We start from the raw sequence: 60,948 nt of genomic DNA on the forward strand, positions 1-60,948 counted from the left end.
TCTCCAATGATATGGCCAGATGTGTATGGCAACCATGTCAGAAGTGTAGATTTGCAAATCTCTTTTTTTAACGCCCCCCCCCCCAGTTTTTATATTATTTCCATACACTACAAACATTTTTTCATATAAACAGTACAGTGATACCTCGGGTTAAGTACTTAATTCGTTCCGGAGGTCCGTTCTTAACCTGAAACTGTTCTTAACCTGAAGCACCACTTTAGCTAATGGGGCCTCCTGCTGCCACCGCACCGCCGGAGCATGATTTCTGTTCTCATCCTGAAGCAAAGTTCTTAACCCGAGGTAATATTTCTGGGTTAGTGGAGTCTGTAACCTGAAGCGTATTTAACCTGAAGCGTCTGTAACCTGAGGTACCACTGTACTGGGACTATACAAACCCCTCGGACTTCCCCCCGTTCCCCCTGGTTTCCATATTTTATCCTCTTTTCTTGCATATAATTATATTTCTCCATCTATTTCATATCCTTATTTACTACTTTAGTTCATTTTACTTCATAAATGTTATATCAGTCCTGCTAATGTTTCTAAGTAACTACAGTGGTTTTTAAGGTATTCTACAATTTTTTGGCATTCTCAATTAATTTTTTTGGTCATCTTGGTGTCCGATCTTCACGGTCATCTTTGCCATTTCGGCAAAGTCCATCACTTTGGTAATCCACTTTTCTTTTGTTGGGAGCTTCTCTTCCCTCCACATCTGGCCTAAAAAGATCTTGCAAATCTCAACAATTTTTGCCCATAAAAAATGCTGAACAACTTTTGTTTTTCACTTTTTGAAATATACTAGGCAACTCTAGTATAAACCTCATCCTTCTAAGGGCGGGAATGATTTAAAGGTCTTAGCTAGACTTGCAACTTGTGCCACCCAGTTGACCACTAACCATGAATGACAGCCCACCAAGGCCTTCATGACTCTACCTCTGCCCCATCTTTGCTGCATGCTTGGGCCATAATATAGAGTTGTGAGTCGAGGACCCCGCCACCCGCTTACTGATAAATAAGACACAAGGACACATGTATTTTAGGTTAATGGGCTAAATAGGGCCACAACTTTATTGGTTATAGCATGTGAGTGGTATTGGTATTGGCTTAGGCATTGGGTCAAACGATCTCTATATGACCCGACCCCGCTCTGCAGGGGTCATTAGTGGGTTAACAACCAGTGGGAGGAGCTTGTTGATGCAAATACAACTGGAAGCTTCCCCTGATGTCACCGGGGGTCGTGCCATGGCCCTAGCCACCAGCAGGGCATCGGACAGGGTCCACAACCGCCGGATCCCTTTAACGGAATACCCAACAAGGGGAGGAGTAAGTGATGGCCACAACCTGCCCTCAAACATGATATACATATATTCCAATATTCTCTTCAAAATCCAGGGGGCAGCACTGCCGCAGCCGCTAGAGTGCGGCTAAACCCTGCCCCCAAGCCAGTCCGATTGGCTGGCTGCAGGGGTGCGGTGCGGCAGCCAGGTAACTGAAGCAGGGGGCAGGAACGCCCCCTTGCAAGCGCGGGAACAGGCTCCTGCTCACAACCCCTCCCCTCAGGAAGGAGGAAAGGTCCTAGTGGACTGCATTTGGCTTCATGGCTCACAAGGAATGCAGGCCTGCTCTAATTCTAGAAATTGCTAAGGACTCCCAAAAAAGAGCTAAAGAAGAAGCAGCTCTGCGGACATGCCTGAACTTGAATCGAGCCTCCTGAGAAAGAAAAGCTTGAGAAATACCTGAGCCTTGTCCAGCAGCAGCTTCTATTAGCTTCAGTAGACATTTTGATCCAGCAGAAGGCTCTCCTCCTCCTGCCTGCGTCTTACTCCATTCATCTGATGATCTTGAGGTTTATAAGAGATTCTCAATGCAGGTCTGGGCTGCTGAGCAATTGTGCCAAGAACACCATTGGCTCCTTGTGTTTTGCAATTGGTAGGTTGAGAGCATTAGAAAGTTCCCTGCATTTTGGGATGATAAATATCTTCCCCCAACCTGATTGATATATATGTTTTCAACAATAACAACTCAACAGTGCTATTTTTCTAGAAAAAGAGGTGTAAGAACTCATCATGAACACCTCCCTCATTCTTTTAGAATGGCAACGGCGCCCACCTGAGAGGTGCTGGAAGTGAGTTCAAGTCCGTTCCAGCAGAAAAAAAGCCCTGCAAATAAACAATATACAAAACAAGCATATATGTACATTTCTGAATTTATCTTAATGTGCTCATATTGATATTTTGTTTCATGCTGCAGCTGGTTGAGAGTTCAGCTGTGTTGTGACTCTATGGGCCAAAGACTTTAGCCAAATATTTTCTTGGCCTACTGAGTTGGCAGAGCAATGGCATTGCCCCTTTTGTTACTGAGTTGTGCCAGAATGCCACAAACTTCTCTGGTTTGCTTTGCCCTTGTGCCAGATGCCGTTTGTGTTAACATCTCCACAAGGGCCAAATTTTGCCAAGCCAGTAATCCACAGAAAACGCCTTTAAGGTCCCACCAAAACCAGGCTGCTGTAAGACGGACTGCTCTATTCAGCCAACAAAGCATTAGATTTAGCTCTCAGGATTCCAATAGGATGTGAGTGAGGAAAATAATCGCCAAACTCTTTTCCCCAAGGGAGCACTGCCTAGAAGGACCATTTTTTTAAGCGAGTCATGAAACTGGCTGTGTTTTACTTGCTGTTCTCAGGGCCAAGGGCTGAGGGAGAGACCTGCATGTGAGATCTACACTTTTTAACTACCTAAATAGTACATGAGTCATACATTTGGCGTCCAAAATGGCTGTTCATTTTGTGGTCAGTGTGAAACCTAACTGCTCATTCCGCTTCTGAGAAATTTGTGTTGTGGGAATTTCAATGAAGTCCCAGTTTTGCTTGGAAATACAAACAATAAGCGAGTCACATAATTTTCAATGTGTGGGAAAGTGACAGCTTAGCATGTCAGAGATGATGTTAGCAGTAGCATTCCCTGGTTTGTATTCTGGATGATTCTGATATTGCGAGAGATATTACTTCAATGACCTAACTCTAGTTGCAAAGGTCAATGATTGTGCCACAGTTGTGGATGGGGATGCACGTTTCAAAACGTACAACTAATTGAAAATAATGCAGTGCAGACAATGGATGTCCATATTTGTATGTGCATTGAATCTATGGTTCCTGTTCTAGAAGCAGAAACTTCTTTTTGCATGCAGATCATCCCTATGGGGATTGCGGCAAGTGGATATAAACAGATGCAGGGAAAATAACATTTTATGAGTTAGTTGCTTGCAGCAGAACATGGCATTCTACCTCCTGGCATATAGAGTTGCATCTAGCTAACTACTTCTCAGAGTAGACTCACTGAAAACAATGGGGTTAAGTTAGTCTATTGATTTTTGGTGGGTCTACTCTGTGTAGGACTTAGTCAGCTACAACCAACAGCTTGTCTGCTAGCAGCATAGATGCCCAAATTCGAGAGTCACTGCAAGTTAGGGTAGTTGGCTCAAGCCTGTTTCGTTGCAGAAAAATCCATCATTGTGAATTCCCACAACTTCTGAGAGTATTGATATACTTTTGGATGCATTCAGTTTCTACTGGCTCTTTGCTGTTCTCAACAGGCACAAGAGCAATTCCCTAATAAATGTTCCCATGCCTTTTCAAGCCAAAATGTAGTTTCCTTTTCACTTGAAACCCACTTACATTCATTCCAGTTTTTTTTAAGTTCTTCAGAATTGCAAGACAACATTTCCACTCCCTGTGCTGTTTTCAAGCCTTTAACATTTTGTTCCCCCACCCTTTTGCATCTCCCAAAGGCAGCTTACAATGCAAGATTAAAAACATACAACATACAAAACATGCTTCTTCTTTTTTAAAAAAACAAAAGATTGTAACAGGGAAAATAAAGCTGTACTGCCAATTAAAAATAAGATCCAGACAACATTGTGAAAAGCCTGGGAGAATATAAAGGTATAGCCATAGGTATATCAGTGTATTCAAATCTGAATTGTAAAATTGTGTTGTTATTATGGTTTTTGTTGTATGTGTCTTTTGCGGTTGTTGTTTGTATCGAAAAAAATGACTAAATAAATAAAAATAATAAAAATAAAGGTGTATGAATGAATGTTTTTGAGATTTCATCGCTTAGGTTTGCTGCCCATCACCACCCCAAAGTTTTTCTTTTGCTGCACTTCACAAAAACTTGGGGTTCCACAAAGGCTGGTCATAACCAGCTCCCTGTGAATGAATGTGCCATTTTGGCAACATAAGGATCAATACTATATATTATTTTATATAGCATCATAGAAACTTAGAGCTGGAAGGGACCCTAGGGTCATCTAGTCCAACCCGCTGCAATTCAGGAATCTCAGCTATAGCAGCCAGGACAGATGTCCATCCAACCTCTTCTTAAAAGGAAGGAGAGTCCACCACCTCTCTTGGGAGTCTGCTTGCCTGCCAAACAGCTCTTACTGTCAGAAAGCTCTTCCCAATGTTTAGTTGGAATCTCCTTTCTTGTAACTTGAAGCCATTGATTTGAGTCCTACCCTCCAGAGCAGGAGAAAACAAGCTTGCTTTGTCTTCCATGTGACAGCCCTTGAGCTATTTGAAGATGGCTATCGTATCGCCTCTCAGTCTCCTCTTTTCCAAGCTCAACATACCCAGCTCCTTCAACCGTTCCTCATAAGGCTTGGTTTCCAGACCCTCGATCATCTTGGTTGCCCTCCTCTGCACATCTTCCAGCTTGTCAACATCCTTCTTAAATTGTGGTACCCAGAACTGAACACAGTATTCCAAGTGCGGTCTGACCAAGGCAGAATAGAGTGGCACTATTACTTCTCTTGATCTGGACACTCGACTTCTGTTGATGCAGCCTAGAATAGCATTAGCTTTTTTTTTGCTGCTGCATCACACTGTTGATTCATGTTAAGCTTGTGAACCACTAAGACCCCATAGATCCTTTTCACATGTACTGTTAGTAAACCAGGTGTCCCCCATCTTATATTTGTGCACCCGGGCCTTCCTGTTTAAGTGCAGTACCTCATATTTGTCCGTCCTGAAATTCAGATACTGCTGTGATCATAGCTCCTGTCTCTCCACATATTCAAGCCAGTTTGCATATGTCATGTTCACATCCATGTGGTGAAATGCAGTCATGTGAACTGAACCTAAGTCTTGGGCTGGCTCCACAAATCCCATTGCAGTCATTGGTCCAGTGAATTCTACCTGCCAGGATCCACGGGGCAGCAAACCCAGAGACTTATAATCTACAGGAGCCCTTTGCTAGCCCAAAGGACAGGCAGTTCTTTGATCCTTTTTGTTTACTTTCAGCTGGATTGTGCAATTCAAACCAAGATACGGTCAGCTGCATGTTTATACTCTAGTTTCTGCGTCGGTGCCTTGGATTCGCCTTCTGGGTCACATCCCAGCTAGGGAGACGGATGTCGAGGAGCCTGGCACATTGAGCCAAACGTTTTTGACTAACGTAACTTCTGACACTGATCCTGCTGTGCAGAAATTGCATGTTGATCTGAAGCAAAGGAAGGAATACATACTGTACAGTACAGGCTGAAATTCACGAGGGAGCCTGATAAGTAATGGAGCTGTCGACAGCTTGTTCTCCCAAGGCAGGGAAGGCAAATCACTGCTCAGCGACTATATGTTGCAATGCTTTCTGTGCACTTAGAATGTGGGTGAATGCTGGTGACACAGCCACTGTCCTCTTTCAAGGGGGAAAAAATGCATCTTTGGTAGGCTTGCCATAACTCTGGAATTTCCCAGACATATCCGGAATACTGCAATCGAAAGCAGTGTCCGAGCGGAACTCGGCTAAATCCAGATGTTTGGCAACCGATGTCATTTTTGCCGATCCCCCCCCCAAATAGCTCAAAAATGTCCATTTTCTTTGCATTTTTACAAAAAAAACCTTAATAACTTTGGGTAAAAGTAAATAAAGCTCAACAACGTTGCCCCCCTCCCAAAGAGACTTGAGGTGAATGTTCGTTTTTCTTAGAGAGAAAATTTCCAGGCAACCACTTTGACGGTTTTAGGCATCAGATGGACATTTAGTATCCCATTTGTTAAGTACTGTTGCAGGGAGTGGAGCAATTTTTAATTATCCACTTCGAACTGTTCCAAGAACCTGTTCCAAGAACAGCTGTTCAACTGGCAGGCAGGTGTCCTCCGGTGACTTCACCTGTGGCATATTTTTCCTTGAAACACGGCTAATCTAAAGCTTGCTTGCTTTGTGAACAATGCAAGGAATTTTAGTGGAGATCGTTCTTCTCAAAACCTGCTGTTCTAGCTGGAATGATATAGTACATTTCTGCTTGTTTTTTTTTTAACACATACACACACACACACACACACACACACAATGCCTGCAAAAAAAAAGGGGAACCACACTATTTTACCAATTTAATAACTACAGTGGTAGCTCGGGTTAAGTACTTAATTAGTTCCAGAGGTCCGTTCTTAACCTGAAACTGTTCTTAACCTGAAGCACCACTTTACCTAATAGGGCCTCCTGCTGCTGCTGCACCGCCGGAGCACAATTTCTGTTCTCATCCTGAATCAAAGTTCTTAACTTGAAGCACTATTTATGGGTTAGCGGAGTCTGTAACCTGAAGCGTATGTAACCTGAGGTACCACTGTACAAAGGAAAGGGACACGGGTGGCGCTGTGGTCTAAACCACAGAGTCTAGGGCTTGCTGATCAGAAGGTTGGTGGTTCGAATCCCCGTGACAGGGTGAGCTCCCGTTGCTCGGTCCCTGCTCCTGCCAACCTAGCAGTTCGAAAGCACGTTAAAGTGCAAGTAGATAAATAGGTACCGCTCCAGCGGGAAGGTAAATGGCATTTCTGCGTGCTGCTCTGGTTCGCCAGAAGCGGCTTAGTCATGCTGGCCACATGACCCGGAAGCTGTACGCCGGCTCCCTCAGCCAATAAAGCGAGATGAGCGCCGCAACCCCAGAGTCGTTTGCGACTGGACTTAACGGTCAGGGATCCCTTTACCTTTTTAACTACAAAGGAAACATTTGGAACTGAATATTGACGGAAATGATGCATCATGCTAATCTTTCCCGATTGGTCAGAAATAAATGTTGCATAGCAAACTCACATACTGAACCAAATGAGAGTTATAATTTCCTAGAGGAATGCTTGCCTTTGGAGAACGCTAAATACTGCCATGGATGAAACGTTGTTTTGACTGAGTGTAAGACTATCCTTTGAGTCTTCAGCACCTTCATTACAGGCCTAATGCCAGTGAGTGTATGAGATTAGATAACACGTCATTGAAAATATAGGTCACAAATGGATGCAATTAGCAGGGATAAAATTCAGACATGTGAAAAGTCATCAGCTACACAAAATTAAAGAGCAAAATCATGCCATCCCCCTTAAAGAGCAACAGAGTCAGGCTGCCTATCCATATATGATACCAGTGTGCATTTCTGCATCTGTTGAGATTTTTATGTAAGGACTCTCTGCAAATCTTTTCTCTGCATACATAAGAGATGTTGTTATTAAATTGCACGGGCTGTTCCAGAGATGTGGTGTGGTGTGCAGTGCAGGGAATGCGTAATCTTTACTACGTCGTTTCAAAGGATCCTCAAGCCGTTCTTGGAAACTGATGTGCTAACAGTGAGAAACTGCTGGGAATTGTATCAACTGACATTCCTGCTGCTAGGAAGAAATGGTTTCTTATATGCAACCGCTGCGGCCAGAATGATTATTGCTAAAAATTGGAAGCGAGAAAAAACTCCCTCAATAAGAGAATGGCAAATAAGATTTTGTGAATATATAGAATCAGCAAGTCTTACAGCAGTGGTAAGAGGCCACTCAGACCAAAAAGTGATAGAGGAGTGGACATGCGTGAAGGAATATATCAAAAAACATTGTTCTGGAATTAATATATCAATATGCAATGAATGAAAGTTATAAAGTAAAAAATTAAGAAGAAATGGGTATAAGAAGAGATAGTCAAAAATAATATTGATAACACAGCGAAAACAAGAAAAGAAGCAAAGGAAGCCACATATAGGTGAAGTCAAAATTTATGTCTGTATGTTTAGTTTGTATGTTTGTTTTCTTTTTTGTAATCTAAGTTGAGAGGTGTATGTATCTATGTATAATAAGTTTGTTTAGTGTTCTGGTTTGTGTTTGTAAGTATTGCATTTATCAATAAAAGGTGTTTCTTTTTTAAAAAAAGAGAAACTGCTTTCCCCCAATTTTTAACCACGTTGCGTTGCTTTCCATTGCTGTTTTGTATTTTTGTGTCTATTTCAATATGTTGCGGAAGAGACCCCTTGTATAATGGAGGATGGGGAGCGTTTTTATGTTATTGCATATTGTTATAGATTTAAGGGCAGTAATTCAGTTTGGTATCATTTTGCGACACAGTAATTCAGATTTAGGGACGCGGGTGGCGCTGTGGGCTAAAGCCTCAACGCCTAGGGCTTGCCGATCGAAAGGTCGGCGGTTCGAATCCCCACGGCGGGGTGCGCTCCCGCTGCTCGGTCCCAGCGCCTGCCCACCTAGCAGTTCGAAAGCATCCCCGGGGGCAAGTAGATAAATAGGTACCGCTTACCAGCGGGAAGGTAAACGGCGTTCCGTGTGCGGCTCTGGCTCGCCAGAGCAGCGTTGTCACGCTGGCCACGTGACCTGGAAGTGTCCCCGGACAGCGCTGGCCCCCGGCCAATAGATGAGAGATGGGCGCACAAACCCCAGAGTCTGTCAAGACTGGCCCGCTCGGGCAGGGGTACCTTTACCTTTACCTTTAATTCAGATTTACTAGCAGACTGGAGGTTAAACTAACCCCTTTCCAGCCTGGAAGCAGCACGGGGAGCATTCGCGCAACACACCTACACACTGCGGCCAACACATTAACATGTCGCGACACACAGTTTGGAAACCTCTGCCGCTAGATCTGGACCCTCTCCACGCAGACTGAAGGTTTTAATAGGTGAATAAGCCATATTTCTTAAAGCCACAACAGTCTCAGTTGTGTCTTCCATTCTCCAAAGGGGCACATATCCTGCGGGGGCGCCTTGGACCCCATGGGCCATCGGTAGGCAAACTAAGGCCCGGGGGCCGGATCCGGCCCAATTGCCTTCTAAATCTGGCTCACGGACGGTCTGGGAATTGGCGTGTTTTTATATAAGTAGAATGTGTCCTTTTATTTAAAATGCATCTCTGGATTATTTGTGGGGCACAGGAATTTGTTCATCCCCCCACCAAAAAAAATATAATACGGCCCCCCACAAGGTCTGAGGGACAGTGGACCGGCCCCCTGCTGAAAAAGTTTGCTGACCCCTGCCATGGGCTCTTGCCACCGCTCGGCAGAGAAAGGGGCAGGCACCCGACTTTTGTAACAATATGAACTTCAGGGTCTGTTGGTACCACTTTATCACGCCAATAAAACTAGCTATGCAGTGTACAACCTCTGGCAAAGATGGGGTATATATGTATCTTGTTTTCTTTTTGTGTGTTGCAAGCCTGCCAAGATCACTTTAAGTGAACAAAAACATGTTTATTTGCCTGCATGCTGAAAGAGAGAGAGAGAGAGAGAGAGAGAGAGAGAGAGAGAAAGAAATACTCTTCTATATTTATGAACAAGAAAATATTTGTCACTTCTTTCTTCTTAACAGTGCACAAAGGAGAAAAACAGCCTCCCAAAATAACTCTGTCATAGGGTACAATAATAAGGCCTTAAGTCTTTGATTAAAACTCGGCTGGTTTACAAAGTAAGCAGCTAGCAGTGACTGTGATTCAGCTGAGTCATGCAGTAAAATCATGACTCTGCAGATCTGCGGGGCAATTCCCCCTCTGCTACCATTCTTCTGGCTGTTTAATGCTGCTGCTAGTGTAGCTGATAAGTACCTCCACTCTCATATCATGGACCTTTGTGCATTGGGTCAAATATTTGACTTCTCCCAGATTCAGCAGTTGTGCCAGGGCACAGTTCTAAAGCTTTCCTCTGGCCTCTCTACTTGCCTTTCATTCGTGCCGTACATCCAAGTAACATCAAACAAAGATTCTCGAATGGTGCTGCAAGACTCCCCAGCACATGGCAGGCTATCTGAATCTCCAAAAGTGAAAAAAGTAAGACTGTGCTGATTCTTGTCCACGGTCCGTCTGCAAGACGATCAAAGGACGGGGCTGCATAAAAAAGTGACGATTCAATTCTATACATGTCTACTCAGAAGTCAGCACCATTGAGATCAATAGTATATGCTGCCAGGTAAGAGAGTTCAGGACTGCAGCCTGAACCACATACAGTGGTACCTTGGGTTACATACGCTTCAGGTTACATACGCTTCAGGTTACAGACTCCGCTAAGCCAGAAATAGTGCTTCAGGTTAAGAACTTTGCTTCAGGATGAGAACAGAAATCGCGCGGCGGCGGCAGCAGGAGGCCCCATTAGCTAAAGTGGTGCTTCAGGTTAAGAACAGTTTCAGGTTAAGTACGGACCTCTGGAACGAATTAAGTACTTAACCCGAGGTACCACTGTACAACTCAAACACCAATCGGCCGTCATCAAAATGGAAAACCAGTTTCAGTCAACGGATTCCAAAATTTTCAAGATGTGTTTTAGAAATGTCCTTCACTTCTGCAGCAACTTCTCTCCCCCTGCATCCTAAGAATTTATGAACAAATTCTATAAACTATGAGTATGATTTAGTTGGCTGTCATCCATGATCTCCTCTCCCCCTTTTGATCCTTTCATACGTCAGGAAAATTCCTAATGCGTCCTGGTTTTCGGGTGTAAAAATGACCTCGGGGAATTTTGACGAATTGGCAAAATGTTAGGGAAAACCTAGATGTATGGCAACATGATGGAAAAAGCTCCAAAAGCTTAAAACCAGTATTTTGGGAGGAGGTTTTGTTCCTCCGCAAAAGCTCAGTTTTGGTGGTTTCCTAAAAAGAAGCTCAGCAGTTTTGGAGTCTTCCTAAAAAAAAGGTTAACAACTTTGCAGGTGTCAGGAATTCTACTTTTTGAAATATGGCAACCCTAACCTTTATGGCCAGATTGCTGCTTTTACGTCCTTTGCTATGAGCTTTCTCCTCTGTCTTGAGTGCACACAAACTGCACTTGCTGCCGCCTCTTGGCAGAACATCCTGTTATGACACCAGATCAAATGCAAACCTTTTGACACCGTCACCAGAGTTATTCAATCGCATTACCTTCGCTGTTTGTTATCCCGGGAAGGGCCTTGGAAATCATACTTGCCCTTATTAAAGGTCTCCACTAATATGGAGGGGGAAAAGAAAAGATTGCCGAGCAGAAAAGATCTGTTTGCATTTAAACAAGTAATGCCAGTCGGCTTGGCTCGTGTGCAAGATCTTAAATAGGTCCCGTTCCTTCGCCCTTTCCGTGCCCCCCTGCTGTTGCATGCCACTGCAAAAGAAGCTCTCAGCAAAAGTTTGCAAGCTATGGTGGCAGGGTGGGGGAATCTAAGTTAGGAAAGTCCCTTGTGAACTGCATGACACCAAAGCTTAGTCCAGCTGCTTCTTCCCCAGTCCAAAGTGAGAGTAAACAAGAAAATTATTTCTGCAGAGAGAGGAAAAAACAGTTCCCTACTCTTGACTCCCACCCTCTCTGTTAAACGAGAATGACAATTAGTGGTGACATTTATCCCTAAATCTGCTCATCTTGAGCTATGCAGGACTATCGACATAATATTAATATGTGTTTGTGTGTGCAGATATCACGTGTGCCTCATATTTGTGAGTTACAGCAGGACAGATGGAAGGGATACTTTGCAAATGACACAATCTTTGTCCTTGCAGTTGGAATTCCTGGGAAAACAGCGTCTGCTGACCGTCACAAGAGAGGCTGAAAAATAAGTGTAGGTTTGTTGTATCTCCACGGGCGGCTGCTGTTGAAACCAGGGCTTGTTTTGTAACTACCTGGCTTCAAAACAGCCCTCTGTAATTACTAACAGGACTGGACTCGGCCAGCGCTCAGCTCTCATAACTTGGCTCCAGCGTCAACTGTTATCGTGCGAGGCTCTCCGCAATCACATGCACAAATAATGCCTTGCAAGATCCGAGCAAGACACAGGATCAAATAAATGCACCCTTGTTTTTCCTCGAGTTGCCATTTGCTGGCCGGCGACCCAATGTTGTTTACCTGCTGTGGACTCTTATTAAGTAAGGGGGGGGGGCATGATTGCCTCGTGCCTGGGAGTTATTTGTAAAGGGGAACTTTGCGGCTAATCCCCCCAAGGCTCACTGCAACTTTCTGCTCGATAAGAATTATGGGAGAGATTAGCAGGAGTTTTGCCACTGGGTCAAGTGCAGAAACCCTCCTGGAGCCCAATAGCTCTCCTTTCTTCTACAGAAGTCCACAGCACCTGGCGGTACAGGCACATCACAGCCCCCCTCTGCAGGAGAAAGTCATTCCAGGCACCAGAAAACAGCCTTTCCAGAAGTATCACCTGGCAAACTGTATAAAGCCAACATCCTTGAGCACACTAGGTTTGGTGGGGCTTATTTCCTAATAGGTGTTTATAGAATTGCAGGCTTGGTGGCTTCTGTTAAGTGAGGGGGGGAAGTGCCCTAATGTTTCACATGCTAATCTCCCCTGTGGATGCCTAAGTAAGTAGGCATGGCTCCTTGATGTTAATTTATTTGCTGCACCCTCCAGTGTCCATCTGCCACGAAGCATGTTCTTCAAGCTATGCATGCAAATCTGCACAGGTGCAATGAGTAAGGAGTGCAAGGATTTACATTTCTGAGGTTTGGCAAAAGCTGCAACAGGGACCGAAAATCTTCTCCTATATCGTCGCTCTAACTGCACGGCAGGCCAACGCTCTGCTGTCAATGAGTTAAGCTGGTGTAAATTCAGCATCTATCCTTGGCAAGAATGGATTCCTTTTCAACAACAGAGATATCCTGGCCAGGGATAGCGACTGTACATATTGTGTGTATTCCCCAGCATACCAGCCTCATATTGCATATATCATACAAAGCTTTTCCATACTAATATATGTGTGTGTGTGTGTGCATATTTAAAATAGTGCACATGTGATTCTGCTGCCTATAAATCTACTAGGTATATTCCTGAAACTGTGTCAGATTCATATAACCTTCCTGGCTACACATGATATTTCTCTCTAGGAAACTGGCTGTTGACTTCTAGGAAAATGAGTTGAGTGTTTATGACCTTTCAAATACTAATCTCCCTCCAGCTTGCCTAAATACAAAATAGGTAAGCACGGCTGTTAACATCCATTTATTTATAATATCCACCAATGGGCACCTGCTTATTGCTTTTCTCTTCCAGTCTTGATTAAATAAGCCATATTCTTCTCTTTCTCCTTTCAAAATTGGTAGCTTTTTGCCAAGTGTCTTATGGGCAAACCTAGAATTGCTTGTGTGTGTGTGTGTGTGTGTGTGTGTGTAAATACTGTATATAAATTTGTTTTATTTGCTTTAAAAGCAGGTATAGGAATGGGCAGAAATAGTCAGATCTGCACTATACCAATTTAAACCGGGAAACCGCCGAGTTTAAACTCCCCCTGCCCCTGTGGTCTGTATCCAAATTGGGCCCAGCCCACAGCTGCTTTAAAATGTAAAAAGTGGTACATGACAGATCTTATCCATGGATCTCCCAGTCGCATCTAGTTTGGCCTGTAGGTCTGAACTACATGTAAAACAGAAGATCTGTGATCAGTTCTCCTGACTTCAACTTAAAAACAGCTTTCCTGTCATGCTTTGGGATAGGGGAAAGGAAGAATGTATTATTTCACGTACCATCAAATGGTAGCAAGCTGAATGTAGCCCCTCAAAGTTCTGTAATAGTCACATTTTGCATTTTATTCATATAACACTTCTACACCAAAAAGACCCCCCAATAGCATCTACAACAACGAAACATCAATGAAATAATTGCAAAGAACAATTCAAACCATGATAAAACAGATTAACACAACTGTTGCTAGATGCACATTAAAAATCTGAACTAGCTGCATATTCCAGGGTCCCTTCAAAATCTACAGTTCTGTGATTCTAATTCGCAGTAAACCCACCCAAATTACAACAGAGAATGGGCAAGTCTAACCTCCCATTAGAGATAATTCGCTGGCCGAAGTTGTCTTAGTGACAGAACATGATTTCCAAAGATGACCATAGTTGACAGGTGAGTTCATGAAGAGGTCTTTCAGATATCCTGGGCCACAGCCACTGGGGTTTCACAACTAGCAACTAGCACCTTGACTTGAGCCCAGAAATGAATAGGATGCTATTACAGTTTAAACAAGACCAGTATAATATGGGCAAAAGAGCATATACCAGATATTATTATGGCCGCAGTATTTTCTACCATCTGTTGTTTCCAAATCCCTTTTAACAGCAGTCCCATGAAGTGTGTATTGCAGTTATCTAATCTGGATGCAATCGAGGCATGGGTAACTGTGTCAAAATTTGCTTTGTCCAGAAAGGGGTGCAACTGGCAACATCAATCCAAGGTGGGCCACATCAGTCACCTTACCACCCTGAAAAAAGCACTAGGTCCAGAAGTGTCCCCAAAACTATGAACCACATCCTTCAGAGGAACTGCAGTCCTGTTCTCCACAGGTTGTACTTTCAATTCCAGGTCAGAAAGTCAACAAATGGATTGGCTCAGTGAGTCAACAGACACAGGATTTACCTCAAATTGTTTCTGTCCCGGATTTGAAATGGTTGTTATATACGTATGAAATCCTTTTATGTATGCTTTTACCGCTGATGGTTTCTATTGTTAAATCACTTTGACATACTTCCTATGAAGCAATTCATACAAAGAATGTAACAAATAAGTAGGATTTTGTTGCCAGTCCACATCCCCTGGCTCTTCAGGTGCAATTGTGGTCTGTCAAGCAGTTCTTGTGTAAGGTTACTACTATAGGGTGCCTGGGAGAGAGTAGAGAAATTCCTTGTTTTATTAGAAACTGTGTTGATGGAGGCAGGAATAGGGGCAGGGGTGGGTGGTGTCTCAGTCAACACCATGCCAGAGAACTGTTTCACTGAATTCTGTTGCTCCACTGACCAAAGCTCTGAGACACGTGAACCTTGGAAACTGAGTGAGGACAGGCAGTTCCCAACAAGATGTCCTAAACAAATACCAGAAATGATCACCCAACCTGTCACACTTTAACTTAGGACTACCTTACGTTCCACCTCTCCCTCCTGCAATCGATAAAGCCACCTGATTGAAGAGTGTCAGGAAGGCATCCACTCGCGTGCTTCAACTTTGTTCCCTTCGCCCTCTGTGTTTCTTGGCATATTTAGCAAATTCACACTGGTGGGTCAGAGAGCAACGCTTCCATGTCCCTGATGCACGAACTGGACCGGCAGGAATTTTCCAAGAGCCCAACTCTGAGAATACAAATGCACCACCGTTAGATAGTTTGTCGGGATGATCCAAGTTCAGTAGCAAGCAAAGTCTTTCCAGGAAATCTGTGCTTATGAGCTGTGTGTGTGTGTGTGTCCGTGGAGGGGGAGGGAATGGAAGTTTTGCCAGGTGGTCTGTTTGTTTTTTTGTTTGTTTTTTAAAAAAACTCTCTTGCTTAGCATAGCTTGAATCTGGAGATTATCACAAATGGGAGGAAACTTGCTGGATTCTCTAAACAGTCTCTGTCATGAATGGGACTGGAAACCAGCCAGTTGGCTGGCTGTTGCTAAGATGATGCCAAGAAAGAGTGTGGAAAGGGTGCCATTTTTTTAAAAAAAGTTAATAGCCCAAAGTTATCCCAGCAGGTTTCTTCTTCATTAAGCAAACTGCAAGTACCGTAGGGTGTCCGTTCATCCTGATAGGGATTGTTGTTCTCCAGATGAACATATTAAAAGAACAACAAGCCTTAGGATAGTGCAAGTGCCCCCCTCAGAGGATCTTGGTGATCGAGGGAGAAGGTAAGGAATTAGATGTAATTTGTAATTTATTATTTGTACCCCATCCATCTGGCTGGGCTTCCCCAGCCACTCTGGGCGGCTTCCAACAAAGATTAAAAATACATTAAAATGTCACACATTAAAAACTTCAGATGTCTTCAAAATGTCAGGTAGTTGTTTATTTCCTTGACATCTGATGGGAGGGCGTTCCACAGGGTGGGCGCCACTACCGAGAAGGCTCTCTGCCTGGTTCCCTGTAGCTTTGCTTCTCGCAGTGAGGGAACCTCCAGAAGGCCCTCGGCGCTGGACCTCAGTGGTCAGCTGAACAATGGGGGTGGAAATGCTCCTTCAGGTATACTGGGCCGAGCCCATTTAGGGCTTTAAAGGTCAACACCAACACTTTGAATTGTGGGAAACATACTGGGAGCCAATATAGGTCTTTCAGGACTGGTGTTATGTGGTCTCAGCGGACGCCCCCAGTCACCAGTCTAGCTGGTTCTCTTAAGATGCTGGGCTGAGTGCTAAGGAGGTGACCCAGTCACTGTGAGTTCATTATCACTCTCTGTGTAGACGGCATGTGGTCATCATTACAGGAACTGTTTTGGGGCATCAATGGCGTTTCCAGGGATGCCATGACCACACCTGCTCTTTTTGGGATTTTGGTTTGGGGTTTTCTGGTTGCGTGCTTCCCCTTGCCCTGAGAATCCGAGTATACAAGGGGCCGGGCACCAAAGTGTAGCGACCATTTTGCTGGGGAAGCAGTGGATTATCTCTCCTACTGGCTTTTCATTTTGAGCATAAGCTTGTTTTGTCATAGGACGAATCATCGGCAGAGGCGAGAGTCGGGCATTAATGCAATGCATCAACCATATGGGGCACAGAGCAGGTCTGCACCAGGTTTTCCTGCCTCTGACGTTGCACGTTCTACCTCTGACATCCGCACACTGAGTGTGCACATCTGTAGGGATGTAACAGGCGTCTCCAGGCTCTGGAGCCCCAATCATTCAGGGTTACAGATCTGGGGGTGAATGCCTCCCTCCCTGATGTATGTGTAGACGTCAGAGATGCATACATATAAAAACATAATAAAACATGGAACATTAAAAAGCATCTCTGTACCGAGTTGCCTTCAGATGTCTTCTAAAGGTTGTCTAGTTACTTATTTCCTTGGCTCCGGGGTTGCTCCACACCCTCCAACATTTCTCCACTGAAAATAGGGACATCCTACGCTGTGGTGTAAACCACTGAGTCGCGGGCTTGCTGATCAGAAGGTTGGCGGTTCGAATCCCTGTGATGGGGTGAGCTCCCGGTGCTCGGTCCCTGCTCCTTCCAACCTAACAGTTCGAAAGCACATCAAAGTGCAAGCAGATAAATAGGTACCACCCTGGCGGGAAGGCAAACAGTGTTTCCGTGCGCTGCTCTGGTTTCGCCAGAAGCGGCTTAGTCATGCTGGCCACATGACCCAGAAAAACTGTCTGTGGACAAACACCGGCTCCCTTGGCCAGTAAAGCGAGATGAGCACCGCAACCCCGGGGACCTAACAGTCAGGGGTCCTTTACCTTTTTTTTTTTTTAAAGGAAAAGCAGGACATTCCAGGATTAAATAGCTCAGTTGGTTAGAGTGTGGTGCTGATAATGCCATGGTTGCAGGTTTGATTCCCGTATGGGAAAACTGCATATCCCTGCATTGCAGGGGGTTAGACTAGATGATTTCCAGGGTCCCCTCCAACTCTACAATTCTATGAAATTTGAAACTTGGAGGGCTCCTGTAAATCTGGGACCATTCTTGGAAAACAGGAACCCTTGGAGGGTCTGCGCCTGTGTCATTCAACATGGAAACTCTTAATTCCCCAACAGAACAAAATCCAGTTCGCAATGACAGGGATATACCATGCCATATTAGAAGCAAAAAAACTTGTTTTGATGAATTGGAAGAGCCGCAAAAAGATCCCATTGAGCACATGGATTGACAATATGGACAGACTAGTTACATATGAACGAATTGCATATTGACGCAAATTAAGAATGGATAAATATGAAGAAATCTGGAAGGAATACTTAAGCGATAAGGTGGACAGTGGGGGGAAGTAGGGGGAGGAGAGGTGGGGAAATATTGTTTAAAAGGTGTAGTATAGGTATATCAGTACTCAAATCTGAATTGTTAAATTGTGTTATTAATGTTTTGTGGTTTTTGTTGTATGTGTTTTTTGTGGTTGCTGTTTGTATTGAAAAAATGATTAAATTTTATTTTTTATTTTTAAAATGACAGGGTCTTGGAACTCAATTTGTTTCACCTGTACTTTCACTCTCCTTTCTTTCTCCTGAATTTTTCAGTTCAGCTTGATTTTGTATGTGTGTGCCTGTGCAACATGGTATATGCGTTCAGGAAATTTGGAGGGTGGGGGCAGCTATTGATATATAACCTAACAGAGTAATAAAACAAATTGCAATGTCTTTGGCAAAGTGTGAATGGATAAAACTGGGGGGGGGGACCCCACAAAACAATCCATTGGATGATGATGGTGATGATGATGATGATTTGCAAGTAATGGGAATCGTATCAATTAAATTGGCAATTTTCATTGCTGTCCTTGCTGAGCTAAAAGCATTTGAAAGCGCTCCGAAACAAAATGCCAGGTCATTTTACTACCAGAGTTTTTTCAGGAACACAATGCCCCCCTCCCTGCCCCAGTCTTGCTCCAGGACTCCAGAAATCTGCCCAGTAACCAAGCCACACTCCATCTGCTGCCTCCCATAATGAGCTAAGCCAGGATCTCTGGCACAAGCCAACTTTCATTCTTCTATTCACTTGGATTTACCCTTTCAGCTTCCCATTGTTCTTTGCTAATGGCCTCACAATGGCCCTCCCTGTTGCCTTTGCAAGGCAGAGCCCCGGCTAAATTGAGGGTGGGGTGGGGGGGAGAGCAGAAGAGGCATAATCTCGGCTTCAAAATTTAAAGGGATTGCTCTGAATGAATAATGCAAAGGGAGCGGCTGCCAGGAATGTGTATAATAGGGCTGCCTGCAAGCAGAGGATGTATAGCACTTTTCAGCCATCAGCTGCTGTGATGTGTTGGGCCTCCGAGTGTCATGTCCCAATATTTCATTCCAAGCCTCCTCCTCCTTCTCTTCCCCCCCTTCATCCCTTGCAAGGCCACATGGCCTGCCTTGCGTCATCTTTTCAAGCTAGGGTCAATCATGCGGCAAAGATGCCCCAGATAGTATGACAGATGGGGCTACCTTAGTTTAAGACTAGATGGAGGCCTGAGGGCATGCCTTGATAGCTCAATTCCATGCTGGGGAGCAAGAGAAAGAGGGAGGGAGGGAGGGAGGCAAAGCTGCTCTAGGAGGTATCATTTCAACCTGGCTACTTGTACAGCAGAGGAGAAGAACCCACCTGTATCTGTTTCTTTGTTTGCTTTCCAGGCGCACTTGAAATGTACCAAAGCAGAGTGTTGTTGCAGCTTCATAATGCAGTGGAGGAGAACACACACACACACACACACACACCAACAGTGGCGTAGCGTGGGTTGTCAGCACCCGGGGCAAGGCAAGTAATTTGCGCCCCCTAACCCGTGGATTTGTGCCCCCTAACCCTAACCCCCAGATGTTGCGCACGGTGCGGCCGGCCCCCCCCTGCACCCCCCACGCTACGCCACTGCACACCAATCAATCTATCATAGAATCATAGAGTTCGAAGGTACCATGTGGGTCTAGTGCATGGGTAGCATAGCTGTCCGTCTTCCCCCCCTTTTTTTGTAGGAAATCCCCTTATTCCAGCGCTGTTTCCCGCTGCTTCCCCTGCTATCCCAGATTGTTAGATATCCCATAGACTGTCCCCGGGACAGGTGAGGCTGCTGATCCCTTATTTTTGAGGCTGCTGATCCCTTATTTTCAAATCTGAAAATTGACAGCTATGATGAGTAGACAAACTAAGGCCCGGGGGCCAGATCCGGCCCAATCGCCTTCTAAATCTGGCCTGCAGACGGTCCAGGAATCAGTGTGTTTTTACATGAGTAGAATGTGTGCTTTTATTTAAAATGCATCTCTGGGTTATGTGTGGGGCATAGGAATTCGTTCACCCCCCCCCAATATATTCCTCCCCCCCCCAAGGTCTGAGGGACAGTGGAGTGGCCCCCTGCTAAAAAAGTTTGCTGACCCCTGTATAGTGCAACCCCCTGCAATACAGCAATCTTTTGCCCAATGTGGGGCTTGAATCCATGACTCTGGCCCATCAACTGAGATCTCACAATGTCTCTCATACCTATTGCACCACACACGTATTGCTTGTGGAAAGGAGGAAAGAAAGTCGAGAGAAAACATGCTTTGAAAGAGCAATCCGATGTGCCTCAGACTAGAGCATCAGACTAGTACTGGAGAGAGCCAGGATCAAATCCCTACTCAGACACTGAAGATTTTTGTGTGATCTTGGGCCAGTTACTATCTCATGTCATGTGGTTGTTGTGAACATAAAAATGAGGAGGGGTATAAATAATACATTATTATTATTATTATTCTCACAATGCCTTGAACTCCTAGGAGAAAAGACAGAATATAAATGTAATAAAATAAAGGAAGCATTTATTATTATTATTATTATTATTATTATTATTATTATTATTATTATTATTTGGGTCACTTGTACATGCCAGTGGCTATGTGCCTTTGCATGAAGGAGTCGTACACTGACAACATTGCCATAAAGGCTTATTGAACAATAAATAGTAAACTGTGTGTTAACCTGTTGCATCAGATCATTTTGCAACATCACATTCCCGCACTGCTTTCCTTGTGCAACCCAGACCTGAATCCTGCAAACACACCCTGCAAATCTATCAACATGAGATCTCCTCTGGGCAGTTTTGTCACATGGATTTGCAAAAAATAATAATAAAGCACACAATAATTTCTCTTGATTCCTGGTGAAATATTGACATTTGGGCAAAAATCCTATCTACAGTTTAACAAAATGTAAAACATCTAGACCCTGACACACTGGTACAAATCTTCAATGTATGTAAAAGAATAGCCAGAGTACGCAGGAGCCTGAGACTTTCTGTATCCTGTTACGCTTGTTCAAACCCATTAGCTTCCAAAGGGCAAAGCTTGCCTCTATGCAAATGTGACCAAGAATCAGCACACATTCATAGCAACTGGTTTGCAGAAACTATCTGCAGTTAGGATGCTTAGTTTGAACCGAGCAAAGAAACGGTTCCTGTTCCAAAATTCTGCCCAGCAGGCAGAGGCTGCAGGAGCTCACTGGGAGATAAAGGGTTATGACCACAAAGTCAAGTAGAGGTGTAGAGTTCATCTTGGCCAGTCTCCTACCTGGGCTGTTGGCTGTTGTAAACAAAATCGGTCCTTTTTCCCTTATGGGGTATCCAAGAGCCAGTATAGAGTCCTTATGTGGGTTCCCTATTGGTAGGAGAAAATAACAGAGGCCAACTAGAGAATATTGAGAAGCAAAGCAGCTAGTAAGCCTGATCTTTATTAAAGCTGTTGCAACGGGGTGCTCCCCGCACACTCAGGAAAGGAGGAGGACCCAGAACCCAGGTGTGCCTGCCCTTATATAGACATTTCCCTGCCCTGGAGACAATTCCCTGCCCTGGAGCTCAAGACCACCCCTCCATACATCATACATACATCACAGAAGGGGTGTAACCCAAGACCACCCCCCACAAACATCATACCTGCATCACAGAAAAGGTGGTCTACAACAGAAATTTGAATGTTGTTGTTTTTCCTGCTTGCCAGGTTATCTGATAATGCCTTATCTGATTGCCTTTCCTGGTAGTCTGTCACCCTTTGAAATCATGATTACTAAATTCCTGTAACAATGGGAAGGCTCCCAATGCTCAGTCCCTGCTCTTGCCAACCTAGCAGTTCGAAAGCATGTCAAAGTGCAAGTAGAGAAATAGGTTAAACGGTGTTTCCGTGCGCTGCTCTGGTTCGCCAGAAGCAGCTGAGTCATGCTGGCCACATGACCTGGAAGCTGTCTGCGGACAAACGCTGGCTCCCTCGGCCAATAAAGTGAAATGAGCGCCGCAACCCCAGAGTCGGCCATGACTGGACCTAATGGTCTGGGGTCCCTTTACCTTTACCTTTATTATATATATAAGACCTTAAATTTTATTATTACATGGTCCTCCTGAAAGAGTTAACAGCACACCCCCTGCCCCACATTTTGGAAAAGCAAATCGGGGCACCCCACCCACAGGAAAGCGAATAACTCAGAGAATCCAACACATCAAGTTCGACAAAACCTTAGGGCCATTCCAGGTGTGTATTTTGACACAGTTAGGGAAATCAGCAAAATGTCCAGGTTTTTGAAACAAATTTCCTTAAAGAAGCTCAACAACAACTCCCCCCTCCAAGAGCTCAACAACTTACTTTGAGCGATTTTCCAAAAAAATTGTGTCCAGGTTTTTACTCCTTGAAATATGGCAACCCTAGACACAGTAATCATGTGCCAGTTGGTGGATTTATTCTGCTTCAGTTTGTTCTGCGATGCTTCCTCAAGGCTACTGCGTGATCACTGTCTGGAGGGGCTATAGCATAACAAAAGCAGGACAAAAATAAATCGGGACATTAAAAAGGGATGGGATTTCCGCAGGAAGTTGTGGGGTATGTGCTGATGGCAAATAAAGCAGTGTGACCACCCAAAAACTTTTGCAGGCGCAAGCGGAATTGAAAGGGGGGTTGTGTACAACTGTCCCGATAGCATCGTGAACACAGATCATTATGAATGCACCCAAAAAAGATATATGGGTAGGTGTGGGGCTTAATGGAATAAGCTAAAGCGATTCAGTTAGGTAAAGGAAATGAAGGTGCTTAAATCACTTTGCAACCTGGAAGTGCTAGAAATTTGCATCACTATGGAGAATGGTGATTCCCATGCGAACAAATTCCACCAAAATGAGCGAGATTAAGGCTGCAATTTTATTTGGGAGGAATCCCCCTTGAGGTCAATGATGCTCACTTTTGAGTGGACTTGTATGGAACCGCCTTTTCCTATCGATAGCCTGGTTTAAATCCTGTTCTGATTTTTGCAATGAGAAACCTCCCCGCATAGCCTCTTTTCCTTCACCACCTGCACCACTGATATTCGGAGCCTCCTGAGCTATTAACCCTAATATTCCATGCCCAAAGCAAACTTATTATTTGTGGGCATCTTGGCTTGCAAATGCTGGTTTAATATAAGAGCTGCTTTCTCTGTACGTGTGCATGCAGACGTGTGCCCTATCTGCGCATTTGTCTATGTGATGGATGGCCTCTCCCCGGTCAGCTTGGGCTCTCTCTCTCTCTCTCTCTCTCCCCAGACCTGCTCTTCCTGGACGTCTGTGTTGGAGCTGTTCACAGTCCAGGCGCATGGTTGCGGTCCAGCATGCAAATGAGCTGAAATGCTTTTGCCCTCTGGCCCTTGGAGCTGCTGGCTCCCGCAGAGCCATTCAGCAGGTGCTAAGCAGAGGGCAGGTGTACTGTTCACCATATGTTGCACTCGGGAGACAATTTCCTTCAAGTTCTTGAAATTACAAGCCAGGTGAAGAGGAAGCAAGTAAAAACATGTGCGCTTTGCAGAGCAGGGCAAGCCACCTGCTATATACAGACTGGCAAGGTTTGCTTGTTACAAGTCCTGCTTAATATTGCTCCATACTGAAATGATTTCCTAAAGGGAACAGCTGTGGAAAGGAATCCTTTTTTTCATTTGCTCCCTTACCTGGTGTATGCATAAGCTACAGAGTTGTCGTGCACACTTATCTTGGGCCTGTGCCTCTTCCCAAGCACTGAAACATCCCAAACAGTAGCATGCAGTGGAATACCATGGCCCCATAACACTTTCCACAGAGGCACTTAAATGGTGTGCGGGGTTTGAAGAGAGCCACACTTACGCTATGTCTTAGAAGCTGAAAAAGGATTGCTTGCATCCAAGCGTTTTGCCTGTGGAGTTTGTCAAACAGCCATGCTCAAAGTCCCAAAAGAAGACTGGTTGCTGAATGGCGTGCTTACGAGCTTTTCTGAACAGAACAAAACCGAGCCACCGAGGCAAATGTGTCGGGTTTTGCGTACTTTCCACACCCTGCAAGCTGAACTGTCCCGAAGGCTCAGGGGAGTCTCCTTTGATCTTTGCGCAGCTGCTCTCAGAGGCTGCCAACCCAGAGCTTGACAGAGACAGATTGCAGAAAAGCCACATAGAGCTCTCTCGCGCTCTCTCTCGCGCTCTCTCTCTCTCTCTCTCTCTCTCTGACACACACACACATGGGGAAAAAATGCATATTAAGGCTGAAATCCTGTATCTACTTACTTGGGAGTAAACCCTATTGAACTAAGTGGGATTACTTCTGCACTGCCAAAAGCTTCCTTTGACTAATTAGCCTTTGCTTTCTTGCTTACTGCAGCTTTCAATAGATGAGGTTCCAGCCCTATACAAACTTTTACCAGGGAGTAAGTCCCACTGAACTTAGTGGCACTTGTTTCTGAATAGACATGGCTATTCTTTCTGGTATCGAAATAAATAAAATAAAATAAAATAAAAAAATTTGTCCAGTAGCACCTTGGAGACCAACTAAGTTTGTTCTGGGTATAAGCTTTCGTGTGCATGCACCCTTCTTCAGATACCTGCTATCATTACTGTTGCATACCCTCCAACATTTCTCTGATGACAATAGGGAAGTCCAATATAAAATAACAACAACAATTTTATTATTTATACCGTGTTTATCTAACTGGGTTGCCCCAGCCACTCTGGGTAGCTTCCAACATATATAAAAACATAATCAAACATGAAACATTTAAAAAAATCCCCATGCAGGGCTGACTTTAGATGTCTTCTAAAAGTTGTCTAGTTACTTATCTCCTTGGCTTGGGGGTTGCATGACTCCATACCCTCAAACATTTTCCTGATGAAAATAGGGACTTCCTAAGGAAAGGCAGGACATCCTAAGATCAAATCAGAAACTGGGTTGGCTTCTGTAAATCTGGGACTGTCCCTGGAACATAAGGACACTTGGAGGGGCTGTTGCTGCATATGGAGCAATTTGCAAAGGTGCGTGCGCATGTGTGCATGGGACTATTTATGCAATGGCAAATCTATAGATGGTATGGTGCTTTATAAATTACACTCCTAGCACATACAGTGGTACCTCGGGTTGCATATGCTTCATGTTACATATGCTTCAGGTTACAGATTCCGCTAACCCAGAAATAGTACCTCGGGTTAAGAACTTTGCTTCAGGATGAGAACAGAAATCGTGCTCCGGCGGCGCAGCAGCAGCAGGAGGCCCCATTAGGTAAAGTGGTGCTTCAGGTTAAGAACAGTTTTAGGTTAAGAACGGACCTCTGGAAAGAATTAAGTACTTAACCCGAGGTACCACTGTACTTGTTTAGTTATATTTCACATTTTTTGTATGACGGATGTCCAGAAGAGTTGGATTTGGGGACATTCCCACCACATGTGGAGGTATGTGCCTGTGGAGGTGCATCCTCTCCAGCTTTTTGGTGAGGCCCCTGGGCATATCAGCACTAGTTTCCATGGGTGAGACTTAGTTCTTGAGTAAAAATGCTTAGGATTGCGTGCAAGGCTGCACAGTCTATCCTGGGAGTAAGCTCTATTGAAGATAGTGGGACTTCTCAGTAGACAGTGTAAGGCTCCATTTACAATAAAGGAATAAACACCCCACCACATTTCCTTATAAAAGGGCTGTCTGCTGAAGAATTGCAAGCGGATTGGGGACATTTTCCTTCAAAATTTAGGAAGGGCTTCATATGCCAGATTCACTATTCCCTTCATTTGTCGCAGGAATTTTATTTTCAGTATAAACAGGACTCCGTTTTTGCAGCCACACCCACCCACCACTTTTAATTGTTCTCTGAGACATGGAGGGGAGGAAAAAGGAAAACTGGGGCATTCTGGGATCAAATCAAAGTCTGTAATTTCGGGACTTTCTCTGGAAAATAGGGACACTGGAAGGGCATGAGGGAGCAAATAGTGTTTGAAATGGCCCCGACTCTGCAGAATTACAAATATAAATGACGTTATTTCAAACACTGGGACTTTTTTGTTGTCCTGGGCTGGATCTAGACATGTCAAAGAAGCAATTCAGTTAAACACGTTGTAAACACATACAGGGAAATCCGGTAGGGAAAGACGGGACTCCACAGCGCCATCTGGTGTCACAGTGTTATATTGCATATACAGCGCATATAAAACGCCTTTTCTTTTCCAACCTAGCTGAGTCCCCAGGAGCCTCACCACCCAGACAAGGAGAAAGTGCGAACCTTGAGATGATATTTATGCCCAGCCTCTCTCACTGCGCCTAATTTTGCCACTTGTAACTGAAGAGTGTGATCGGAGGCACAGGCGAAAGGCAGAAGTAAGCACACCCCTCAATCTACTGGCTGCTTGTCTTCATCCTACCCTGTAATCTTCGCAGTTGATCATTTCGGTGGCAAAGGGATAACAGAGCCAAGCCAAGGCGCCCTGCCCTTTGAAGCCCCAAGTGTTATTCCTCCTGCTTCTCTTTCAGGGAAAGTTGAAGCGAACATGCCTGTGTGTGGCAAGGGGTGCAGGGAAACCGAGTGCCGTGGGGGTCAGATTGCTGGACAATGAGGCGTTGCAGAGCACGTGCTGCCAACTGTTGAAAATATACATAGATGTATATATTACGTCTCCTCCGCTTTGCTCCTTCCTTCCTTCCCCATTGTGCAGCCTGAGTAGGCAGCAGGCCCCAGCTGACAGCTGTGCCCTGTGCGGTTCACGAACAGCTGCTTTTTCCTGGGGTGAAATTAAAAGATTAGGGGGATGTGGGCACGTGCTGGCTTCTGGAGCCCTAGACAATGCTTGATTTAGGGTGGAACTTGTCTGCAGCGGCTGACAAAAGGGGTAGGTTTGCGCTAGCCGAGGGGTCAAAGGGGGAGCACGCTTTGACAGAGACAAAAGGCGAGGAGGGAGAGGGGGAGAGAGAAAGAAAGAGAGGGAGAGAGGGGGGGAGAGAGAAGGGGGGGCCCTTCAGTGAGCCTCTGAAAAGGCCGCTTTAGCTCCAGCAACAGCTGCTACTGCACAAGAAATCTGAGACACTCCTTTCACAAAACACAAGAGGCTGGAGAAAAGAAGCGGAGGCCGCACTTTGCTCGAATGCAATTGTCTGGAGTTGAAAAGGAGGGAGTCGAGAGCTTCTAGCAGTATGAAAAGTTTTGCACCTTAGAGGGCTAAGAGGAGATCAGCAAATATAAGCCACACAACAGTGCGAAAGTGTGCCACAGACTACATGGGGGTGAGGGGGGGGGAAGTGATCCCCTTTCCTGCAGTGAAATGTGTTCACAGCAATGATTGTTCATTACCATAAATGTCTAACTATCTAATTTCATTTTGCCTGTGTTTATTGATGATGCAGGGCTTGTAAGCTTGAAAACTGGTACCAGCATGCTAGGAGAAGCTGGCCTGAGGAAATGTGCTTTCTTAGTTATCCTGCTTATATTTCCTTATGGCAAAATAAATGTTTCAGGTTTGCAATTGGAGAGGTCCCTTATTTGTCATGAACACATCTAACCGTTATTTAAGCAGAGTGTTTAAGGGTCACTTCTGATATTCCTTTGTATAGTTTACTTGGAATAATAAGAATGGAATTGCCCAAAAAAAATGTTAGATCATTTTTGTATGCCACTACAGTAGCAAGACTGCTATTAGCTAAAAATTGGAAATATCAAGAAATACCAACAGTAGAAGATTGGCAGATGAAGGTGTTGGAGTTTTTGGAGCTGGCTGACCTGACTGGAAGAATCCGCAATCAGAAAGAGGAATACCAAGAAGATTGGAAGAAATTTAAAGATTATCTAGCTAAATATTGTAATATAAGATAATTAGAAGATACTTGAAAGTATCTGATAGGCCTAGGACTGGAATAAGAATGTTGTATAGTAATATGGATTTAAGTCAAAAAAGAAAAGAGATGAAGATAGTTGAAGGAGTTAATTGTATTAGAAAGAGGATTTTGGAGAACTGTTACAAAGGAGATACAATGAAATTCAGTTAGGGGGGAATCGAGGAAGTCAGACTACAATGAAAATTAACTTGGATTTTGGAAGTAATGACTGTTTATACACTTTTTTCTTTTTCTTTCTTTCTCTTAGTACTGTTAGATTTTTGTTTTATGTTTTTTATATGTTATATTTGGTATAAATGTGGAAAATCAACAATTTTTTTTGATTAAAAAAAAAAGTTAGCCGTTGGTAAATGGGTTTGGTGTTTTGTTTCATTTTCCCATCCATTGGGGGCTTTATATTGCCCATAGCAGTGCTTATCTGATAAAGAGCTAGCAGAGGGGTGTCATTAGGCAACACACAGAATGATCGTCACCACGAAAATGTTGATAGTCATACAACCGGTCAATTTTACTCAATTTTGCCAAGCGGTTTTTTTTTATAAAAAAAACAACAACATAGCTTGCCCTAAGAGTGCCCCAGCCCTGCTCTGGCTTAGACAAAACAATGTTAAAAGTATGATATGGGGAATGGGAACAAATAAGGAGAATGCAGCTGAAAGACTTTACAATCTACATACGTTGTGCTTTTCATAAGGTGCTGCTCAGTTATCATAGCTGCTGAGTAAAGCTGAAATGCCGCGGCAAAAGAAAGACAGATGGGCATTGTATGGGAATTCTAGTTGCTGTACAATACACGAAATGGCAAAGAAATTAATCAGAACTGCACTGGAAACAGACCCTGAATTTTGACTGATTTCAAGTTCTTGGCACTGCAAATGTGATTTTATAAACTTGCAAAACACATTGCATATAATGTGTATTTTTGAAGTTCTTTAACCTTGGCATGCATTCTACCTGTCATCAGAGTCATTCAAGCAGTGGAGAAAAGGCAGGTGGAAAAGGTATATTGTTTAGATAATGCACATAGCACTCTGTGTACGGTGTTCAAGCACAAAATTTTATAGTGGGCAATTGATGGGGTGTACCCTAGAAGTGATGAATGGTGTTTGTGAATAATTCTTGAGTAGTATTTTGTTCTCCAGCTACAGAAAACTCACCTTGTTCAAAGGAACAGAACTGTAGCTGCAAACCTCAAATCATTTCTTTTGTGTATTTCCATGGCATTTAGTGAGATCACGAATGGAATCAAGGACAGCAGCCAGATATGAGAAATTTTATGAGGGCAGCTCAAAGGATGGCAACCATTAGGAATGTTTACAAGCTCCCAATAGACACAAATAGGATTCCTAAATGTGGATAAGCAAGGAGAAGATTAGTTAATAAAGCAACTTCCTTTCCTTTTGCATGAATTTTACGACTCAAGCTGTTCCACCATTAAAACTGTTCCTGGCACCAACCGCCATCTTGTTTATTTTCTAAAAGCCCAACCAAAACCAGACGTGTATATTAAATTTAGAGTACCCTATGCCATTTTTATTATCCTATATTTGTCACTGAAAGTACTGGAGGAGTCAAGAATTTCACTTTAGTAGAGGTGGATTAAAGCAGAACTTTCTGATGGCATGCCCTACATTTGATCTGAGATTTGCAGAAGACCCAGTGATGATATTTTCCTGCAAGCCAGAGCTAAGCAAGGTGAACAGAACCGTGCATTTATGTGCCCCTTTCCTTTTTCACTCCTACCACCCTTGTATTATTCCCCCTGATACAGTGGCTTTGCCCCAATGCTGGGAGACCAAGCCTACCTAAACAACCCTTTGCATGTCAACAGACTGTTGGTGGTCCTGCCTTCCTCTTTACACCCCCTCCCACTCTCCTTTCTCCTTTCCTACCCCAAGGCTTGCGCAACAGAAGTGAGCCAAGCCTGGAGGAAGCACAATAGCACCAGCTGCTGCTGTGTCTGCAAATAACAGTGTGTGACCCCCACTCTGCAGAAGTTGCTCAGTGCCTTCGTATGAGGCTGGTAAGGTTGGCTTGCTAGCTTGATTACCCACAGCCATTTGCTCTACATCAACCTTTCTGCAGTCAGTGCAAGGCATAGTATCAGGGCCGGATTTAGGTTTGACGAGGCCCTAAACTACTGAAGGTAATGGGGCCCTTTATATGTCCAGCTGTCCTTTGTCAACAGCAAATTGTCGCCTTTTTTGTGTTGAATACAGTGGTATACCTCAGGTTACATACACTTCAGGTTACAGACACTTCAGGTTACAGACTCCGCTAACCCAGAAATAGTACCTCGGGTTAAGAACTTTGCTTCAGGATGAGAACAGAAATCACACGGCAGTGGCACAGCGGCAGCGGGAGGCCCCATTAGCTAAAGTGTTAAGAACAGTTTCAGGTTAAGAACAGTTTCAGGTTAAGAATGGACCTCCAGAACAAATTAAGTTCTTAACCCGAGGTACCACTGCATATGCTATATGGTAATTTATGGACCTAATAGGTATCTAAAGCCATTTGCACATAACAAAATATGTATTTTATCAAAGTAATTGTTGAACTGAAATATAATTAAGAAGAAGTATATTAACAGTGAAGTACAATTAAGAAGAAGTTTTGGAACACTTTGGTTTTGGAACAGACTTCCGGAACAGATTAAGTTTGAGAACCAAGCTACCACTGAACATAGAACTGAGCAAACCAGTGATATTTTAGGAAGCAGGCTAGCAGGCCATTACTTGCATCGTAGGAGCCTGCACAACACAAAACACTGTTGCTGTATGTAGGTTTTATTTTTATGTCTTATATTTTGGAAATGTACATCCAGTTTTTTCCCTTTTTTGGGGACCCCAAGAGAGTGGGGCCCTAAGCTATAGCTTGTTTAGCTTATACGTAAATCCGGCACTGAATAGAATGAATTGTTTGTGCAGGACTGATCTTTTCATCCTAAACACAGCTGTCAACTTACAGATTTGAAAATAAGGGACCAGCAGCCTTGAAAATAAGGGACCAGCAGCTAAAATAAGGGACCTGCAGCCTCACCTGTTCCAGGCACTCCAGTCTTCCTGTCCTCCTGCAGTCTGGTCAAACTCCTGCTGGAAGCTTTGAGAACATTGTCCCACCAACTTTGTAACCAGAGGTTCAACTGAATAGAATCTGAATCACATGCACCACAAGGCCTATGCAGCCTCAACTTAAGATGGCTCCCCGGCCTGGCTTTGCACTGCAAAGTTTGCAGCAGCACGTGCAACAAAATGGTGTCCAGCATTCAAAAAACCCCTCAGGTTGCATTAACTAGCCACACACAAGGCATGCAAGCTCCACCCCCCAGTCGTTCTTAGACTTCTTATTGGGTGAGCAACACAGCCAAGCAACACAGTTGGAGCCTCCCTCCTCCCTGGCCGGCAGGGAGGGAGGGAGAGGAGCTGCTTCCTTTGAAATTTAAGGGACATCATTTAAGGGACATCCCTCAATAAGGGACAGCAGCGGGACATGGCGCTGGAATAAGGGACTGTCCCTTCAAATAAGGGACACTTGACAGCTATGATCCTAAAGCAGAGGTTTTCAACCTTTCTGAGTCCATGGCTCCCTTGACCAACTGCATTCTTTCCGCGGCACCCCTGTGGGGCTCAGGAGCCCATTTATGTCACCCCTTGCCTGCAGAGCTGGCAGCCTCTAACCCTTTTTTGAACACCCTCCCTTGTGGAGTGTTCCCTCAGCTTCCTCTCCTCTCACCTCTCCTTGGTAGTTCTCCAGGCAGCTGCTGCTGCCACCCCTGGTCTCTGAGCAAACCAATCCCTGCCCCAAAGAGAGGTGCCTCCTCACACTGTCCATTCCCAACAGCAAGGGCTGGCTGGCTGGGCTCCCTCGCCTGCTTGCTTGCTTACGCCGAGGCCGCCTCAGCTCCTGGCAACCAGCCAGTCAGCCCCAGAGGCACCATTCGCCTGGGGAACTTGTAGCCAGGGCGGCTGCAACAAACAGCTGCACAAGCCTTTGGGAGGCAGAGACACAAGAGGGCATCAGAGGAGGGAGGGAATGACAGAGGCCAATGTTGCCTGTGGCACCCCTGACCATCATTCAAGGCACCCCAGGGTCCCATAGTGCACTGGATGAAAACCACTGTCCCAAAGGATTCTTGTGTTTCCCTCTCCTCTGATTTGTTGATGCAGCAGTTAATCAGCAGAAGCTCATCTGTAGCACAGGACAACCCTCGAACAGTAGGATTAGAGATTTAGGTCTGTGGCTGAATCAGAACTGGCATTTGCCTTTTACACTGCAATTAACTGGAGGGCTAGGATGTGGGTGTTAAGCAGTAACATCACTTGCTGTAGGAGCTGAACTGGCTGTTCCACCATTGTCAGTAATAATAGATGAGAAGCTGCACCCGCGAGCAAGCAGGCTGACGCTATGTACAAGCACCCTTTTATTGTTTCGTTACCCCAGTGCACAGGCTTTGGGCAATTGCTGGTACTTTGGCATCACTGCTTCAAGAAGCCGAATCCATGCTGGTAATTAAGAACGGGGAGTTCTTTGCCATGCGGTAGGAGGATGCAAGGAATCCTCCGCCGACAGTTGCAAATTGTGGCTTTCTCCCTTTCCAGCACAAAAGGCAGCTGCCTACATCAGTTCATCCATGTGGGAATCCCATTTGTTTCTGCCTGCCTCCTGCGTGTCTCACTGTGGAGCAGGTGACTACCAGCTGGCTAGAGCTGCTTGACCTTCATGGCTTGCCCCAAAGGGGTCTCTGTTGCCAAACGACGCTCGCTCCTCTTTTGCAATCAGGTGTGGCTGAATGAAATCTGGAAGGACTCCCATCTCCTCCTGCATAGGGACCAGGCTATGCTCTTAAACATCTGGAGAGATAAAATGATTATTGCTCTGGCCATCACAAGCTCACTAGCGCAATAAAGTACCCAATGCAGTTCAGCTTGAATGGTGGCTGGGATTCCCATTTCTCTCCATTTGGTTTCAGAAAGAAAGTTGCTGATCTAGTTCTGCGAAGCCTCCCACAGTACCACACTGAGCTCTCCAAATTCCCCATAAACAGGCATCATTATTTTCCAGAGTAGCCCTCGTGGGGACGTGTCTCAAAGGCAGTTTATTATGGCTTCCAGTCTCCAACAGCTACTCATAAATAATATTTGGGAAGCTTTTGACAGACAGCTTGCCTCGAGGCAAAGGAAGACAGTGCCTAATTATAAAATGGAGGGCAAACTTTGCATCTTTAGTAAAGTACTGGCTTCCTGGACAAGAAAAAATTAAAGCAGAGCCCCGATCAGAACCATCTTCTGGGGTGGGGAACTCAACCAACTGTCTCTGATGTTGACATAACTTGAATTTGGATTAACACTTCCAGTGTTAATTGCACACAAATCCCAGGCCAGGTTAACTTGTTATGTCATCCGTATTTTCTCTTTAGCGGTCGCTATCTTTTTCTATATCAGCCTAAACCAAAGGAGGAAAGTACGTCACTTGTTTTTTTATATCTATCCCTTTTGTTTTCCTTTCATTGCTTTTGTCTCCACCTGCCAAAATATTCTGTTACCAAATAAGGCTCACAAACTATCTGATCCGAGAAAGAGAGCCCTAAATCACCAAAATATTCCAGATGGAAGGCATGCCACAAAATCTGCCGAGGCAAGGCTGAGCCTCATTGATTCCTTCACCCTCTCGTCTCTTCCCCTGTTTAGATTGGTGGCATTCTGTGGTTTGACTGCCTGTTTTGTTTCCCACTGGTTGCAATGATCTGCAAGTGTCCTAACCCTTAATAACTTTTCCCTTTCACTTCTTGCAAAGCCATAATCTCTGCAAGCGGACCAGGGGGGAAAAGAAAAGCCCAAAGGCTGCTTTGGAGAAGGATACAGACCCTGTTGTAGTAACTTGTGAGTTACTGCATGAAAACCCGTCAGTAATGCCTAAACTGTTCTATCAAGTGACTAAGCAGCCTTGACAGCAGCGAAGTGAAGGGGGGGGGGGGGAGGGAAGAGAGAGAGCCATAATTCATCAGCAGTCCTTTAGAGCTGTGATGTTATCTCCTTCTCCCTGCACAAAAGCCACAGCTGTCCGGTGATAACATCAGAGAAAGAGGAGAGTCCCATCTGTTTCCACCTTCCTTGCTCAGGGAGCAGGTGACTGCCAGCTGACAGAATCGGCTTGACCCTCTGTGGCTAGCCCCTGGAGAGGCACAACTCACAGAATGAAACAATGCATTGCTTGCCACCCAAATATGTCTGAATGGCCAGACAAACCCTAAATGCGGAGAGTGCAAACATGAACAGGGATTGTCAGGTTCTATTCAGCACAGCGCCCCTGTGAGTTCCCTTCCCCATACACACCCACTATGTGCCGGGTGACAGGCAAAAGCTCATCTGGTGATTTCTCTCAAAAGTGCAGCAGTGATCACAAAAGCAAGACCCAACCAACATCCCCTGGAAGGCATCCTCCGAGGAATTAGTATCCCTACAGGACTCTGAACGAGACTGTAATTGCATTTGCTTCTCTATAATCATAGGCCGCATTCCCATGGGCCATACATTTAAAGCACTATGATGCCACTTCGAACAGTCATGGCTTCCCTCAAGGAATTCTGGGAGCTTGGAAGGAAGGATTAAAATTTACTGCATGCAATGCTTTGAAAGAAAATGTGATGAAAATGATGTATAGGTGGTATATTACCCCTGTTAAATTAGCTAAAATGTATAAAATAAGTAACAAATGTTGGAAATGTAAAAACAAGGAAAGAACTTTTTATCACTTGTGGTGGGAATGTAAAAAAGTGAAAGGCTTCTGGGAAATGATACATAATAAGATGAAAAAAGATGTTGAAATATACATTTATTAAGAAACCAGAAGCATTTTTACTTGGCATTGTAGGAGATGAAATTAATAGACAGGATTGTAAGTTGTTCTTATATGCAACAACAGCAGCAAGAATATTACTGGCACAAAACTGGAAGCAAGAAGAACTACCGACAAAAGAAGAATGGAGGATGAAGTTGATGGACTATGCAGAATTAGATAAATTAACAGGAAGGATTCGAAACCTGCAGGATCAGAGATTCTTAGAGGACTGGAGTAAATATATGAACTATTTGAAAAGTAATTGTGATGAACAGATTATGTTAGTAGGTTTGCAAGAAGTTTTGTAAGGTGGATTATTTGAAATATTACAAGAAAGACTATGAAAAGAATTATTAGTTAAGGACAATTAAATGCAATATAGAAATTTAAAAAGGCAGAATAAGTGATAAAGAACGGAACATCATCAGAGGTGCTGACAGAAGTCTAATATATTGTATAAGATGAGAAGGTATGTTGCATGACTGTTGGAATGGATATGTTTAAAAATCAATAAAAATGTGTCTATATAAAAAAAGAAATTCTGGGAGCTGTAGTTTGTTAAGGTTGCTGAGAGTTCCCAGGATTCCCCTAGTCCCCTTCCAGAGCTTCAGTTGGTTTAGCTTGTTTGCAATGCAAAGTATTCTATGAAAGATGAAGCAATAATGGCAGAAATGCTTGAGCCTTGCAAAACCACTGGCATTTTTTTTTTTTGAGCATTCGGTCATCAAGTCCATCTCATGTACAGCAGGCTCTAGACACACTGTTTTCTGTCTGTGACAGGAGGCAGAATGACCTTATTTAGGGGCAAATCATCAGGTGTGAGTCTGGAATACTAAAGTACCCTGGAGATAACTATGGGTAAATTGCTTCAATCAGCCTTGCCCTGATTGAGCAAAAAAATATTTTCCAGTTGCGTTTTTAGTTGGAATTTTGTTCTTCTCGGCATGCTGATGGAGTGGAGTATAAATCTGGATTTTAAACCCAGTCAACCTGTTACATAAGGCATAGACGGAGACCTTGAGGAAACAACATTTGCTCTGAAGCTTATTTATAGCCAGGGTAAAATTTAATATGACTACAAGGAGAACAATTCTGAGGCAGGGCTTGAAAGCAGGGAGATGGAGTAAGGATGAAGATGGATGTTTTTTAGCATGGCGGAAGTGACACACGCACACTTTAAACCCTTTCAGACATTTGAGAGATGTCCTGTCTTAGTGGAATAGAATCCACAGGCAAGTTGAGAGGGTACAAATTGAGCAAGAAGTCTGGAGGCGAGATGAGGCAGGAAAGAAGCAGGGAAGGATCTTTCAGAACCTCAGAAAGAGCTCAGGGAGCAACTTGTTCGGAGCTGAGCCTTTTTATGATCTCTGGGGCTACCTAGACTTCTCTGGCTCCACCCCATGGCTGGTGAGTAGGGAGCCTTGAAGGGGCAGCTGTTTGCCTCGAGCAGGCATAGGAAACTCTGGCCCTCCAGATGTTTTGGGACTACAATTCCCATCATCCCTAGCTAACAGGACCAGTGGTCAGGGATGATGGGAATTGTAGTCCTAAACATCTGGAGGGCCGGAGATTGCCTATGCCTGGCCTGGAGCCTATTCCTATGCTTCGCTAACCTGCCTAACAATGGGACTTAATATTCTGTACCAGTCCGTCCCCCCACTTTGTTTATTAACCTACACATATGAGTCTGTAGAGGATTAAATATAATTAATATATCCTCTTACCAATTCCCTCAGTGTCTACCTGCTGAATAAATGCCCAATAGAGGCAGTGTTGTTCACCACCCAGGGAGATACAATTTGTCACAGCGATAGACACGTAGTGAAAAATGCTTCAGTCGTCAAACGTGGACCAGGGGTTCTCCATACTGACTCTGTCAAGTTCTCTTCACCAGAGTAACCTGACTTTTATTTTAGAAGGCTGCGTATCATTTTCCAGAAAATAAAGAGCTGTGTTACACCTGTTGCTATCTTCTGCTTAATATTTTTGGTATTTGGGCATATCGCTGGTTTGATACCTTAGCACTGATTTTATGAGGGTGTTGAGCTGTTGCTGAGCACAGAAGCTAATCCGCTTTTGAGAACTGAAATGTGTCAGTCTAAACCCACTGATTTTCATGACTTTCGGCAATTATCTTAATATGGGGAAAGTATGGGCGAGACGAGGTTGCTATTAGCCATGTTAGGCAACAATGGCCTGTTGTCCTCAGTAATAAATGTCTCCTACCTCAAAGGTTTGTCAAGATGTGGTGAAAATTATTTAAGAGCAGTTTTGCTGGAGAGTCCTGCTTGCGTCAAGGCATTTTTCCCCCTGAGGGAGGTTTAGCTGTCATTGTGAAGGGAAAGCCAATAAAAATCTTAATCTAAACTAGCCCAAGGGTGGTGTCTTAAGGAGGCTAATAATTTTTTTTCTTTACTATTAAATGGACCATTTCTGAATCAAAAGCAGGAAGAACCAATGAACATTTTCAGTAAAAAGCATGTAATGACCTTGGCCTTTGAGAACCACAGTAGCTATTGGGTTGTGATCAACTGAGCCCTGCTCAGAGTAGACCCATCGAAATTAACAAAACTAAGTTAGCCATGTTCATTATCTTCAATGGGTCTGCTCTGAGTATTGGGTAGATGGGACATTTGTCATGGAAGAGGTCTCTACCACGCAGCCATACTGTTTAGGGTTGCCACCGTTTTGAGTTTATATCTATTGATATATGTGGCAGCATATATTATTACACCGATCTTGGTCCAACTGCACTGGCTACCAATTAGTTTCTGGGCCCACTTTATAGGTATTGACCTATAAAGCATTAAACGGTTCAGGACTGCAATATCTCAAGGTACCGCCTCTTTCTATATGAACCTACCTGGACCCTGAGATCATCTTCTGAGGCCCTCCATTGTGTGCCTCCTCCTCAAGAGGTTTGGAGGGTGGCAACATGAGAACAGGGCCTTCTCTTTTGGGGAGGTGAGTGTAAACGTACTAGTTGCCACCTCGTGAGCAAGGGGACATTTAGGGGAAAGACTTCAAGAGTGCCAGGGCAAGATCTCAAGCGTGTCATTACATCCATGGGCATCCATGTGGTGGACTTGGTGGTGTTAAGGTGGAGCGAAGTGTTCCTTTTTGCTGTTTTGTTCTTTGTAGAGAATTGATAAAGCCTGTTTCCTGACTAGTATGGCTTCTGAGCCTTCCATTACAAGGTTCAATAATAATAATAATAATAATAATAATAATAATAATAATAATTTATTATTTATACCCCGCCCATCTGGCTGGGCCTCCCCAACCACTCTGGGCGGCTTCCATAGAAACCAAAAATACACTAAAATATCACACGTTAAAAACTTCCCTGAACAGGGCTGCCTTAAGATGTCTTCTGAATGTCAGGTAGTTGTTTATTGCTTTGACATCTGCTGGAAAGGCGTTCCACAGGGCGGGCGCCACTACCGAGAAGGCCCTCTGCCTGGTTCCCTGTAGCTTTGCTTCTCGCAATGAGGGAACCACCAGAAGGCCCTCGGCGCTGGACCTCAGCGTCCGGGCAGTGGCGTAGCGTGGGTTGTCAGCACCCGGGGCAAGGCAAGTAATTTGCGCCCCCTAACCCGTGGATTTGCGCCCCCTAACCCGTGGATTTGTGCCCCCTAACCCTAACCCCCAGATGTTGCGCCCGGTGCGGCCGGCACCCCCTGCACCCCCCACGCTACGCCACTGCGTCCGGGCATAACGATGGGGGTGGAGACGCTCCTTCAGGTATACTGGACCGAGGCCGTTTAGGGCTTTAGAGGTCAGCACCAACACTTTGAATTGTGTTCTAGGTTCTTCCCTTCAGAGGGACAGTGGAGAAAGACGAGCAGGTGCATTCAAGGGGTGGCTGAGGAGAAAGACACAAGTCTGAAGTAGCAGCCACCATTCCACTGATCTGCAGATTCCTCTGGCTTCTGACAGTTGATGACACAGTCCAGATATCAGGCATTTTTTTGTTCATTTATTGACCACCTTTATCTCCCAAGGAGCTCAAGGTGGTATATGTGGTTCCTCTCCTTCTCATTTCATCCTCCCGACAGCCCTGTGAGGCAGGTTAGGCTCAGAGATGGTGGCTGGCCCAAGGTCGCCCAGTGAGCTTCGTGGCTGGGTGGGAATTTGTACAATAATTTTTTTTGGTTTTTCAAATTAAAGTTTTTCAACTACATATCCAAAATACAACATATCAAGATTCCAAAGAATCTCCTGGACTTCCCTCCTTCCCTTTGTGGGTACCATTGTTAATCATTTCCTCCTGCATCTTTTATAATAATCCAAACCTTTTACATCTCCATTATATCCAAAATTCACCATTAAACTACAAGTTTAATCCTACTAACGATTTTAGCTGTTTACAATGGTTTTTAAGATAAATTGTACAATTTCCTCATTCCTTATTAACATTTTGGTCTTCCTGATTTCTGATTCTTCCGTTCATTTTTGCCATTTTGGCACAATCCATCAACTTAACGGTAATCTGCCTTTCTTCTCTGGTCGGGACTTTATCGTCTTTCCATCTCTGGGCCAATAACATTTGTGCAGCCGTGGTTATATACAGAAACAGTCTTTTCTGCTCCCTTGGGATTTGAACCCTGGTCTCCCAGGTCATAGTCCAGCACTCTAACCATCACACCACACTGGCTCTTCCCTCTGGGTAGTGTGAGGAGGTGACAGCAGGTGCTGTAGGTCGGGCATAGGCAAACTTGGCCCTCCAGATGTTTTGAGACTACAATTCCCATCATCCCTGACCACTGGTTCTGTTAGCTAGGGATGATGGGAGTCCCAAAACATCGGGAGGGCCGAGTTTGCCTATGCCTGCTGTAGGTGGATTCAGAGACAGGTTTATGAATAAGAAGCTGGGAATTGCATGGGGGGCAAGAGTGCTCTTGCTTTCAGGTCCTGTTTGTGAATACCATCTGGTTGGCCACTGTGAGGACAGGATATTGGACTAGATGAGCCTTTCACCTGACCCAGAAGCTGGTGCAGATTCTCCTACTGCAGAGCTATAGCCTGTTTGAAAGTAGGAACTGCTACAGCGAAAATGAAAGCAATGCTCTATCTGTATGCATCTCTCTCTCTTTCCTCCATGTTGTTCATTCATTTGGACCCCAGCCTTTGCTTGGCTGTTTTAATCAAGCCAAACCACGTTGTATTTTCAAGTTAGCTTCTGTCCATCTAAGGATACCTGGGATAACATTATGTAACAATCTAATCACATCACGGCTTAAAGTCTTTTCCAGATTGTTGACTCAATTGATAGATTTCCCCAGATGGCTATTATATAATTAACTCTCACTGGTATTATAATTAGCACTGTGAAAATGACAACCTGACTTTTCAGCAGATTTTCTATGGCTTTTTAAAAAGAGTATTCAAACACACAAACACAAAACCCCTCAGTGGCCTCAGTGGAAGTGCATTTAGAGTCCCCACATCCTCTGTGAGTTATTTATTTATTGCTTTGGCTGAATACACACTATATATTTGAAGCACATTCAAAGTCCATTTCCCCCCTCAAAGAATTCTGGGCGCTGCATCTGTTTTAAGATTGTATGTGACAGGTAAACTACAAGATCAATGGGTCTTGCATCTGAGATTTGTTCAAGGCAACATTAGGAAATATCAGTCAAAATGAAAATTGTACCACATTGAATTGGAATGTTAATGGGCAAAATGAATTAAAGCTAGTGGACATTGTTCTTCAGCTCACATAGGCAAAGTCAAGTGTGAATTATCGTTTTGTTTGCTTGCAGAAGGAGAAAAGTCATGTTTCTATTAAATGAAAAAAAATGCGTCAACCCGCCCCCAAACTGGCACAATTTGGCAGGCATAAGTGTCCTGAGAGATGTAAAAGCAGCTTGCATACAAATCATCGTGTTTCCTAGCTCTACGTTCTGAATGAACAGAATCAATTAATGGCGAGTGGGGAGAAGCTTCTTCCCAAATAGCTGAGAAATACGCAAATAAAATGGTTGCAATCTGATCTATATGCCAGTATTGGAGAACACCCAGAACTTTGAAATAATAGTTGAACTGGCTGTCCGGCTGCGAAAGAGCCATACATTTCTAATAATGAAATGAAAAGAACACCAAATGATCATTTCACCGTGGGTGGCCTTAACTTTGGATGCCACAGCCACAGAAGGAAATTCATAGCAGTTCATGTCAGGTCAGTACCCTGCTAGAAATATATTGTTACAAAAATTGGGAGCCTCCCTTTCTTTCTGCCAAGAGGCAACAAAAAACCATTGGGTTCCAGGCACACACCAAGTCTTTGTGTTCCTTTGGAGAATTGAGACATGGTGGAGACTGCCGTAGCTTTCAGAAATACGGTTTATTTACCTATTCACACCTTCAGTCTGCCTGAAGGGAGTCCAGATCTTTCAGCATGATCCTTTCTAGTGGGGCTCCCCCCCCCCGAAATGCAGCCCTGGAATCCAAGGCATCTCTTCCAGCCAGCCTTCAGCCAACCTGCCCAAAATGGATCCCAGTCTCTCCTCTTCCTTCTCCTTCTTCCCAGAACACCTTGCTAAAAAAACTCTCTTTTCCTGTCACCTCAAACACATACCCCATCACCTTGGCAACATCTGTCTCCCCAGGCCAAAGGATTCATCTCAGATGACCCATCAACCCCTTTTGTCATGCTAACAGATTTGTTCTTTGCTAGGCCAGCCAGGCTGGCTTGCAGAAGCCAGCCCAGGGACTCCTTGTCTGGCACAGCTCTGCAGCTTAGATTTTCATCCACACCCCAATTAATCAAAACCCTACCATTTATTAATTTCTAGGGTTTAGGCCCCCCAATCTGCAACAATATGAAGCCCAAATGTCTGTTGACAGGCTATTTCAAGTCTCTCAAAATTGAAGTAACTCAGCCAGCAGCAACCAGCAGGGCCGGATTTAGGTTTGATGAGGCCCTAAGCTACTGAAAGGGACATGGGCAGCGCTGTGGGTTAAACCACAGAGCCTAGGACTTGCTGATCAGAAGGTCGGCGGTTCGAATCCCCGTGATGGGGTGAGCTCCCGTTGCTCGGTCCCTGCTTCTGCCAACCTAGCAGTTTGAAAGCACGTCAAAGTGCAGGTAGATAAATAGGTACTGCTCCAGTGGGAAGGTAAACGGTGTTTCCGTGCGCTGCTCTGGTTTGCCAGAAGCGGCTTAGTCATGCTGGCCACATGACCCGGAAGCTGTACGCCAGCTCCCTCGGCCAGTAAAGCGAGATGAGCGCCGCAACCCCAGAGTCGGCCACGACTGGACCTAATGGTCAGGGGTCCCTTTACCTTAAGCTACTGAAGGTAATAGGGCCCTTTATATGTCCAGCTGTCCTTTGTCAACAACAAAATGATGCTGTTTTTTGTGTTGAATATATGCTACAGTATATGGTAATTTATGGACCTAATCGGTATCTAAAGCCATTTGCACACAACAAAATATGTATTTTATCAAAGTAATTGTTGAACTTATCTTATATTTTGGAAATGCACATCCAGGTTTTTTTCCTTTAAATTTTTTGGGGCCCCCCAAGGGAGTGGAGCCCTAAGCTATAGCTTGTTCAGCTTATACGTAAACCTGGCATTGGCACCAGTGACCCTTAGGATTACAGTAGCTCAGCCAATGGAGATAAAAGGCTCTGTTGTAGGGTGGCCATGTGTCCTACTTTACAGAAACAGTCCTCTACTTAAAGGGCTGTCCAGTCTAAGCCTGGTTCAGAGAAAGAACGAGAAGGGTTAGGGTTAGGGCATATTAGAAAGTGCATATTAGAAAGAGAGTTGGAAACAGTTGAGGCAATTTGTCAGCTTTGCCCTACATCTATTGTGATGAAAACAGGTTCTAGTGCTAAACATTTTGTCTTTAGCACAAGCGGATGGTTTATCCAAGGAAAGCAACAGACCAAGCAGAGTCAGGCAGGAGGCCAAAGCTCCTTCCATGCATATCAGAAACAATAAATCACACTTTGTCACACTGCCGTCACTGCACGTCCAAGTGCTCATGCTGAGTTTTCTTTAGTGTATAACTAGCAGTGGCAGTGACTTATTTCCCACATATTGGTCAACTTCTAATGCTGGAGCTTTAAGGGAGTGGAGGGGAAGCTGGACTTTGCTAGGATCAAGGTCGATATGGAGAGAAGAAACCCTGCAATCAAGTGGCTGTGAATGTGTAGATTTTAACATACATGAACGTTCATTTTAGCAAATAGAAAGGAACTTGGGTTAACTCCAGAATAGTAGTAGAGAGCCCTGAGCCTTCATATAATCATAGACTTTTAGTTGTCCAACCCCTTGCAATGCATCCAGTCTCTGTTTAAAAGCCTCCAGGAAAGGAGTCCACAAACTTTCAAGGGAGTCTGTTCAACTGTCAAACAGCTCTTACTGTCAGAAAGTTCTTCCTGATCTCCTTTCTTGTAACTTGAAGCCATTGGTTTGAGTCCTAACCTCCACAGCAGGACAAAACAAGCATGTTTCCTCTTCCATGTGACAGCCCTTGAGCTATTTGAAGATGGCTATCGTATCTCCTCTCAATCTCCTCTTTTCCAGGCCAAACATACCCAGGTCCTTCAACCATTCCTCTAAGGCTTGGTTTCCAGACCCTCAATCATCTTGGTTGCCCTCCTCTGCACATGTTCCAGCGTGCCAATATCCTTCTTAAATTGTGGTGCCCAGAACTGGACATAGTATTCCAGGTGCCTTGTCGACTGGGCGTACAGCTTGCCTGCACACTTATCTGTCCTTAAGCGGAAAGCCTTCTGAAAATGTCAATGGGTATTGATTGACCTATGAATTGCAAAGGGATCTATCACAGGAACGGGGAACCTGTGGCCCTCTAAAGTGTTATTGGACTCAAACTGCCATCAGGTCGAGCCAGCATGCTCAATGGTCAGGGATAATGGGATATGAACAACACCTAGACTTGGTTCTCCATCCCCGAAGTGTTAATTTAAAGAAAAGTAAATCTTTATGAAAGGGACGCGGGTGGCACTGTGGTCTAAACCACAGAGCCTAGGGCTTGCCGATCGGAAGGTCGGCAGTTCGAATCCCTGCAACGGGGTGAGCTCCCGTGGTTTGGTGCCAGCTCCTGCCCACTTAGCATTTCAAAAGCACATCAAGTGCAACTAGATAAATAGGTACCACTCTGGTGGGAAGGTAAATGGCGTTTCCATGCACTGCTCTGGTCTGCCAGAAGCAGCTTAGTCCTGCTGGCCACATGACTCAGAAACTGTCTGCGGACAAACGCTGGCTCCCTCTGCCTAGAGAGCGAGATGAGCATGCAACCCCAGAGTCGTTAGCGACTGGATCTAATGGTTAGGGGTACCTTTACCTTTAAATCTTTATGAAGTGTCCAACTAAGTTGTCATCATTATTATAGATGCAATAGATGCAAGATCATTTTAAGCAAAATGTGTGATTGACACTGCTGATCCCTTTAATACAACTGTTTAAGTGCTCAGTTATCATGCATGTTATACTGTATGGGAGCATCATATGATTTTATGCTCATATGTGGTTGTTTTCTTTAAAAAAATCTCCCCCTTCTATATTTAGTGAAAGCTGTGTGTTGTCTCTGATCATTAACTACGAACCTGTTAGACAGGTTGTGCCTCTGTTACACAAGAGATCTGAAGGCTGAGAGACAGAAGCTTGTTCAAAGTTATTCTACCCGGTTGTGCCATTACTGAGATTTGAATGGCGTCTGGCATGTTTTGTACCATTAGGCCATGCTGGGGCATGGGTTGCCGTGTTGTGCATCAAGAGCAATTCACACTAAATCGCTGAATTTTTTTCATGAGAGAAGAAAAACCTGCAAATCTCAGCAGCAATGTGGAGAACCGAATTGAAGAAACTGAGAGAAGCAAAATGGACAGATCCTTCCATCCCTTATAATAAAAAGTAATATATCAAAAAAGGAGAAAAATAAAGCAAAAGAAAAGAATGCTCATGATCCTTACAAAACACAATTGTATAAAAAAGAGAAAGAAAAAGAGAACAGAGAAAAAATAACTGGGGGAAAAAATGGAAAATTGATAAAAAGAACACCCGCCTCCCTATCTGACAATTGGATTGGATAACAATTGGATTACAGATAACAACAATCATTCAAAGTGTTTAACAGATGCACTCCAGAAGAGTTTCCCCCCCTCTGCAGGATGTAACTTTTCCCAAATTTCCCTCCTAAGCCCAGGCCTTTAGTCACTTGGACAGCACAATATGACTATTCCAATGTCCTTCTAGTAATCCAAATCAATATCCCTTATCTTGGCAGAGTGAGTGATTTTGCTTAGGATCAGCCTACAGCATCCATAAAATGGGAATTTTTTTTTGTCTCCTTCAGTCAGCAGTGGCCAAGTGTATAAATAAATGGGGCAATGCCAGGGATTTGGCTCCTGGGAGCTGGATGAAAAAGGCACCTGGAAGGAGTGGGAAGGACGGGAAATGCAGAAATTACAGGGTTCAGGAGGAAGAGATACACAGCCAGCATCTGTCCAAGTCCCTGTTGATTAAAAGCAGTCTTCCTCTTGTTTTTATTTTGTGCAGACATTCTCTTTCTCTTTCTCGTTCCCTCTCTCTCTCTCTCTCTCTCTCTCTCTCACACACACACACACACACACAGACGCACCATTAACTAGTCATTAGGGAAATTGAATTTCCGAGTGCATTTGGAAACAAACTGAGGGCCAGCAATTAGCAGTTCTGAGTAAAACAGCGCAGGGTTTTTCTGCTCTGTCATTGCTCACTTGCATATTACATATCCACTCATTGTCACAGTAACCTACTATCTGACAGAAGGCAGATGACGTTGCACAGGAAACGGAGATATGGAGAGGAAACGTTTTGCTGATAGGCCACCCAGGCATGCAGCCCCTACATGGACTGGCATGCTGGGAAGCTGCTGCCCAGAATGGAATGTTCCAACCGAGGGATTTTCAGTATTGTGAGATTCTCCTGTGCAGCGGGGAAAGGTGCATTCTTTCTTTCTTTTAATTTACTGAAAACATTTTTAGGCCACTTTCCCATACTTGCTCAGCAAGGGGTTACACTGAATAACCGCACAGCTAAAATAACAATAAAAACACACACAATCCAGTTTAAGGCGTTTCAATTACCCCAGGCATTCTAATTTGTGTAATGCTTTTTGCTGCTGCTTCAGATATTATTGTTATTTTTTTCCTATGCATATCTTTATTGTTTTAAAATAGATACACTTATGCCAGGAAAGCAAACCAACCAACCAACCAACCAACCAACCAACCAACAAACAAACATACAATCAAATAAACAAACAAACTATAAACTGACAAACAGACAATAGCAATATATGAAACAACACAATTCTTATAACTAACATCCTTCACATATTATTGTTAATGCAATTGTCCCATTGCAAGGGTTAGGAACCTGCAGCCTTCCGAACGTTGTTGGGGCTCCCATCAGTTGCAATCAGTGTGATCAACGGTTAGGAATTATGGGAGCCTGGAGTCCAACAACATCTTGAGGGCCACAGATTCATCATTCCCAGTCATGGACTGGCTGGACACAGAAGAATGGTGGGAGGCACCAGATGGGGGAACCCCCCAAGGGAAGAAGGCACGGAGCCAGGAGAATTGGGGTGGGATGATGACGAGTCAGTGTGGGATGTAAAACTGCAGTCAAGTACAACTTTCCTACTGTGGACATGGTTTGTACCACTCAGGAGAAGACTTCCTGTTTCCTCCTGAGCTGGGACAGACTTCCATTACATGTGACTTGCAGAGGGTGTGGTCTGTTGTATTTCGATGGAGGCACACATGGCCTCCATGTTCTGATCAGTGTGTGTTATCCATTTTGTAGATTGCTGTGTGTTTGGAGAAGTGACTGCTTAGTCGCAGTCACTTGGGACTAACTTCTTTATGGATTAGTTCTACAGTGGAACCTCGGGTCGCGAACGTGATCCGTGCGAGAGGCACGTTCGCAACCTGCAGCGCCGTTTCTGCGCACGTGCGGGTCGCGATTCGGCGCTTCTGTGCATGCACAAAGCACGATTTAGCGCTTCTGCACATGCACAAGCACCAAAACCTGGAAGTAACGGTACTTCCGGGTTTGGCGTGGTGCGCAACCCGAAATCGCGTAACCTGAAGCATCTGTAACCCGAGGTACCACTGTAGTTGTTATGTAACCCAAGCCTGCCTTCAGGCGATATATCTGTGAACCTGAATGAATCTGTGAGTAAACTACTTTTATATTAACGTTAATCAGATTCTTGTGCTTATTCTTTTTAAGTGGGATTAGAAGGGATTTTACCAGGAAGGAATCTTTAATAGTAAGACTCAGATGACTCAGCATCAACCTGATCGCTGCATAATTTTAAAAGGGGGATGTTTGGAACTCTGCTAGAATATGGAACTTGCTGGCGCAAGTTAGGAAGGATATCGCTAAATAATATATCCTCTCCTGCCCCCCTAATCATCCCCACAGTCAGAGGGAGAAGAGGGAGACCACTGGAAAGAGGAGGTGGCCGAAGCTGAAGGCGTAATAGGGCTTAGTGAGCTAGGAGAGTCTGTGGCAGAATCAGAGGCAGATGCTGAAACAAGAGAGGAGGGAGACCAAGAGGCAGAGAGATGAGTCAGGCTGCTGAAGAAGCCAGGGTGGATTCTGCTGCAACAAGTTCCCCTTTCCCCAGCCTCCCAGGACTCAAAGCGGGACGAAGAGGGAGGAGCAGAGACAGTGGCATTGGCATAGCCTCAGATTGCTTGGAAAGGACCCAGGGGAGGAGGAGATTTAGGCATCTGTGAGAAGGCTTCAGAGCAGAAAGAATGGTGATTGTTCTTTTCATAACATCATAAAGAGAGTTGGAGAGTTTTAAGGTCACAATACATGGCTTCTTCCTGGCTCCTTCCTTGTCTTTCTGCTAGCAGGTGAAGACTTTCTTGATGCAACAGGCTTTTGGGAACGGACTGCTTTTAACTAAGGGGCTGGTGCCATGCTGTTTTTATTGTGATTATTGGTGTGGTTTTAATAGATTTTTAAAATATGTATATCATTTTAGTTATTTCAATGTTTAATTGTTTTTTTTATAGATTTTCCCCTACCTTTTTAAGCATTTTTTATTTTATTTTTGTCTATAAGCTACCTTCAGTCCCATCAGGGGAAAATGCAAAGTATAAATAAATTTCTGCTCCTCATAATCACCAGGCTTTCTCTTGAATGTCCATCTGCAATGGCTCACTATGGGAGAATAAACTGGCCAATCTGTCAAGGGTCTATAATGATGCTATAACAAATGAGATATTTAAACAAAATTATGCTGTATTGCACGTGATGTTTTGCTAACTCGGGCTCTGCCTTTGCTGCTCACTAGTCAATTTGATCTCTCCCCTTCTCATACTAAATACATTTCATTAGATACGTACCACACACAAGGGTGTCATTTGTAATATTTAGCAAACATCTTCACTGCATCCTTTGCTCATAGGCACCCCACAGTGCCAAACTGCAATTAAAAAGGCATAACACTCCATCACAGCATATTCAAAACCAATGGAAAAACAAACAAACCATGCTATAACAGTGGTAGTAACACTGCTTTTTTCTTAAACAATGTTTAGGAGTACTCTCATTTGGACTCAAGAAAATCACCATTTTATGGTTCTAATTGGGGGAAATAAATACCACAAATGGACAAAAGTACATAGATTCACAAAATGTTGAGGGGTATGTGTACCGCTGGGTACCCCCAGGAAAAAAGCACTGGGTGGTAATAATAAAACAACAACACAAAGTTCCACCCAGCTGACATTAAAAAACTGACCTTCAGACAGAACTGCCCGCTCAACTACAAGCACAAACATTAACAACGAAAAAGGGAATACGATTTGCTTGCCATGCTATAGGTTTATAAGGTCAAACTGATTTAGTTAAAAGGTACAATTATGCTCATTCCTGGAATTCAGCTATAATAATGCTGCTTGCAATAAAGAGGATTCTACAGCAAACACATTAAAAAAAAGGACCAGTGATTTCCGCCGTCCCCCCCATTAATTGATGAGGAATCCTAGGATGTCCTGAAAACAAACAAGCAAAAGGCAACCCCCAAACCCTTCAATTAGAAGGGGGTGGGTGGAAATCCATCTCTTTTCTTTTAAAGCTTTTGAAAAAGGGGGATTGCTTTATTATGATATATCCAGGGGTAGTTTGCAGCCCAGATAAAAGCTTCCGAGCCTCCACGTACTTTTACTTAGTGTGTCTAAACCTCTTTGTTCATTTCCACATCACCAGCTACTCAAAACAGCATCATTGGTCCTGAGCCACCTGGTGAGAGGAGAGGCCTAACAAGCAGTTGCTGACATGCACCATTCCTTGCTTACGCTGCCAGGATCATGCCCTGCTCCTTTCTTCTGTGCTAGTTTCAGCGAGCTTTTGATGTGGGGTACTTTTAATGAAAGAATAGGGATCTCCAAATCAGAATGTCAGAACACAGGCAAAGGAAACGAAAGGAAATAGTAGCACGGGTGGGTGAAAAAGTAGAAAGAGAACAGCGATGTTCCAAAAGGTACTAACTTCCTGTAATGGCAAGCTTCTGTGTACACAAGCCCACTTAAAGAAGAGATTTTATAGACTGGAAAAGACTTTGAAGAAAGCATTCTTTATTTTTTTTTAATGTTTGCTTTCTCTTCCTCCGAGTAGTAACCACATCCTCCCTTCCTTCGGCTCTCTCCAGCTGCTCTCCTTCATTTTGGTTACGCCAAGTGGGTCACATGGGATACACGAGCATTCAGAACGGCAATGTGTCATTTGGCAGTTAAAGAGGAAGTGACTTCCGATGACCTTGATATTGGTAAATGTGGAGTAATTCATCATTTTAAAAAAAGTTTGCTCAGCTGTTAACTTTCAGTGCACATGCTCCTTTTCAGCCTAAATCTGTTGAAAGCAAAGAGAACACGTAAATATATCTACATCCATCCATCCATCCATTGATTCTTACATTTAGATAGATAGATAGATAGATAGATAGATGATGATGATAGATAGATAGATGATAGATAGATGATAGATAGATGATAGATAGATAGATAGATAGATAGATAGATAGATAGATAGATAATAGTTAGATAGATAGATATAGATACATAGGGACACGGGTAGCACTGTGGTCTAAAGCAGTGAGCCTCTTGGGCAGCCTTTCTCAACCTGTGGGTCCCCAGATGTTGTTGAAATACAACTCCCATCACCCCTAGCTAGCAAGGCCAGAGCTCAGGGATGATGGGAGTTGTAGTCCAACAACATCTGGGGACCCACAGGTTGAGAACCGCTGCTCTTGGGCTTGCCGATCAGAAGGTTGGCGGTTTGAATCCCTGCAATGGGGTGAGCTCCCGTTGCTCTGTCCCAGCTCCTGCCAACCTAGCAGTTCGAAAGCATGCCAGTGCAAACAGATAAATAGGTACCTCTGCAGCAGGAAGGGAAATGGCGTTTCCGTGTGCTCTGGTTTCCATCACGGTGTCCCATTGTGCCAGAAGCTACTGTTAGAGCCATCATGAGACTTCCGCCAGATACCAGCAGCCTTCAAGCAAGCAAACTTGCCTTATTTTGGCTCCCTAGCATCCCACTGCCAGAGGATTGCCTCCTTCCATTCACCACTTTGCCTCCTCCAAGCGGAAGAAACCTGGGCAGGGCTGAATGTCACATCCATGGCCAGATGTGTCCTGCTGGAAATAAAAAAGGGCTTTCCCCTTGGCCTGCCTTTATATCCCCTCAGTTGCCAAGGGCTTTTGTGACATCACAAGAAACCCACAGCCAATGGCAACAGGTGGGGAAGCATCATCTTCATTGCTTTGAGCCTCACAATGGCGGGTGGACCTATTAGTGATTGTGTGCTTATTTATTTAGGACAAAGGTGGAGCTATGGTCTAAACCACTGAGCCTCTTTGGCTTGCCAATCAGAAGGTTGGCAGTTCGAATCCCCGTGACAGGGTGAGCTCCCGTTGCTCTGTCCCAGCTCCTGCCAACCTAGCAGTTCAAAAGCACACCAGTGCAAGTACTGTAGATAAATAGGTACCACTGCGGCAGAAAGGTAAATGGTGTTTCCATGTGCTCTGGTTTCTGTCACGGTGTCCCATTGCGCCTGAAGTGGTTTAGTCATGCTGGCCATATGGCCCAGAAAGCTATCTGCAGACAAACACTGGCTCCCTTGCCCTGAAAGCAAGATGAGTGCCGCAACCCCATAGTCACCTTTGACTGGACTTTACTGTCCAGGGGTCCTTTACCTTTTAACTTAGATACATAGCACTCTCTTTGTGTAGATATAAATATAAAATCTTAGACCAGGACCTTTCTTCCTTTTATTTCTCCTAGTAGTATCCTGACCCCATTTAAGGATTTCCCCCATTTGATCCTTAGAACAGATTTACAAAGCCTTCAACCACTTAGGTCCAGGTTACCTCAGGGATCACCTGAAATCCCAGACTGACCACTGAGATCATTGCCAGGAGGATTTCTCACCAATCCTCTTGCAGCTGGTGAGACCAATCTGACAACAATGAGAAACTGAACTCTTAGTGTGTGCCCTACTATTCAGTTGCGGCCCTTTCTAAGTGATTGTTCAAAGATACCCAGTGAATTTTGTGGCTGAGCAGAGACTGTAATTCAACATCTCTCTGGCCCAAGTACAAAGCATTATCCAAATGGCTCTCAGAAAAAGTATCTCAGCATGACTTGCAGCAATTCTACATGCTAGCTCTTCCATGGCTACCAAAACCTATTATGTTGTAACAGCTATGTGGGTGTTTTTCTTTCCATTCAGCATTTTTCCAGCACTTTGCAGCCTCCCCAGCTGCCTGATTTGAAAAGCCTCACGGGAGAAGTTACCGCCTATTGTCTTGCCCTGAGCTTTACTTGAAATGTGGGAAGCCAGGGAGACTGGCTAAAACACACTTGAGATTGGTTTTGTTTTTAAGGAAAGCCATCCCTCTTATCTTTTTTTAAAAAAGTGTTCCCTCTCTCGTTTTTTTAAAAGCAAAAAGGCTTCACTTAAAAGAACAGCAACAAAAACTGCTAGACAAACAGGTTGCCTTCCTGTCACCACAAGCTTACTAGAAAGCTCAGCTGAGACTATCGTTTCAGGAAAGATGATCCTCCATCACAGCACTGCAGAAGAAGAAAGTCGCATCAGTACACCTGGCTTAAAATATATATATTCCTTCCCCGCCCATCTGGCTGGGTTTCCCCAGCCACTCTGGGCAGCTTCCAACAGAATATTAAAAACACGATAAAACATCAAACATAAAAAACTTCCCTAAACAGGGTTGCCTTCAGATGCCTTCTAAAAGTCAGGTGGTTGTTTATTTCCTTGACAACAGATGGGACAACAGGGCAGGCACCACTACCAAGAAGGCCCTTCCTGATTCCCTGTAACCTCAATTCTCGCAGGGAGGAAACTGCCAGAAGGCCCTCAGAGCTGGACCTCAGTGTCCAGGCTGAATGACAGGAGTGGAGACGCTCCTTCAGGATTTGCAAATACTAAAAACCAGTGGCCTCTGACCTTCCTAGGATTCTTCCTACCCATCAGCTAAATTGCCACAGTGTTCTGAAACATACTCTTGCCTGCAACCCCAGTCTCCAAGCAGAGCAAGATTTCAAGGGTTCCAGGCACTAACCCAGGGTCTGTGTTTCCTTTTGGAAATGAGGCAAAGCGGAGACTGTGGTGTCCTTATGATATATGGTTAATGTACACATATCTGCAACCTGAGCCTACGACAAAGGGGTTCACGGCATCAACACCCCAAAAGGGTCTTGCTTCCCCCATAGCCACAGGCAAGCAGAAATCAAGCTTCGTGCTCTGCCTACTGCTTTGCTTCTCAGTCTCATAACGCCTAACTTTAAGGTTCTAGCTCACATTGCTCCTAACTCTCTATCCTCTAAGCTCTGGCTTTATCTGTTATGGGCTATTTGCCATCTCATGCCAAGTCCCTGTGATCCCATGTTGTCTTAATAACCCATCACCCAGGCAATCATCTCAACACAAGAGGCTAGCCTGGCTTAATTAGCTTTTACCACTTGTTAGATCCACGGACTATCAGTGTCCAACACACAGCTCAGCACCTCAAGCCTTAATTAAATTCTAACACTTGCTGGATCCTGGGGTGAAAGTGGTCTGGCACTCAGAAACTCATAACACTATATCTATATATATCTATATATATCTATATATCTATATCTATCTATATATATCTATATATCTATCTATATATCTATCTATCTACGAAATCAACTATCTACGAAATCAACTACGAAATCTACGAAAGCAACTATCTATCTATCTATCTATCTATCTATCTATCTATCTATCTATATATGCAGGTTTTGGTGTCTTCGGGTGTCTTCCCGTGTAAGAGTCGGGGTGTCTGGGCGACGTTTCGACGAGGTCTCACTCGTCATCTTCAGGCTGGTGCTTTCGGCTTCTTGTTACTGGAACAGAGCAGAATCTGGTGTTTGAGTTCCTATAAATACTGTTGAGGGGTGTGGTGTATAGCCTCCAACGTTCTGGGCAGAGAGGAAGTTCCTAGATTAGTGTGCCTTTTCTTCTTTTGTTCCTTAATTACTTGAGGGATATCTTGAGTGATTTCATGAGTGATATTCTGAATACCACTGGGTGGGTCATTAAGTGTAGATTAGTTGCTAAAGCTTTCGTGTCTTGACCTCTTGAGCTTGTGAAGAGTTTTTCTGAGAAGATGGCTGTGCTGCATTTAGTTGTGCTCTGGCTTGGCTTTGTGTATAGGGGCGAGCTGTAATTTTGTGCCTTGTGCCAGCCAGATCTGTGTAGGGATTGCAGGGGGGTGCAGCATCCGGAGGTGCCACTATAGTTTGGCTACTGGATGGAGTCTGTAGTATGTCTGTGGAGAGGGTCTGGGTTTGGGTCTGGTGTGGTTGATTGGTGACGGCGTTCTGTGTGCCTCTGGTTCTGGTGTCGGTTTTTGTGGGGAGGGCTAATTTCCAGATGTCAGGCAGGCGGGACGTGTCGTCACGCTTGTTCATGTTGTGAGGGTGTTTCTCTATCTCGATGGCTTCCATGATTATTCTCTTGTGGTGATGTTCCATGTTAAAGAGCAATTTGGAATCTGCAAAATTAATTTCGTGTCCTGTTTCTATCATGTGTTGGAAAAGAGAGGAAGTTTTTTCTTCTTTTTTGACGGCATTCTTGTGTTCTGCGATACGTGCATTTATTCGTCTGTTTGTTTGTCCAATGTACGTGGCTGGGCAGACTTTGCAGGGTATTTCATAGACCCCTTGGTTTTCGAGCTGGATTTTGTCTTTTGGGTTTCTGAGGATATTGGCTATTTTTTGGTTGGTGCAGAAGGCTGTTTTGATATTGTGTTTATGGAGGATTTTGCTAATTTTGTCTGTAGTGCCCTTGATATAAGGAAGGAGGGCCATGCCATTGTTTTCTTCTGTGTCTTGGTTTTTGGGGGGTGTTTCTTTTTGGATTAGCTTCGTAACCTTGTTTTTCTGGTATCCATTGGCGATTAACACATTTGAGAGATTCTGTAACTCAGTTGTCAAGTGGTCTTTGTCAGCCAGGCGTTTGGTTCTGGAGATGAGAGTCTTGGCTACGGAGTTTATTTGTGCAGGGTGGTGGTGTGATTGTGCATGTAAGTAGCGGTTGGTGTGTGTTTTTTTCCGGTAGATAGTGTGTCCTAGGGCGCCATCAGGTTTTTTGTAGATTAGGACGTCAAGAAAGGGGAGTTGGTTGTTGTCTTCTATTTCCATAGTGAATTGTATTTTGGGGTGTAGGCTGTTGAGATGTGTGAGGAAGCTATCTAGTTTTTCTTTCCCGTGTGGCCAAATTACAAAGGTGTCGTCAACATATCTGAGCCAAAGTTTGGGTTTGTGTTCTGACTTGTCTAAAGCATTGGTTTCAAAGTGTTCCATGTACAAATTTGCGATGACCGGTGAGAGGGGTGATCCCATAGGTGCTCCTTCTATCTGTTTGTATCTTTGTCCATTGTGGATGAAGTACGTGTTGGTTAGGCAGTGGTTGGTCAGGTCCAGAATGTATTTGGGGGGATTGTATTTGTTTTGAATGGCTGTCAAGGCTTCATTAATGGGCACTTGAGTGAAGAGAGATACAACATCGAAGCTCACAAGTAGGTCATCGGGATGTAGGTATTGCTTCTTTATTGTTTCTATGAACTGGAAGGAGTTAGTAACGTGTGAAGCGATGGATTCTGCATAGGGCTGAAGTTGCTTAGCGAGAAATTTAGCGAGATTTTGTAGAGGTGAGCCTATGGAGCTGACTATTGGTCTGAGTGGTGTTCCTTCTTTGTGTATCTTGGGGAGACACAAAGAAGGAACACCACTCAGACCAATAGTCAGCTCCATAGGCTCACCTCTACAAAATCTCGCTAAATTTCTCGCTAAGCAACTTCAGCCCTATGCAGAATCCATCGCTTCACACGTTACTAACTCCTTCCAGTTCATAGAAACAATAAAGAAGCAATACCTACATCCCGATGACCTACTTGTGAGCTTCGATGTTGTATCTCTCTTCACTCAAGTGCCCATTAATGAAGCCTTGACAGCCATTCAAAACAAATACAATCCCCCCAAATACATTCTGGACCTGACCAACCACTGCCTAACCAACACGTACTTCATCCACAATGGACAAAGATACAAACAGATAGAAGGAGCACCTATGGGATCACCCCTCTCACCGGTCATCGCAAATTTGTACATGGAACACTTTGAAACCAATGCTTTAGACAAGTCAGAACACAAACCCAAACTTTGGCTCAGATATGTTGACGACACCTTTGTAATTTGGCCACACGGGAAAGAAAAACTAGATAGCTTCCTCACACATCTCAACAGCCTACACCCCAAAATACAATTCACTATGGAAATAGAAGACAACAACCAACTCCCCTTTCTTGACGTCCTAATCTACAAAAAACCTGATGGCGCCCTAGGACACACTATCTACCGGAAAAAAACACACACCAACCGCTACTTACATGCACAATCACACCACCACCCTGCACAAATAAACTCCGTAGCCAAGACTCTCATCTCCAGAACCAAACGCCTGGCTGACAAAGACCACTTGACAACTGAGTTACAGAATCTCTCAAATGTGTTAATCGCCAATGGATACCAGAAAAACAAGGTTACGAAGCTAATCCAAAAAGAAACACCCCCCAAAAACCAAGACACAGAAGAAAACAATGGCATGGCCCTCCTTCCTTATATCAAGGGCACTACAGACAAAATTAGCAAAATCCTCCATAAACACAATATCAAAACAGCCTTCTGCACCAACCAAAAAATAGCCAATATCCTCAGAAACCCAAAAGACAAAATCCAGCTCGAAAACCAAGGGGTCTATGAAATACCCTGCAAAGTCTGCCCAGCCACGTACATTGGACAAACAAACAGACGAATAAATGCACGTATCGCAGAACACAAGAATGCCGTCAAAAAAGAAGAAAAAACTTCCTCTCTTTTCCAACACATGATAGAAACAGGACACGAAATTAATTTTGCAGATTCCAAATTGCTCTTTAACATGGAACATCACCACAAGAGAATAATCATGGAAGCCATCGAGATAGAGAAACACCCTCACAACATGAACAAGCGTGACGACACGTCCCGCCTGCCTGACATCTGGAAATTAGCCCTCCCCACAAAAACCGACACCAGAACCAGAGGCACACAGAACGCCGTCACCAATCAACCACACCAGACCCAAACCCAGACCCTCTCCACAGACATACTACAGACTCCATCCAGTAGCCAAACTATAGTGGCACCTCCGGATGCTGCACCCCCCTGCAATCCCTACACAGATCTGGCTGGCACAAGGCACAAAATTACAGCTCGCCCCTATACACAAAGCCAAGCCAGAGCACAACTAAATGCAGCACAGCCATCTTCTCAGAAAAACTCTTCACAAGCTCAAGAGGTCAAGACACGAAAGCTTTAGCAACTAATCTACACTTAATGACCCACCCAGTGGTATTCAGAATATCACTCATGAAATCACTCAAGATATCCCTCAAGTAATTAAGGAACAAAAGAAGAAAAGGCACACTAATCTAGGAACTTCCTCTCTGCCCAGAACGTTGGAGGCTATACACCACACCCCTCAACAGTATTTATAGGAACTCAAACACCAGATTCTGCTCTGTTCCAGTAACAAGAAGCCGAAAGCACCAGCCTGAAGATGACGAGTGAGACCTCGTCGAAACGTCGCCCAGACACCCCGACTCTTACACGGGAAGACACCCGAAGACACCAAAACCTGCATTCCTGTACCCGTGAAAATCTACGAAAGCATATATATATATATATATATATATATATATATATATATATATATATAAAATAATTAAGGCTCTAGCCTGGTCTAACATTATGTAAATGAACATGAAATCTAAATATATGAAAATGGCATGCAACTAAGATATGCAACTATAACGGCAGCGCTTCAAATTCTGATATGTTTACAGGAGGTAGTTCTTGGTGTGGAACAGGTTCCCTGACCCTGTCCTGCTGGGAGTAGGAAATGAGACTAAATACGAATCTTTAATATGTCCTAGGTCTTGGCATGCAAAATGTAGCACTGGATATAGAAAATCTGAAGTAAGCTTTGCAAATAAGCAACATCCTGCAATTTTCTGCTTTTGAGTCATGTTGGACTCTTTCTCTCTTTCTTCCTGAAAGCAAGCTCCTTCTTTGAAATCTGTTGTGGAAGGGGGAAAAAAATTCCCAAACGCTGTGAAGGTTATTTGCATAGCTGCCAGTTCTTGTGAGTAATCTCCCCACATTAGAAGGGAAATTATTTTTGTGGTGATTCAAGGGATATTCTGTCTGTTTTGGTTAAGCACCTCCGTGTGTTTTTCCTTTCAAGTCTCAGGCTTTTTCATGAGCTCACAGGTGGTTTAAAAAAATGTAGCACTTCCTTTTAACTCCCCCCCCCCCCCGCATCACCCATCTATGAAGAAAGGAAACCTAGAATCTTTTCTAAACAGCAGTTTAAAAAAAGAAGAAGAAGAAAAGCTTGATTTTTTAATATATTTTTTTCACCTGACAAAACATAATCAAAGACCGTCCTGGGTACATAATATATTTGGCAGATTGCCTTCTGTTTGGAAATTCCAACTACTGTTTAATGGCTGAATGCAACCTTTTACTTGATAATGTTTACAGGCAAAATTTAATAGTGCTCTTGAGGTCAGGGGCAACTCCAGGTCTCAGGATTAAACCCTTACCTTTCTGTTAGTTGATTTTCATTTCTCCTTCCAGTAAAGCAGTGTTTCCCAAACTTGGGTCCCCAGCTGTTTTTTTGGACTACAACTCCCATTATTCCCAGCTAGCAAGACCTAGGGCATATTAAAGATTTGAACTTAGTCTCATTTCCTACTCCCAGCAGTACAGGGTCAGGGAACCTGTTCCACACCAAGGACTACCTTCTGTAAACATATCCGAATTTGAAGGGCTGCCGTCATAGTTGCATATTTTAGTTGCATGCCTTTTTAATATATTTAGATATCATGTTCATTTACATAATGTCAGGCCAGGCTAGAGCTTTGATAACAACAAGAACAAGAACAAGAACAACAACAACAACAACAACAATAATAATAATGTATTATTTACACCCCGCCCATCGGGCTGAGTTTCCCCAGCCACTTTGGGTGGTTTCCAACAGAATATTAAAAACACGATAAAACATCAAACATTAAAAACTTCCCTAAACAGAGCTGCCTTCAGATGCCTTCTAAAAGTCAGGTGGTTGTTTATTTCCTTGACATTAAATGGGAGGTCATTCCACATGGCAGGTGCCACTACTGAGAAGGCCCTCTGCCTGGTTCCTTGTAACCTCACCTCTTGCAGGGAGGGAATCGGCAGAAGGCTCTCGGAGCTGGACCTCAGTGTCTGGGCTGAACAATGGGGGTGGAGACGCTCCTTCAGGATTTGCAAATACTAGAAACCAGTGGCCTCTGACCTTCGTAGGATTCTTTGTACCCATCAGCTAAATTGCCCCGGTGTTCTTAAACATACTCTTGCATGCAACCCCAATCTCCAAGCAGTGCAAGATTGCAAGGGTTCCAGGTCAGGGATGATGGAAGCTGTAGTTCAAAAACAGCTGGAGACCCAAGTTTGGAACACACTGCAGTAGAGGTGTGCACCATTACTGCTTCTTAGACTTTGGGGCTGATCCCAGAAGAATTAAGCCATGGTTTTGTGGTCCAGTAATTTCTATGAAGCTTCCTAGGCATTGGGGTAAACAATAAGTTCATATGAGAAATATAGAATAACAGAGTTGGAAGGGACTGCTAGGATCATTCTAGTACAACCCCCTGCAATGCAGGAATATTTTGCCCTATGTGTGGCTCGAACCCACGGCCTTGAGATTAAGAGCCTCATGCTCTACTGACTGAGCTATCTCACAGCTATCGCACCGCCTATCAGTTACCTGGCACAAAGGCATTGCTTGGCAACTGTCCACAGGTATAAGCCAGTCCTGTCCTGTCCTGTTCCCCAGTCCTGTCCTTGAATTGTAACCTTGCAGGATGTACTTTCTGAATGAACATCGAGTGGATAAGTCTCTTCCTTTAAGTCTTAAGTAAAAGCAACACTATGAAAAGGGCAAACAGCACCTGCTAAGTTCAGGACATTGGGGGAAGAAACCCGATGTTACTGACTTACAAGGATGAATTGTGTGCTAAATGAAGGACAAGGAATAGCTAATAAACAGATCATATTGTGCCATAGGTAAGGAACTGGAGGTCAAAAGAACACAATATTTGAAGGAAAGAGAACGTGCAGTGCAATGGTGTGCTATACATCTTTACTCCAAAGGAAGTCACACTTGAAGGCCATTTGGCTTATTTTTTGGTAAATGGTATAGAATTGCAGTCATCATTTATGACAAGCTGTTAATATCCTATTGTTGGAGTCATTACAGTCAGGCAACTCCCGGTCTCCTATGACTGGATTTTTGGAATGTTATTACCTTGCATCATTACCTACTGATTTTTATTTTTATTTTTGGATCAACTATGCATTAGGTACTCACTTTTTAGCATTGATTCTTTATTTAGTAATATCTCCCCCCCCCCAATTTTTATTTTTATTTTAGTTTGTGCCACCTTTTCATCCCCCAAGTGCTGCCCTGGAAGCTGTCTCTGAGAGCAGCCACTGAACAACAGATTATGAATCCTGCTGCTGTTAGTAGAAAGATATCTCTGGCAGCTGGGGTGGTTTTCAGTTGGATTGAGTCAGGAAGTTGCCAGGAGATGTGCAAATGATGCCTAAAGTGGAAAGCAGCTGCAAGAGTCAGGAGATGCTGCTGGAGACTCTTCAAATATTAGAAGAATGTCGGTGAGGTCTAAGCTACTTGCTCTTTTCCTGCTAATTTGCGGAAAGGGCATTTTCGGCAGCCTCTCCCAGAGGCCCTTTGCTGCTTCATCTGGCAGCCTTAAATGGCTTTCTGGCAACTGTCTAAGGTTAGGGCAATTCAACGGCCACCTGGATTCTGTGTTCAAGGGTAAGTGAGAGTGGGATTCTCCCTGAGAAGCCTTCAGTCTGTAATGAAAAAAGAAAGAAAAGTTTCTTTGCACTGGGAAATGAAAGAAAGTACAGTTGAGATGCAGCTGCCAGAGAGCGATGCGTGTCTGCAGATGTAGCCATGAACTCATTTCTAATCTACGTAAACGCTACCTGCCCCTGATCCCATATCCGTATGCTTGTAAAAGAAATCCATGTGGCTTGACTCCATAAAACAGAGCTGATGATGTTGTCATTATCTCTTAAGCCAGGGGTAGGCAACCTAAGGCCCGGGGGCTGGATGCGGCCCAATTGCCTTCTCAATCCAGCCCGCAGATGGTCCGGGAATCAGCGTGTTTTTACATGAGTAGAATGTGTCCTTTTATTTAAAATGCATCTCTGGGTTATTGGTGGGGCATAGGAATTTGTTCATTTCCCCCCCTTCAAAATATAGTCCGGCAAGCCACAAGGTCTGAGGGACAGTGGACCGGCCCACAGCTGAAAAAGTTTGCTGACCCCTGTTTAAGACAAGGCAACGCAGAGGAGTGAATAACCACCCAGCATGCCTTGTCCTTACCCAAAGGGACTGCTTCGATCGCCCTTACTCACAGTGAATCACACTTCAAGTACAGTAGCTGGGAGTGGGGGGAGAAACCCCTTTGATTTAAATGCCTGACTGCCTAGATTGCATCATAATGAAGCATGCCGGTGTCCTTGGTGAAAAACCCTGTGGGTGATGTCAGTGTTAAGTTGCTGAAGGGCACTTTAGCTGCATGTCTGTTGGTCTTCAATGGGATCTTGCTGCTCATCCTTGTCTTTTGCTGGAGCATCCTTTGTAAACAGCTGCTGTGACACTAGTGAAGCT

General features: G+C 44.2%; 2 long non-coding RNA genes across 2 annotated transcripts; both read right to left on the bottom strand.

Moving 5' to 3' along the window:
- Positions 1 to 49,160: 49,160 nt before the first annotated feature.
- LOC309542790 lies at positions 49,161 to 50,223 on the bottom strand. The gene is made up of 2 exons (XR_014224436.1): positions 49,979 to 50,223; positions 49,161 to 49,454 (listed from the first exon to the last, which is right to left on the bottom strand). It is a non-coding gene; the product is annotated as an uncharacterized lncRNA (long non-coding RNA).
- A 9,386-nt stretch (positions 50,224 to 59,609) lies between these two features.
- Positions 59,610 to 60,704, bottom strand: LOC309542804. Its single transcript, XR_014224451.1, has 2 exons — positions 60,661 to 60,704; positions 59,610 to 60,122 (listed from the first exon to the last, which is right to left on the bottom strand). It is a non-coding gene; the product is annotated as an uncharacterized lncRNA (long non-coding RNA).
- Between the last annotated feature and the right edge of the window lie 244 nt (positions 60,705 to 60,948).

The sequence above is a fragment of the Podarcis vaucheri genome (genome assembly GCF_965113315.1).
Source record: "Podarcis vaucheri genome assembly, chromosome: 11".
NCBI classification, from domain to species: Eukaryota; Metazoa; Chordata; class Lepidosauria; order Squamata; family Lacertidae; genus Podarcis; species Podarcis vaucheri.